Raw genomic sequence first — 72089 nt, forward strand, 5'->3', positions numbered from 1 at the left:
TCATGTATCACTTAGATGACTAGAGGGATGTCTATATGAGTGGGAGTTCATTAAATAATTTGATTAGATGAACTTAATTATCATGAACTTAGTCTAAAAATCTTTGCAATATGTCTTGTAGATCAAATGGCCCATGCTAATGTTGCCCTCAACTTCAATGCGTTCCTAGATAAAACCAAGCTGAAAGATGATGGTAGCAACTATACAGACTGGGTTTGAAACTTGAGGATCATCCTCATAGCTGCGAAGAAAGCATATGTCCTAGAAGCACCGCTAGGTGAAGCACCCATTTTTCCAGCAACTCAAGACGTTATGAACGCCTGGCAGTCGCGTAGTGATGATTACTCCCTGGTTTAGTCTGGCATGCTTCACAGCTTAGAACCGGGGCTCCAAAAGCGTTTTGAGCAGCACGGAGCATATGAGATGTTCCAAGAGATGCAAATGGTTTTCCAAGCTCATGCCCGGGTCGAGACATATGAAGTCTCTGACAAGTTCTATAGTTGTAAGATGGAGGAAAACAGTTCTGTCAGTGAGCATATACTCACTATGTCCGGGTTACACAATCATTTGTCTCAGTTGGGAGTTAATCTCCTAGATGACTCGGTCATTAACAGGATCCTCCAGTCGCTCCCACCTAGCTACAAGTGCTTTGTGATGAACTACAATATGCAGGGGATGGAGAAGTCCATTCCTGAGCTATATTCAATGCTGAAATCAGCATAGGTGGAAATCAAAAAGGAACATCAAGTGTTGATGGTGAATAAGACCACTAGTTTCAAGAAAGGCAAGGGTAAAAATAACTTCAAGAAGGACGGCAAGGGAGTTTCTGCGCCCGGTAAATCAGTGGCCGGGAAGAAGCCAAACAATGGACCCAAGCCCAAGACTCAGTGCTTTTATTGCAAGGGAAATGGTCACTGGAAGCGGAACTGCCCCAAGTACTTAGCGGACAAGAAGGCCGGCAACACCAAAGGTATATGTGATATACATGTCATTGATGTGTACCTTACCAGTACTCGTAGTAGCTCCTGGGTATTTGATACCGGTGCGGTTGCTCATATTTATAACTCAAAATAGGAGCTGCAGAATAAGTGGAGACTGGTGAAGGACGAGGTGACGATGCACGTCGGGAATGGTTCCAAGGTCGATGTGATCGCCGTCGGCACGATACCTCTACATTTACCTACGAGATTAGTTTTAAACCTCAATAATTGTTATTTAGTGCCAGATTTGAGCATGAACATTGTATGTGGATCTCGTTTAATGCGAGATGGCTACTCATTTAAATCCGATAATAATGGTTGTTCTATTTATATGAGAGATATGTTTTATGGTCATGCCCCACTGGTCAATGGTTTATTCTTATTGAATCTCGAACGTGATGTTACACATATTCATAGTGTGAATACCAAAAGATGTAAGGTTAATAATGATAGTCCCACATACTTGTGGCACTGCCGCCTTGGTCACATTGGTGTCAAACGCATGAAGAAACTCCATGCAGATGGACTTTTGGAGTCCCTTGATTATGAATCATTTGACACATGCGAACCATGCCTCATGGGCAAGATGACCAAGACTCCATTCTCCTGAACAATGGAGCGAGCAACCAACTTGTTGGAAATCATACATACTGATGTGTGCGGTCCAATGAGCGTTGAAGCTCGCGGTGGCTATCATTATGTTCTCACCCTCACTGATGACTTAAGTAGATATGGGTATGTCTACTTAATGAAACACAAGTCTGAGACCTTTGAAAAGTTCAAGGAATTTCAGAGTGAGGTGGAGAATCAACGTGACAGGAAAATAAAGTTCTTATGATTAGATTGTGGAGGAGAATATTTGAGTCACGAGTTTGGTACGCACTTAAGGAAATGTGGAATTGTTTCACAACTCATGCCGCCTGGAACACCACAGCATAATGGTGTGTCTGAACGTTGTAATCACACTCTATTGGATATGGTGCGATCTTTGATGTCTCTTACCTATTTACCGCTATCATTTTGGGGTTATGCTTTAGAGACAACCACATTCACTTTAAATAGGGCACCGTCTAAATCCGTTGAGACGATACCGTATGAATTATGGTTTGGGAAGAAACATAAGCTGTCGTTTCTAAAAGTTTGGCGATGCGATGATTATGTCAAGAAACGTCAACCTGAAAAGCTCGAACCCAAGTCGGAAAAATGCGTCTTCATAGGATACCCTAAGGAAACCATTGGGTATACCTTCTACCTCAGATCCGAAGGCAAGATCTTTGTTTCCAAGAACGGATCCTTTCTGGAGAAAGAGTTTCTCTCAAAAGAAGTAAGTGGGAGGAAAGTAGAACTTGATGAAGTACTGCCTCTTGAACCGGAAAGTAGCATAGCTCAACAAAATGTTTTTGTGGTGCCTGCACCAACTAGAGAGGAAGTTAATGATGACGATCAAGGAACTTCGGATCAAGTTGCTACTGAACTTCATAAGTCCACAAGGACACGTTCCACACCTGAATGGTATGGCAATCCAGTCCTGGAAATCATGTTGTTAGACAACGGTGAACCTTCGAACTATGAAGAAGTGATGGCGGGCCCATATTCCAATAAATGGCTTGAAGCCATGAAATCCAAGATAGGATCCATGTATGAAAACAAAGTATGGACTTTGACAGACTTGCCCGATGATCGGCGAGCCATAGAAAATAAATGGATCTTTAAGAAGAAGATTGACGTGGATGGTAATGTGACCATTGATAACCCACAAGTATAGGGGATCGCAACAGTTTTCGAGGGTAGAGTATTCAACCCAAAATTATTGATTCGACACAAGGGGAGCCAAAGAATATTCTCGAGTATTAGCAATTGAGTTGTCAATTCAACCACACCTGGATAACTTAGTATCTGCAGCAAAGTATTTAGTAGCAAAGTAGTATGGAAGTAACAGTAACAGTGACAAAAGTATCAGTAGCAGATTTGTAGTAATTGTAACGGTAGCAACGGTAAAGTAAATAAGCAAGGCACAATATGTGAAAAGCTCGTAGGCATTGGATCAGTGATGGATAATTATGTCGGATGCGATTCCTCATGTAATAGTTATAACATAGGGTGACACAGAACTAGCTCAGTTCATCAATGTAATGTAGGCATGTATTCCGAATATAGTCATACATGCTTATGGAAAAAGAACTTGCATGACATCTTTTGTCCTACCCTCCCGTGGCAACGGGGTCCTAATGGAAACTAAGGGATATTAAGGCCTCCTTTTAATAGAGTACCAGACCAAAGCATTAACACATAATGAATACATGAACTCCTCAAACTACGATCATCACCGAGAAGTATCCTGATTATTGTCACTTCGGGGTTGTCGGATCATAACACATAATAGGTGACTATAGACTTGCAAGATAGGATCAAGAACTCACATATATTCATGAAAACATAATAGTTTCAGATCTAAAATCATGGCACTCGAGCCCTAGTGAGAAGCATTAAGCATAGCAAAGTCATAGCAACAACAATCTCAGAACATAGTGGATACTAGGGATCAAACCCTAACAAAACTAACTTGATTACATGGTAAATCTCATCCAACCCATCACCGTCCAGCAAGCCTACAATGGAATTACTCACGCACAGCGGTGAGCATCATGAAATTGGTGATGGAGGATGGTTGATGATGACGATGGCGACGGATTCCCCTCTCTGGAGCCCCGAACGGACTCCAGACCAGCCCTCCCAAGAGAGTTTAGGGCTTGGCGCGGCTCCGTATTGTAAAATGCGATGAATCTTTCTCTCTGGGTTTTTTCTCCGCGATAGCAAATATATGGAGTTGGAGTTGAGGTCGGTGGACGTCCAGGGGGCCCACGAGGCAGGGGGCACGCCCTAGGGGAGGGGGCGCGCCCCCACCCTCGTGGACAGGGTGTGGGCCCCCTGACGTTGATTCTTTTGCCAGTATTTTTTATTAATTCTGAAAAGTTGCTCCATCAATTTTTAGGTCATTCCGAGAACTTTTATTTCTTCACAAAAATAACACAATGGCAGTTATGCTGAAAACAGCGTCACTCCGGGTTAGTTCCATTCAAATCATGCAAGTTAGAGTCCAAAACAAGGGAAAAACTGTTTGGAAAAGTAGATACGACGGAGACGTATCAACTCCCCCAAGCTTAAACCTTTGCTTGTCCTCAAGCAATTCAGTTGATGAACCGAAAGTGATAAAGAAAAACTTTTACAAACTCTGTTTGCTCTTGTTGTTGCAAATATGTAAAGCCAGCATTCGAGTTTTCAGCAAAGATTATGAACTAACCATATTCACAATAACACTTAGGTCTCATGTTTACTCATATCAATGGCATAATCAACTAGCAAGCAATAATAATAAAACTCGGATGACAACACTTTCTCAAAACAATCATAATACGATATAACACGATGGTATCTCGCTAGCCCTTTCTGAGACCGCAAAACATAAATGCAGAGCACCTCTAAAGATCAAGGACTGACTAAACATTGTAATTCATGGTAAAAGAGATCCAGTCATAGTCATACCCAGTATGAACTAATAGTAATGCATGTAAATGATAGCGGTGCTCTCCAGCGGGTGCTTTTTAATAAGAGGGTGATGACTCAACATAAAAGTAAATAGATAGGCCCTTCACAGAGGGAAGCAGGGATTTGTAGAGGTGCCAGAGCTTGATTTTGAAATAGAGATGAATAACATTTTGAGCGGTATACTTTCACTGTCAACATAACAATTATGAGATCTCGATATCTTCCATGCTACACACATTATAGGCGGTTCCCAAACAGAATGGTAAAGTTTATACTCCCCCACCACCAACAAGCATCAATCCATGGCTTGCCCGAAACAACGGGTGCCTCCAACTAGCAACAATCCTGGGGGAGTTTTGTTTGCAATTATTTTGATTTGATTTGATCATGGGACTGGGCATCCCGGTGACCAGCCATTTTCTTGTGAATGAGGAGCGGAGTCCACTCCTCTTGAGAATAACCCGCCTAACATGGAAGATACAGACAACCCTAGTTGATACATGAGTTGTTCGAGCATACAAAACAGAATTTCATTTGAAGGTTTGGAGTTTGGCACATACAAAGTTACTTGGAACGTCAGGTAAATACGACATATAGGAAGGTATGGTGGACTCATATGGAATAACTTTGGGGTTTATGGAGTTTGGATGCACAAGCAGTATTCCCGCTTAGTAGAGGTGAAGGCTAGCAAGAGACTAGGAAGCGACCAACTGAGAGAGTGACAACAGTCATGAACATGCATTAAAATTAATCAACACTGAGTGTAAGCATGAGTAGGATATAATCCACCATGAACATAAATATCATGAAGGCTATGTTGATTTTGTTTCAACTACATGCGTGAACATGTGCCAAGTCAAGTCACTCGAATCATTCAAAGGAGGACACCACCCTATCATACCACATCACAACCATTTTAATACCATGTTGGCACGCAAGGTAAACCATTATAAGCTCCTAGCTAATTAAGCATGGCACAAGCAAATATAATCTCTAATTGTCATTGCAAACATGTTTATTCATAATAGGCTGAATCAGGAATGATGAACTGATCATATTTACAAAAACAAGAGAGGTCGAGTTCATACTAGCTTCTCTCATCTCAGCCAGTCCATCATAGATCGTCATTATGCCTTTCACTTGCACAACCGAACGGTGTGGATAATAATAATAGTGCACGTGCATTAGACTAAGCTGGAATCTGCAAGCATTCAATTCAAGGGAGAAGACAAGGTAATATTGGCTCTTGGTTAAATCAACAATCATGCATATGAGAGCCACTTAAACATTTTCATCATGGTCTTCTCCTATCGACCCCCAAAGGAAAGAAAAGAAATAAAACTATTTACACGGGAAAGCTCCCAACAAGCAAAAGAAGAACGAGAAATATTTTTGGGTTTTCTTTTAATTACTACTACAAGCATGGAAAGTAAACTAACTAATTTTTTTTGTTTTTCTTAAGGTTTATCAAACACACAAGAAGAAAGATAGAAAAAGAAATTAAACTAGCATGGATAGTACAATGAAAAAGTATGAGCACCGACGACTAGAATGAGTGTGTGAACATGAATGTAATGTCGGTGAGAAATACGTACTCCCCCAAGCTTAGGATTTTGGCCTAAGTTGGTCTATGGCCATGGATCACGGCTACTCTCTCTGGTATACTGAGGAGTGTCATCATACTGCCACTGGCTGGCGATCTCCTCTGGATCCCACTGATAACAGGATTGTTGATAAGGGTCAAGTGGTGGTTCCGGTTCAGGCTCTGGAGCTGATGTCTGGCCACGGAGCACATAGATGGCCTCCGGCAAGACGAGGTAAGGGCCTCCAGTTAAATCAAACAAAGAGGGCGCATGCAAGATAATAGTCTCACTGTGTTTCTTATGAAATCTCAAATTATACAAAAGCATCTTATCATCATTTTTAACAATAAACTCATGTGCTACCATGCTCTTATAATCTAGAAAAGTAGGGGGCAACAGTTTTTCCTCTTTCTCAAAATGCCTAATGGGTATCCTGAAATGTTTAGCAAGGCGTGAAGCATAGATACCTCCAAAGATGGGACCCTTTGTACGATTTAGACTTAATCGTTTAGCAATAATAACGCCCATACTAACAGAGTTATCACGAAATAAAGCATGGAACAAAATAATAATATCAGGAACACTAAGGTTTCCACAGTTTCCGCGACCAATTAAGCATCGACTAGCAAATATTGCAAAGTAGCGTAAAACAGGAAAATGTATGCTAGTAATTCTTGCATCGGAAACCTTCCTTGTTTCCCCCACAGTAATAGTATCAATAAATCCATCCACATCTTTACGATGTGGTTCCTCTAAGCTGCCCCCAAAAGGTATCTTGCAAACCATGCAAAATTCATATAGCGACATCTCCCTAGCCACATCATATAAATGAAACTCTACTGAAGGAGGTGATTTCTTAGGATAAAAGTAGAAATTTTGCACGAAAGTATTGGTGAGTAAGAGATACTGTTCGGCGTTGTCGTGGAGGAAGTCGGTGAGGCCCGCATTATCAGCCAACGAATAAAAATCATCATGAATCCCGACTGCTCTCAAGAAATCATCACAAGGCCATTCACACAGCCGCACTTCCGTCACGCGAGGGAGATTATACTTGGGCTTTTCATTCTCCTTACTTTGTTTATCCTCCGAGCCTTGGCTAGAAGAGCCCCTCAAAAAGAATCTCTTCATCTTTTTCTGAAAATTTCTGAAATTTTTAGTAACTCAAAATAAAAGTGAATCAAACTCAACAAAATTGATAGCAACTACTCCCACAAGTGCCTAGAGCCTATATCATGCATTAGAATTACTTGGGACCATATAAATTTGACATGCAAGCTCAAGAATAGGGTCACCTAGGCAGCGAAAATTTGTAATGAATAAAGCACTAGAACAAAAACTAATTAGACCATTGGAGGAGTCACATACCAAAGAACAATCCCCCAAAACAGTTTATGAATGGAGCTTTGAGCAAGGAGATCGAAAATGGCAGCAAAGTGAGCTAGAACTCGTGCTTGAGCTGGATGGTGATTTTTTTGGGGAGGAAGAAGAAGTGTGTGGGTGCAGGAATAAGTGGAGGGGAGCCACCATGGACCCACGAGGCAGGGGGCGCACCCTGTAGGGGTGGGCACGCCCTGGACCCTCGTGGCCAGGCGCCAGCTCCCCCTGCTCTGTTCTAAGTGCCAACTATTCTCAAATATTCTAGAAAAAATCATATTAAATTTGCAGGGCATTTGGATAACTTTTATTTTCGGGTATTTTTTATTGCAAGAATAATTCAGAAAACAGACAGAAAATACTATTTTTACTTTATTTAATCTAAATAACATAAAGTAAAAGGAGGGTACAGAAGGTTGTGCCTTCTAACTTCATCCATCTCATGCTCATCAAAAGGAATCCACTAACAAGGTTGATCAAGTCTTGTTAACAAACTCATTTCGAATAACATGGAACCGGAGAAATTTTGAATAATACTAGTTTACCTCAACGGGGATATGCACATCCCCAATAATAAGAATATCATATTTCTTCTTGACAGTAGAAAGAGGAAATTCAAAACCTCCAATAATGATAGTTGGAATTTTTCCAATAGAATTGATGCTATGAACTTGAGGTTGTTTCCTCGGAAAGTGTACCGTATGCTCATTACCATTAACATGAAAAGTGACATTGCCTTTGTTGCAATCAATGACAACCCCTACAGTATTCAGAAAGGGTCTACCAAGGATAATCGACATACTATCGTCCTCGGGAATATCAATAATAACAAAGTCCGTTAAGATAGTGACGTTTGCAACCACAACAGGCACATCCCCACAAATACCGACAGGTATAGCAGTTGATTTATTAGCCATTTGCAAAGATATTTCAATAGGTGTCAACTTATTCAATTCAAGTCTACGATATAAAGAGAGAGGCATAACACTAACTCCGGCTCCAAGATCACATAAAGCAATTTTAACATAGTTTCTTTTAATGGAGCTTGGTATAGTTGGTACTCCTGGATCTCCAAGTTTCTTAGGTATTCCACCTTTAAAAGTGTAATTAGCAAGCATGGTGGAAATTTCAGCTTCCGGTATCTTTGTTTTATTTGTAATGATATCTTTCATGTATTTAGCATAAGGATTTAATTTAAGCATATCAGTTAAGCGCATACGTAAGAAGATAGGTCTAATCATTTCAGCAAAGTGCTCAAAATCCTCATCATCCTTTTTCTTGGATGGCTTAGGAGGAAAAGGCATGGGTTTCTGAACCCATGGTTCTCTTTCTTTACCGTGATTCCTAGCAACAAAGTCTCTCTTATCATAACGTTGATTCTTTGATTGTGGGTTATCAAGATCAACAACATGTTCAATCTCTAAATCATTGTTATTGCTAGGTTGAGCATCATGAACATTATCATTAACATTATCACTAGGTTCATGTTCATCACCAAATTGTGTTTCAGCATCAGAAATAGAAATATCATTGGGATTCTAAGGTGTGTCTACAACAGGTTCACTAGAAGCATGCCAAGTCCTATCATTTTTCTTTTTCTTCTTTTTAGAAGGACTAGGTGCATCTACATTATTTCTCTGAGAATCTTGCTCAATTCTCTTAGGGTGACCTTCAGGATATAAAGGTTCCTGGGTCATTTTACCTGTTCTAGTAGCCATTCTAACAGCAAAATCATGTTTATTATTTAATTCATCGAGCAAATCACTTTGAGCTTTAAGTACTTGTTCCGCTTGAGTGGTAACCATAGAAGCATATTTACTAATGAGTTTAAGTTCACCTTTAACTCTAGCCATATAATCACTCAAGCGTCCAATCATGTAAGCATTACTCTTTAATTCTCTACCAACATAAGCATTGAGATTTTCTTGTCTAGCCATAAAGTCATCCAATCATTGGCTAGCAAACTTAGTAGACGGGATTTCAACTTTATCATACCTATAGAGAGAATTTACCTTTACTACATGTGTCGGGTTATCAATACCGTGTGTTTCTTCAATAGGTGGTATATTAAGGCCATGTATTTCTTCAACAGGAGGTAAATTCTTAACATCTTCAGCTTTAATACCTTTTTCTTTCATAGATTTCTTTACCTCTTGCATATCTTCAGGACTGAGAAATAGAACACCCATCTTTTTCGGAGTTGGTTTAGGAGTTGGCTCGAGAGTTGGCTCAGGAGTTGGTTGAGGAAGTGTCCAATTATTTTCATTAGTCAACATATTATTCAATAGCAATTTAGCTTGATCGACTGTTCTTTCCCTGAAAACACAGCCAACACAACTATCCAGGTGGTCCTTGGAAGCATCAGTTAGTCCATTATAAAAGATATCAAGTATTTCATTTTTCTTAAGAGGATGATCAGGCAAAGCATTAAGTAATCGGAGAAGCCACCCTCAAGCTTGTGGGAGACTCTCTTCTTCAATTTGCACAAAATTATATATTTCCCTCAAGGCAGCTTGTTTCTTATGAGCGGGGAAATATTTAGCAGAGAAGTAATAAATCACAACCAGGATCAAGAGAATTAAACCAAGTTTTAGCATCACCCTTTAATGAGAATGGAAATATCTTAAGGATATAATAGTAACGAGATTTCTCACCATTAGTGAACAAGGTGGCTATATCATTCAATTTAGTGAGATGTGCCACAACAATTTCAGATTCATAACCATAAGAAGGATCAGATTCAACCAAAGTAATTATCTCAGGATCGACAGAGAATTCATAATCCTTATCAGTAACAAAGATAGGTGAAGTAGCAAAAGCAGGGTCATATCTCATTCTAGCATTCAAAGTTTTCTATTCCAGCTTAGCTAATAACTTCTTAAGATCAGATCTATCATTGCAAGCAAGAAAATCTCTAGCAGTTTCTTCATCCATAACATAACCCTCGGGAACAACAGGTAATTCATACTTAGGGGGAGAACCTTCATCATCACTATCTTCAATAATTTCATTTTCAATTATTTCATTCTCTCTAACCCTAGCAAGTTGTTCATCAAGATATTCACCTAATGGCACAGTAGTCAAGCACGGAAGTAGTTTCATCATAAGTATCATGCATAGTAGAAGTGCCATCATCAATAACATGCGACATATCAGAATTAATAGCAGAAGCAGGTTTAGGTGTTGCAAGCTTACTCATAACAGAAGGAGGATCTAGTGCAGAGCTAGATGGCAGTTCCTTACCTCCCCTCGTAGTTGAGGGATAAATCTTAGTTCTTTTGACTTTCAAGTTCTTCATAGTTACCAGAAGATATAAATCCCAAGTGACTCAAAGAATAGAGCTATGCTCCTTGGCAATGGCACCAGAAAATAGTCTTGATAACCCACAAGTATAGGGGTCGCAATAGTTTTCGAGGGTAGAGTATTCAACCCAAATTTATTCATTCGATACAAGGGGGGCCAAAGAATATTCTCAAGTATTAGCAGTTGAGTTGTCAATTCAACCACACCTGGATAACTTAGTATATGCAGTAAAGTATTTAGTAGCAAAGTAGTATAGAAGTAACGGTAATAGTGACAAAAGTAACAGTAGCAGTTCTGTAGTAATTGTAACAGTAGCAATGGTAAAGTAAATAAGAAAGGCACAATATGTGAAAAGCTCGTAGGCATTGAATCAATGATGGATAATTATGTTGGATGCGATTCCTCATGTAATAGTTATAACATAGGGTGACACAGAACTAGCTCCAGTTCATCAATGTAATGTAGGCATGTATTCCGAATATAGTCATACGTGCTTATGGAAAAGAACTTGCATGACATCTTTTGTCCTACCCTCCCGTGGCAGCGGGGTCCTAATGGAAACTAAGGGATATTAAGGCCTCCTTTTAATAGAGTATGGGACCAAAGCATTAACACATAGTGAATACATGAACTCCTCAAACTACGGTCATCACCGAGAAGTATCCCGATTATTGTCACTTCGGGGTTGTCGGATCATAACACATAATAGGTGACTATAGACTTGCAAGATAGGATCAATAACTCACATATATTCATGAAAACATAATAGGTTCAGATCTGAAATCATGGCACTCGGGCCCTAGTGACAAGCATTAAGCATAGCAAAGTCATAGCAACATCAATCTCAGAACATAGTGGATACTAGGGATCAAACCCTAACAAAACAAACTTGATTACATGGCAAATCTCATCCAACCCATCACCGTCCAGCAAGCCTATGATGGAATTACTCACGCACGGTGGTGAGCATCATGAAATTGGTGATGGAGGATGGTTGATGATGACGACAGCGACGGATTCCCCTCTCCGGAGCCCCGAACAGACTCCAGATCAGCCCTCCCGAGAGAGTTTAGGGCTTGGCGGTGGCTCCGCATCGTAAAACACGATGAATCTTTCTCTATGGTTTTTTCTCCGCAAAAGCAAATATATGGGGTTGGAGTTGAGGTCGATGGACGTCCAGGGGGCCCACAAGGCAGGGGGCGCGCCCTAGGGGAGGGGGCGCGTCCCCCACCCTCGTGGACACGGTGTGAGCCCCCTGACCTTTATTCTTTCGCAAGTATTTTTTATTAATTCTGAAAAGTTGCTCCGTGGATTTTCAGGTCATTCCGAGAACTTTTATTTCTGCACAAAAATAACACCATGGTAGTTCTGCTGAAAACAGCGTCAGTCCGGGTTAGTTCCATTCAAATCATGCAAGTTAGAGTCCAAAACAAGGGCAAAAGTGTTTGGAAAAGTAGATACGACGGGGACGTATCAACCATCTATAAAGCTCAGCTTTTCGCAAAGGGTTATCGACAAGTTCAAGAGGTTGACTACGATGAGACCTTCTCACCTGTAGCGAAGCTGAAGTCCGTCCGAATCATGTTAGCTATTGCCGCATTCTATGATTATGAGATATGGCAAATGGACGTCAAAACGGCATTCCTTAACGGTTTCCTTAAGGAAGAATTGTATATGATGCAGCCGGAAGGTTTTGTCGATCCTAAGAATGCTAACAAGGTGTGCAAGCTCCAGCGCTCCATCTATGGGCTGGTGCAAGCATCTCGGAGTTGGAACATTCGCTTTGATGAAATGATCAAAGCGTTTGGGTTTATGCAGACTTATGGAGAAGCCTGTGTTTACAAGAAAGTGAGTGGGAGCTCTGTAGCATTTCTCATATTATATGTGGATGACATACTATTGATGGGAAATGATATAGAACTTTTGGAAAGCATAAAGGCCTACTTGAATAAGTGTTTTTCAATGAAGGACCCTAGAGAAGCTGCTTACATATTATGCATCAAGATCTATAGATATAGATTGAGACGCCTCATCGGTCTTTTACAAAGCACATACCTTTATAAGATATTGAAGAAGTTCAATATGGATCAGTCCAAGAAGGGGTTCTTGCCTGTATTGCAAGGTGTGAGATTGAGCACGGCTTAATGCCCGACCACGGCAGAAGATAGAGAAAAGATGAGTTCCATCCCCTATGCCTCAGCCATAGGGTCTATTATGTATGCCATGTTGTGTACCAGACCTGATGTGAACCTTGCCATAAGTTTGGTGGGAAGGTACCAAAGTAATCCCAGCATGGAACACTGGACAACGGTCAAGAATATCCTGAAGTACCTGAAAAGGACTAAGGATATGTTTGTCGTTTATGGAGGTGACGAAGAGCTCATCGTAAAGGGTTACGTTGATATGCTAGCTTCGACACAGATCTGGATGACTCCAAGTCACAAATCGGATACATGTATATTTTGAATGGTGGGGCAGTCAGCTGGTGTAGTTGTAAGCAAAGCATCGTGGAGGGATCTACATGTGAAGCAGAGTACATGGCAGCCTCGGAGGCAGCACATGAAGCAATATGGATGAAGGAGTTCATTACCGACCTAGGAGTTATTCCCAATGCGTCGGGCCCGATGACTCTCTTCTGTGACAACACTGATGCTATTGCCCTTGCCAAGGAGCCCAGTTTTCACAAGAAGACCAGGCATATCAAGCGTCGCTTCAACTCCATTCGTGAAAATGTTCAAGATGGAGACATAGATATTTGTAAAGTGCATACGGATCTGAATGTCGCAGATCCGTTGACTAAACCTCTTCCACGAGCAAAACATGATCAACACCAGAACTCTATGGGTGTTCGATTCATCACAATGTAACTAGATTATTGACTCTAGTGCAAGTGGGAGACTGTTGGAAATATGCCCGACAGGCAATAATAAAATGGTTATTATTATATTTCCTTGTTCATGATAATTGTCTATTGTTCATGCTATAATTGTATTGACCGGAAACCATAATACATGTGTGAATACATAGACCACAATATGTCCCTAGTGAGCCTCTAGTTTACTAGCTCGTTGATCAATAGATGGTTATGGTTTCCTGACCATGGACATTAGATGTCATTGATAACGGGATCACATCATTAGGAGAATGATGTGATGGACAAGACCCAATCCTAAGCATAGCACAAGATCATGTAGTTCATTTGCTAAAAGCTTTTCTAATGTCAAGTATCATTTCCTTAGACCATGAGATTGTGCAACTCCCGGATACTGTAGGAATGCTTTGGGTGTACCAAACGTCACAATGTAACTGGGTAGCTATAAAGGTACACTACATGTATCTCCAAAAGTGTGTGTTGGGTTGGCATGAATCGAGACTGGGATTTGTCACTCCGTATGACGGAGAGGTATCTCTGGGCCCACTCAGTAATGCATCATCATAATGAGCTCAATGTGACTAAGCAGTTAGTCACGGGATCATGCATTACGGAACGAGTAAAGTGACTTGCCGGTAACGAGATTGAACGAGGTATTGGGATACCGACGATCGAATCTCGGGCAAGTAACAACATACCGATTGACAAAGGGAATTTATATGGGATTGATTGAATCCCCGACATCGTGGTTCATCCGATGAGATCATCGTGGAACATGTGGGAGCCAACATGGGTATCCAGATCCCGCTGCTTGTTATTGGCCGAAGAGATGTCTCGGTCATGTCTGCATGATTCCCGAACCCGTAGGGTCTACACACTTAAGGTTCGGTGACGCTAGAGTTGTTATGGGAATTAGTATGCGGTTACCGAATGTTGTTTGGAGTCCCAGATGAGACCCCGGACGTCACGAGGAGTTCCGGAATGGTCCAGAGATAAAGATTTATATATGGTAAGTCCTTATTCGATCGCCGAAAATGTTCAGGGGTATATCGCTATTGTACCGGGACCACCGAAAGGGTTTTGGGGTTCCATCGGGAGGGTCCACCTGCCCCGGAGGGCCCTATGGGCTGAATATGGAGGGGAACCAACCCCTAAGTTGGTAGGGCACCACCCCCTAGGGCCCATGCTCCTAGGGTTTGGGGGGAAACCCTAAAGGGGGCGCCCCCCTTGGCTTGGGGGGCAAGCCTTCCCCCCTTGGCCACCGCCCCCCCTCTAGATCCATCTGGAGGGGGCCGGCCCCCCTCTCCCTTGCCACTATATGTAGAGGGGAGGTGGGAGGGCTGCCGCACCCTTCCCCTAGCGCATCTCTCTCCCTCCCCAACACCTCCTCCTCCATAGTAGTGCTTGGTGAAGCCCTGCCGAAGAACTGCAAACTCCTCCACCATGCCGTCGTGCTGCCGGAGCTCTCCCTCAACTTCTCCTCCACCTTGCTAGATCAAGAAGGAGGAGACGTCCCTGGGCTGTACATGTGTTGAACGCGGAGGCACCGTCCTTTCGGCGTTAGATCGGATCTTCCGCGATTTGAATTGCCGCGAGTACGACTCCCTCATCCGCGTTCTAGTGACGCTTCCGCTTAGCGATCTTCAAAGGTATGAAGATGCTCATCCCCTCTCTCTCTCTCTCTCTCTCTCTCTCTCTCTTGTTGCTAGAATCTCCTAGATTGATCTTGGTGATGCGTAGAAAATTTTGAATTATTTCTACGTTCCCCAACAGTAGCCACCTGACCCTGTGCGATGGTGATGCTCCTTCTTCGCAACATTTATCTTGTTTATCACTGACATCTTCTTACTCCTCTTCGATGTCTTGTTGGACACGAGTGCGTCCCAATGATCTTTGAGCTTCTCGTACCGGCCGATGAATTCTGGTGTCTTTTCTTTGTCGACAAACTTTGCTTTCAGGTCATTCTTCCACTTCCTGAATAGATCTGGCATCTTGTTGAGAGAAAAGGACTTGATCAATAGCTCTATATCTGGATTCTCCGGATGCTCCTATTTCGGTAGGGTGAAATTTACCTTCAACGCTTTCCAAAGATCCTGTTTCTGTCTATCTTCGACAAAAGAAACTTGAAGCTCTTCATCCTTAGGCTGATTCCATAGCTCAATGCTGATCGGGATCATGTCCCTAACAAGAACCCCGCACCGAGAAGTAAATGCGTCCTTGGTCCGGAGGGGCCATCGCGTGCGATTACTATGATCATGAACCTTTCATCCGAGCGCAACTTTTTCTTCGGGCCTTGTCTCTTTACCGAAGTTGTGCTCGATCCGGAGGGCTAGAAAAAAGAAGAAAGACGAGAGTTAATATGTGTAGATACCAAAACAATGAATGCATCAATTAGTTAGTCAGCACAGGCTTAATTAATATATATACCTGCCGGACTCTGTTCGGTCACCGGAGCCGTCATCACGGTCTCCTTCTTGCACCGGCATTCGGTCACCGGTCACGGTCTCCTCCGTTGTTCGATAATCATAGCCTGCTTCTTCACCCTCTCCTTCCATACCATCGGTTTCGTTGAGATACGACATGACATCACCTCCGGCTGCGATTATGTCCCCCAACACCCGTTCTGCTTCCTCGTCTTGGCCGTTCTCCATAGTTTCTGCAAATATTACAACATGGCAATTATTATACAAACATGATAGATGGATATATTAGTGGCAAACATAGACCTAGCTACAGCTAATCACAACAAGAAATTATATTAATTAATGGCCTCGACGCTTCTCTAGGGTTTGGGGTGGCCTCGGCAACGCTTAAAGGGTTCGGTGTGGCCTCGACGACAACACTCTTTTAACTTGGTAAAGGAGGGGGTATATCGATAACGACGACATACATACATGAAAAAATGTTATTGGGGAGGGGGTATATCGACCCCCCCCCCTCATGTCGAAGTTATCGGGGAGGGGGTATATCGACCCCCCCCCCTCATGTTGAATATATGTTGAATTTCCCAAGAGAGTTAGGAACCGGAGGGGGACTCCTCTCCCCTCATGTCTGATATTCCTCTCCTCTTCTTCTCCTTCTTCTTCTCCTTCTTCTTCTCCTTCTTCCTCTTCTTAATATTTTCCTTTTTCTTCTCCTTCTTTTTCTTCTTCTTCCTTCTCCCTTCTTCCTAGATAAAACTTTTCCAAAATGTAACTTTTGCATATATAAAAAAAATTCTTCTTCTTCCTTCTTCCTTGCTAGATATATATTTTTTTCTAAAAATGTATCTTTTGCATATATAAAACCTTTTCTTCTTCTTCCTTCTTCCTTCTCTTCCTTCTTCCTAAATATATAAAACTTTTCTAAAAATGAAACTAACCTAAAATGCACTAAATCAGAGAACAGACATAGATAAAACTTTTCTAAAAATCTAACTTTTGCATATATGAACATATATACACAGAGAACATACATACATATATACATTTTTATAAAAATGCAAAAAACAAATCATCATACATATGAACAAAAAATCTGAAAAAACAGGACATATAATTATATATACACACATACATATAATCAGACATATACATATAATCTGGAAAAAACATCATATATATGAAAAAAAATAGAGAGGAAGGCCGGCGGCCGGACCGCACGTGGCGGCGGTGTGAGGTCGGAGCAGGGCGTGGTCAGGGCAGGCCGGGGGCGTGGGGCGGCGTCGGGGCAGGGGCACGGGCCAGGGCGGCGCGTCAGGGCCAGGGTGCACGGGCCGGGGCGGCGCATCGAGGCAGGGACACGGGCCGGGTGGCGCATCGGGGCAGGGCAAGGGAGCGGGGCGACGGCGACGAGGAGCGGACGACGAAGGCGACGGCGACCGTGGGGCGACGACGGCGAGCACGGGCAGCCTGGCGGCGTCTGATACGTCTCCAACGTATCTATAATTTTTGATTGTTCCATGCTATTATATTACCCCTTTTGGATGTTTATGGGCTTTATTATACACTTTTATATTACTTTTGGGACTAACCTATTAACCGGAGGCCCATCCCATATTGCTGTTTTATTGCCTGTTTCAGTATTTCAAAGAAAAGGAATATCAAACGGAGTCCAAACGGAATGAAACCTTCGGGGCGTGATTTTTAGGAAGAATATGATCTGGGAGACTTGGAGTTCACGTCAGAAGAGCATCGAGGAGGCCACGAGATAGGGGGGTGCGCCCACCCCCCCTGGGCGCGCCCTACCCTCTCGTGGGCCCCACGAGCCCCCCCCCCCAACCGACTTCTTTCGCCTATATAAGCCTACGTACCTTAAAAACATCAGAAAAGAAGATAGATCGGGAGTTCCGCTGCCGCAAGCCTCTTAGCCACCAAAAACCTCTCGGGAGCCCGTTCCGGCACCCTGCCGGAGGGGAACCCATCACCGGTGGCCATCTTGGGAACCTATTCATAGGAGTTGGCACACGTTTTCGTCTTGACTCTCCGGTAGAAACTTTGGGGCACTCTTTGAAGTACTTTGTGTTGGTTGAATAGATGAATCTGAGAATGTGTGATGCATATCGTATAATCATGCCCACGGATACTTGAGGTGACAATGGAGTATCTAGGTGTCATTAGGGTTTTGGTTGATTTGTGTCTTAAGGTGTTATTCTAGTATGAACTCTATGATGGATTGAGCGGAAAGAATAGCTTTATGTTATTTTACTACGAACTCTTGAATAGATAGAACAGAAAGGATAACTTTGAGGTGGTTTCGTACCCTACCATAATCTCTTTGTTTGTTCTCCGCTATTAGTTGCTTTGGAGTGACTCTTTGTTGCATGTTGAGGGATTGTTATATGATCTGTCTATGTTATTATTGTTGAGAGAACTTGCACTAGTGAAAGTATGAACCTAGGCCTTGTTTACTACCATTGCAATACCGTTTACGCTCACTTTTATCGCTTGCTACCTTGCTGTTTTTATAATTTCAGATTACATTTACCTTTATCTACTATCCATATTGCACTTGTATCACCATCTCTTCGCCGAACTAGTGCACCTATACAATTTACCATTGTATTGGGTGCGTTGGGGACATAAGAGACTCTTTGTTATTTGGTTGCAGGGTTGCTTGAGAGAGACCATCTTCATCCTACGCCTCCCACGAATTGATAAACCGTAGGTCATCCACTTGAGGGAAATTTGCTACTGTCCTACAAATGTGTGCACTTGCAGGCCCAACAACGTCTACAAGAAGAAGGTTGTGTAGTAGACATCAAGCTCTTTTCTGGCGCCGTCGCCGGGGAGGTGAGTGCTTGAGGGTATATCTTTAGATCTTGCAATCGAATCTTTTTGTTTCTTGTTTTATCACTAGTTTAGTTCATAAAATAAAACTAAAAATGGAATTGTGTTTGTCTCATACGCTTCATCTTTTTAATATCTTTCGTGAGTATGATGAAAAGGAAAATTGTGCTCAAGTGCTAGAAGAAGAAATCTATAGAATGTTTGATACTAAATCTTTGAATGATGAGTATGATTGTAATGTTGTTAGTATGAATTCCTTGAATATCCATGATGCTAATGATATGCAAAGCCACAAGCTTGGGGAAGCTATGTTTGATGAATATGATATTTTTAGTCCCCCAAGTTTTGATGAGAATATTTATTATGATGAAAGCATGCCTCCTATTTATGATGATTATATTGATGAAAGTGGGTTTGGAAGAGTGTCAACTTTAGGAAGTAGTGATCCCACTATTTTGGAGGATGTTGAATCTTATTGTGATGAACATGAAAATGGATTTGGAAGAGTGTCAACTTTATTTAGTGATGATTCCACTATTTCGGAAGAGGTTCCAATTGATTGAGAACAAAGTTGCTATCTATGATGATTATTGTGATGACTTGTATGCTATTAAGAATAATGATAACCATGAAACTTGTCATCATGATTTTAGTTTTCAATTGGATTATGCCTCACATGATAATTATTTTGTTGAGTTTGCCCCCGCTATTATTCATGAGAAGAATTTTGCTTATATGGAGAGTAGTAAATTTTCTATACAAGTAGATCATTAAAAGAATGCTTTAGGTGCTGGTTATATTGTTGAATTCATTCATGATGCTACTGAAAATTATTATGAGGGAGGAACATATGCTTGTAGGAATTGCAATAATATTAAGTTTCCTCTCTATGTGTTGAAATTTTTGAAGCTATGTTTGTTTTACCTTCCTATGCTAGTTGATTATTGTTCCCCTAAGTTGTTTGATCACAAAATTCCTATGCATAGGAAGTGAGTTAGACTTAAATGTGCTAGTCATATGCTTCATGATGCTCCCATTATGTTTCAATTCTTATCTTTTATGTGAGCATCATTTCCATCATCATGCCTAGCTAAAAAGGCATTAAAGAAAAACGCTTGTTGGGAGACAACCCAATATTTACCATTACTGTTTTTGTGTTTTAACATGATTATGCTACTGCAGTAATCATGTTCTATAGCTTTTGTTTCAATAAAGTGCCAAGTAGAACCTTTGGGAAGACTTGGGTGAAGTTTATGTGATCTTGCTAAAAAACAGAAACTTTAGCGCTCACGAGATTAGCTGCCATTTTTACTGGAGAGTGCTTTTAGGTTGATTCTTTTTGAAGGTGTTTAATAGACACATTCCTCAGGTCCAGCAATTTATTTCATAATTATTTGAGTTCCAGAAGTATATGTTTGATACAGATTACTACATACTGTTCTGTTTTTGACAGATTCTGTTTTCATTGTGTTGTTTGCTTATTTTGATGAATCTATGAGTAGTATCGGAGGGTATGAACCATATAGAAGTTAGAATACAGTAGATATTACACCAATATGAATTTATAATGAGTTCATTACAGTACCTAAGTGGTTGTTTTATTTTCTTATACTAACGGAGCTTACGAGTTTTGTGTTGAGTTTTGTGTGGTTGAAGTTTTCAAGTTTTGGGTGAAGTTTCGATGGACTATGGAATAAGGAGTGGAAAGAGCCTAAGCTTGGGGATTCCCAAGGCACCCAAGGTAATAGTCAAGGACAACCAAGAGCCTAAGCTTGGGGATGCCCCGGATGGCATCCCCTCTTTCGTCTTCGTTCATCGGTAACCTTACTTGGAGCTATATTTTTATTCACCACATGATATGTGTTTTTCTTGGAGCATCATTTTATTTTTCTAGTATTTGCTTTCTGTTATTTAGAATAATGTTCTGCATTATTAGTTTCAATAAAAATGTCAAGGATAGCCTTTACCATGCTTATTTTGCTAGTATACATGTTGCTGTTTGAAAATGGAAAGTTTACCGCTGTTGCAAAAATTCCCTAGAAAAGTCAGAGAATGGTATAATGTTGAAACTTTTTGCATATTAATATCTGATAAATTTATTACAGTGGGAATTTTCTCTCATATTTTTTGGAGTTAGGGAAGTATTGATACTCTTGCATTCTTTACAGACTGTACTGTTTTAGCAGATTGCTGTTATGGTTGCATTGTTTGCATATGTTTGCTTGTTTAATGATTCTATTTGAGGATAGGAGTATTTAATATGCAGAGACATTTAGTATGAAATGTTGAATAATAATTTTAGTGATTTGTTACAGTAGAAATTGATAAGGTTTTGTATTGGTTTATACTAACCTATCTCACGAGTTCTTGTTGAGTTTGGTGTGGATGAAGCCTTTGATAAAGAGACAAACCATGATATGAGAGGAATTAAGGAGACACAAAAGTTCAAGCTTGGGTATGCCCAAGGCATCCCAAGATAATATTTCAAGAAGTCTCAAGCATCTAAGCTTGGGGATGCCCCGGTAGGCATCCCACCTTTCTTCTTCAACAATCACCGGTTAGTATCGGTTGAGCCTAAGTTTTTGCTTCTTCACATGAGTTATGCTATCCTTGCAATGTCATTTTATTTTGCTTTGCTTGCTGTTTGAATACAATACCAAGATCTCAAATTCTTAAATGTTAGAGAGTCTTCACATAGTTGCCCAATTATTTGACTACTCATTGATCTTCACTTATATCTTTCGGAGTAGTTTGTCATTTTCTCTAGTGCTTCACTTATATCTTTTAGAGTATGGCGGTGGATTAATTTTGAAGAAATTGCTAGTCTCTCATGCTTCACTTATATTATTTTGAGAGTTTTTTTAGAACAGCATGGTATTGCTATGGTTGCAAATTTGGTCCTAGAATGATGAGCATCCAAGTTGGGTATAATAAAAACTATCATAGGAAGTGAATTGGATGCTATGATCAATTTGTTGCTTGATAATTGTTTTGATATATAAAGGTAGTAATGTTAGGGTCATGCTAGTGGATAATTATGAAATTGAGAAATACTTTTGTTGAAGTTGGCAAGTCCCGTAGCGTGCACGTATGGCAAAAGTTGTGTGACAAATTTGTTGCATGAGGTGCTCTTTTGATTGTATTCCTTATGAGTGGCAGTCGGGGACGAGTGATGGTCTTTTCCTACCAATTTATACCTCTTGGGGCATGTGTAGTAGTACTTTGCTTCGAGGGCTAAGTAGACTTTTGCAATAAGTATATGAGTTCTTTATGACTAATGTGAGTCCATGGATATATGCACACTCATCCTTCCACTTTGCTAGCCTCCCTTATTACCGCGCAACTTTCACCGGTATTGAAACCATTATTTACCTTCCTCAAAACAGCCACCATACCTACCTATTATGGCATTTCCATAGCCATTCCGAGATATATTGCCATGCAACTTTCCACCGTTCCATTTATTATGACACGTTTCATCATTGTCATATTGCTCTTTGCATGATCATGTAGTTGACGTCATATTTGTGGCAAGGCCACCTTCATAATTTTCATACATGTTGCTCTTGATTCATTGCATATCCCGGTACACCACCGGAGGCATTTATATAGTCATATTTTATTCTAGCTTTGAGTTGTAATTCTTGAGTTGTAAATCCATAAAAGTGTGATGATCTTCATTATTAGAGCATTGTCTCGGTGAGGAAAGGATGATGGAGACTATGATTCCCCCACAAGTCGGGATGAGACTTCGGACTTTACAAAAAGAAAAAAAAGAAGAAAAAAGAAAAAAAGAGAAAGGCCAAAAAGAAAAAAAAAGGAAAGGCCAAAGAAAAAACAAAAAAAAGAGAAAAAGAGAGAAGGGACAATGCTACTATCTCTTTTTTCACACTTGTGCTTCAAAGTAGCACCATGATCTTCATGATAGAGAGTCTCCTATGTTGTCACTTTCATATACTAGTGGGAATCTTTCATTATAGAACTTGTCTTGTATATTCCAATGATGGGCTTCCTCAAAATGCCCTAGGTCTTCGTGAGCAAGCGAGTTGGATGCACACCCACTTAGTTCTTTTTGTTGAGATTTCATATATTTATAGCTCTAGTGCATCTGTTGCATGTCAATCCCTACTCACTCACATTGATATCTATTGATGGGCATCTCCATAGCCCGTTGATACGCCTAGTTGATGTGAGACTATCTTCTCCCACCTTTTGTCCTAACAACCACCATCTTTTACCACCTTAGTGCTATGTCCATGGCTTACGTTCATGTATTGCGTAACAGTTGAAAAAAGCTGAAGCGCGTTAAAAAGTATGAAACAATTGCTCGGCTCTTCATCGGGGTTGTGCATGATGGGAGTATTTTGTGTAATTAAAATGAAGCATGGCTAACTATATGATTTTGTAGGGATAAGCTTTCTTTGGCTATGCTATTTTGATAGGACATGATTATTTGTTAGTATGCTTTGAAGCATTTTTTTATGTTTTATAAGCTTTTATCTTGAATCATTTGGATCTGAACATTCATGCCACAATAAAGAAAATTACATTGAGAATTATGCTAGGTAGCATTCCACATCAAAAACTCTGTTTTTTATCATTTACCTACTCGAGGACAAGCAGGAATTAAGCTTGGGGATGCTTGATACGTCTCCAACGTATCTATAATTTTTGATTGTTCCATGCTATTATATTACCCCTTTTGATGTTTACGGGCTTTATTATACACTTTTATATTACTTTCGGGACTAACCTATTAACCGGAGGCCCAACCCATATTGCTGTTTTATTGCCTGTTTCAGTATTTCGAAGAAAAGGAATATAAAACGGAGTCCAAACGGAATGAAACCTTCGGAGCGTGATTTTTAGGAAGAATATGATCCGGGAGACTTGGAGTTCACGTCAGAAGAGCATCGAGGAGGCCACGAGATAGGGAGGCGCGCCCACCCCCCTGGGCGCGCCCTACCCTCTCGTAGGCCCCTCGAGGCCCCCCTGACCGACTTCTTTCGCCTATATAAGCCTACGTACCCTAAAAACATCAGAAAAGAAGATAGATCAGGAGTTCCGCCGCTGCAAGCCTCTGTAGCCACAAAAAACCTCTCGAGAGCCCGTTCCGGCACCCTGCCGGAGGGGGAACCCATCACCGGTGGCCATCTTCATCATCCTGGCGCTATCCATGACGAGGAGGGAGTAGTTCACCCTCAGGGCTGAGGGTATGTACCAGTAGATATGTGTTTGATCTCTCTCTCTCTCTCTCGTGTTCTCTCTATGGCACGATCTTGATGTATCGCGAGCTTTGCTATTATAGTTGGATCTTATGATGTTTCTCCCCCTCTACTCTCTTGTAATGGATTGAGTTTTCTCTTTGAAGTTATCTCATCGGATTGAGTCTTTAAGGATTTGAGAACACTTGATGTATGTCTTGCCATGCTTATCTGGGGTGACAATGGGATATTCACGTGATCCACTTAATGTATGTTTTTGGTGATCAACTTGCGGGTTCCGTGACCTTGGGAACCTATGCATAGGGGTTGGCACACGTTTTCGTCTTGACTCACCGGTAGAAACTTTGGGGCACTCTTTGAAGTACTTTGTGTTGGTTGAATAGATGAATCTGAGAATGTGTGATGCATATCGTATAATCATGCCCACGAATACTTGAGGTGACAATGGATTATCTAGGTGACATTAGGGTTTTGGTTGATTTGTGTCTTAAGGTGTTATTCTAGTATGAACTCTATGATGGATTGAGCGGAAAGAATAGCTTTATGTTATTTTACTATGAACTCTTGAATAGATAGAACAGAAAGGATAACTTTGAGGTGGTTTCGTACCCTACCATAATCTTTTTGTTTGTTCTTCGCTATTAGTTGCTTTGGAGTGACTCTTTGTTGCATGTTGAGGGATTGTTATATGATCTATCTATGTTATTATTGTTGAGAGAACTTGCACTAGTGAAAGTATGAACCTAGGCCTTGTTTCCTACCATTGCAATACCGTTTACGCTCACTTTTATCGCTTGCTACCTTCCTGTTTTTATAATTTCAGATTACAATTACCTTTATCTACTATCCATATTGCAATTGTATCACCATCTCTTCGCCGAACTAGTGCACCTATACAATTTACCATTGTATTGGGTGTGTTGGGGACACAAGAGACTCTTTGTTATTTGGTTGCAGGGTTGCTTGAGAGAGACCATCTTCATCCTACGCCTCCCACGGATTGATAAACCTTAGGTCATCCACTTGAGGGAAATTTGCTACTGTCCTACAAACCTGTGCACTTGCAGGCCCAACAACGTCTACAAGAAGAAGGTTGTGTAGTAGACATCAGTGTCGATGAGTTCGACGTCGTCAGGGGGAAAATGGTCGATGAAACTGAAAATTTTACAAGTCCTGCTTATATAAACAGCGCATTGGTCCCGGTTCGTGGCACAAACCGAGACAAATGCCCCCCTTTGGTCCCGGTTCATGCCACCAATCAGGACCAAAGGTCTCTTTTCAGCAGCCCAAAGGGCGGGAAGTAGAGGCCTTTGGTCCCGGTTGGTGGCACCAACCGGGACTAAAGGGCGAGCATTGGTCCCGGTTGTTGCGTCGAACTGGGACCAATGCTGCCCTTTAGTCCCGGTTGGTGCCACCAATCGGGACCAAAGGCCTATTGTTGCCCGCGTCACGGCCAAAAGTTTAGTCCCACCTCGCTAGTTGAGAGGGGCTCGGAGTGGTTTATAAACCCCACTGCCGTTGCCCTCTTGAGCTTCTCTCCAATCCAGGCTTACGGGCCTAATCTCTGTCACGTTGTGCCTGTGGGCCTACTGGGTCTGCTGCGGGCCTGAATCCTGGCCCATTGGTGGGTTTCTAGTCGCATTCAGGTTGTGGTGGCCCATTAGGTGGCACTTTTTTTTATTTTTTTTATTTTCTTTTTTGCTTTATTTATTTTATTTTGTTTCTACTTACAGCAAAATACGTACTAGTTTTTCAGTGATTCTTTTTGCTTTTAGGTAATAAAATTTTTGTTAGTGCCATTTGTTTTCTAATTCAAATAGTTTAAATTTAAACTTTTGGAAATTTGTGTGAATCACTAGTGTTTGAATAGCTTTACTATAAAAATAGATTTTTGAGTGATTCTTTTTTCTGCTATTTAATATTACTGTGTTTTATCGTTATATTCAAAAATATATTTTGTTATTTTAGTTTCTAACAAAAAATTCTTTATGATAATTCTTTTTGCTATTAAAGTTTCTAACAAAAAATTTCTTTATGAAAATTCTTTTTTCTTTTATTGTTTTGAACAGAAAATACTTTGATAATTTTAGTTGCATAAATGTTATATAATTTTAGTTTCAATAATACAAGAGGTTTTATAAAAGTTTATTTTGTTTTTAATTATTTATAAAAGTTTATTTCGTTTCTACTATTTTATTTTCTTTTTTGCCTTTATTTATAAATATTCTTTATGTTTTATTTATTTATTTTATTTTGTTTCTATTTACTGTTGCTATTTTTATTTATTTTATTAAAGTTTATTTATTTTACTTTATTAAAGTTTATTTTGTTTCTACTTATTTATTAAAGTTGTATCTGTTTCTACTTCTTTATTTTATTTTGTTTCTACTTATTTATTTTCTTTTCTTTTTTGCTTTTTTATTTATTTTATGAAAATTTGTTTTGCTTTTAATATTTTACACACAAAAGCCTTCTCCCCTGGCCGGTTCATTAGTCCCGGTTCTTGGCTAGCACCAGTACTAAAGACTACCCTTTTGTCCGGGCTCAGGCCACCAACCAGGACCAATGGTGGTGGGCCAGGAGCGAGGCCCATTGGACCCGGTTCGTACCACCAACCGAGACCAAAGGGGCCAGACGAACCAGGACCAATGCCCCCACGAGGCCCGGCAGGCCCCTGGCCTCACGAACCGGGACCAATGGTGCCATGGGTCCCGGTTCGTGATTGAACCGGGACTAATGGGCTTACCTGGCCCGAACATATGCCATGTTTTCTACTAGTGTGCCAAGAACGACGTGGTGGCAGGGATGCAGGTCGTCGGCGCGTGGAGCGCCCATGGGGGCTTGGTGCGGCGACCTTGCTCCGAGATGGTGATGCGCCAAGGCAAGGTCGTGGTGGTGGTTTCTTCGGGCCGGCTAGATCCGAGCCCACGCGGGTTGCGGCGCGTTGTGGCGGAGGTTGGAGGCAACGCCCCTCTGTCGTGCATCTGGTGGGTGTGCGACGGCGGGTGCTGGCGGGGCCGGCCAGATCTGGGCCCTCCCTGGCTCGTGGCCGGTGCGAGTGGTGGTGCAGACTGCAGCGCGTGATGCAGACGTCAGTGTTTCGCCATGCTCCAGTCGGGATGTGAGGAGGGGCAGCTCCAGATCTACTTGTGGGTGCGTCTGGGGTGCTTTCCTCGATGTAGGTATGCAATTCCTCCAGACGAAAGTCCTGCTCTTTGCCGGTGATGACAGCGCCCATGGGTGTTGTTTCCTTGTTGAAGGCCTCACCGAGGAGATCTTGCACCTCTCTCGCCCTCGAGTTCGGTCTCCGGGTGAAAACCTAGATCTGCCTTGTTGGATCGGCGATGATGGCGTCATTGACGCCGTTTCTTTGTTGGAAGCATCGCTATGGAGATTTGACCTCTTGGTGAGAGCACATTGTTTGACGTGTGGTGTCCAGTACGGAGATGGTGGTGGCGGGGTGATGATAGGATAGGGTCTGCGGTGGCATGTCCGTCGGGGTTTGGCTATTGGCCAACGGTGTTTTGCTCCTTGGAGCACTCTTGATATGCAGACAGCGCTAGACAAGTCTTGTTGACTGTCCTCTTGCTGCCGGAGCGGCACATGTCTGCTCCTCTTTCGGATATGTCTTCTCTCTCCGGTGTCAACGGGGCTGTTCAACATGCTTGTGCCCGCCATGATCGATGCGGCAGCTTGTTGTACTTGTGTGATGTTGCAGCGAAGTTGAAGTCGTCAGGCCGTGAGCGCGCTTGGTGATATACGATGATGCCGCTTTTATTGCCGATGTACATTCTGTTTGTATTGTATTTGCTTGGGTCTTTGGCGCTTATGTATGCCATGTAGTGCTTAGACCTAGTTTTGCTAGGTGTGATGTGTCCTTTTGTACAGGTTTTCGCCCGGTTTTCCTTTAATAAACCAAGCAGTTTCAGCCTTTGGGCTTCTTCTTCTGCAATGGAATCTTAGCAGCTCTCCTGCTAACTTTAAAAAAAATGTTGCTTTCCTGCACAAATCTTAAAGCAAACAAGGGTAAAGATAAGAGGGGCCGTGAAGGCAGAGCTAGGAAGGAACTTTGTGTATCTGTCGTGTTAGCAGTTCAATTGGTAGTAGGGTAGCATCACTGTTTGGTAGAACGAGGATTTCAGAACCAACCTTCAGATTTTATTTTCGAAAAAGGACCCAGATTTATTTTAGAGGTCATCGAACGACTACTACCACCGTCAGAAAGAGCCGGCGACGCGCAACTATCTCTGCTCCCCAACCAGAGTCAGCTTGACTTTGTCGATGTCACACAAGAAGTCTTCATACACTTGCCCATAAGGACCAGCACCCCAGGGCTGCAATCGTCCACCATTAAACCTTTGAATCGATCTAAATCACTTGACACTAAATCTCATCATCGGTCACGCACGGTGAGAAACCCTAACCTCACTGTCCAAAGGAGAAGACATGAATCTATGCAGGAGCTCCGCCGACTTAGTCATGACAGGAGAACTCGAGGAGGACCGGTGCTTGGAAGACCAACTCAAAGATGAAACGCCACAATCTGCTGAACACCATTCCTTCGAGAGAAAGAACCCTAACCTAAACTACTGGCCAGAGCTGATGCACCGGGATCTCCTTCTCCGCCATTGGCCGCCCAAGTGGTTACACTACTGGCCGCCCGAGTGGCTAAATTACTAGCACCCAAGTGGCTAAACTACTGGCCAGAGTGGCAAGTAGAGTGCAGGTGTATTCACGGGTTCGCTAGCGAAGCTGGGAGGGGATGAGTGCCTTGGACGCCGCAGTCGCGAGAGGGGAAGAGAAACCCTCACCATGGTAGTCTCATGTGCATACTTTTGTTTGGCCGAGAACCAACCTTTAGTAGAAAACTAGTACACGCGTACGTGCACAACACGTGCAATGTTCAATTTATGAATACAGTTTTTCCATTATAACTTTTCCAAAAGAAAGAAACAATCACATAGCTCTAGAAAAGTCTAACAAATCAGTATTCTATTTTGTTTGTATCAGAAGTTGTTGTTCTCATAGTTATCCCAATTTTACCTATCACTTCTACAGGCAGTGGTTCTGACGCAACGTGATAAAATTATGTTTAGTGATGCATAGCATAAACGAGAATTATCTTATAATCACATTTGTTTTGGACGAATTATATCTTTATGGTTGCAAAACTTGCAATAAAACGTACACACTAAAATGTTTTTGAGTTCCAAAAAAAATCTTTGTGAGTCTCAGATAGTTGTACTGTATTATACTTTAATCACATGATGACTTAACTAATGTACTACCAACTCTACTAATTCTCTACAAATATGCGTAGTATATTCCACACAAACGGGCGACATAAATCCGGTGCTGCCTTGGGCACACGTGAAAAGCGTTGGCATACACACCATCCTCCACTCACTTCGTCCGACCACACTCACACAAACTCTGTAGGCTGCACACTGTTGAGGTTGTGAAACACCATGTCCTAAAATAAACAATTCAAGAGGGGTCTAGATTTCTGTAAAATGAAGTGCAGTTGCACAGTGAATACTGTAGAAACGAATCCCTTCACTTTAGACCATAGAATGTCATCAACGACTGAAATTGCATATTAGACTTAGGATTTAAAATTTGAAAACTAGTACACTACATAGTAGTATAAATAGATATAGATATAGATGAGAAACAACTAGGCAGTCAAGTTTTTTATTTTTGCGCTTACAAGGAGCCAGTCAAGAATTCAACTCTATGTTTTGGTGTCATATATATGTCATAAAGTGGGTTATCGTTTCTTTACCAAGGATTTAAGCTTTAATAATGGTTTCATGTGATAAAAGGCCAAGCAACACTTTTTTTGCAAGGAAAGCCCTCATGCTCATTTATTCATTCCCAATGAAAGTTCATCGTTTATAAGAGCATTCAAAAGGAAGATAAGAGGGTTCATCGACCCAAGTACAAGGATAAAAAAAAGACCAAGTAGTATTTTTAATAAAAATGACATGGGCAATATTTTTGAACGAAAACAACACGTCATGGTAACAAAAATAGTTTGGGTGAAAACGACATCTCATGTGATGGCAAAATGGAACGGAAATGAAGCATTGTTTCGTGGGAAAATGAAAGATGACATGGGCAATATTAGTTTGGATGAAGACGACACGTCATGTGTTGGTAAAAAAAAGCTAGTTTTGATTAAAACGACATCTCAAGTAATGCAAAAGGGGGGAAATCAAATGAAATTGGAAAAATAAAAATCGCTAGAAGGAGGGCTCGAACCTCCGACCTTGTGGTTAACAGCCACACGCTCTAGCCAACTGAGCTATTCCAGCTTGTGTTGGCTAGTCGTGTGGGTTTACATGAAAAATAACCCGAGCCGCAAGGGCCGCGCCGACCAAGTGGAGTGAGGTCGCTGGGCCGCGTGCGGTTTGCTTCGCGTCTCGTCTTTCCTCCGTCCCGGCGTCAACCAAACGACCCCGTCCGCCCGCCGTAGATCACGAGGAGAAAGGAATCGGCTCCGCCGACGCCGAGAGAGGATGAGCTACCAGCAGGTCCCTCCGCAGGAGTCCTACCCGCCGCCAGGCAAGTCCCCGCGCCGCCCCCCGTTCATCTCTCGCGAACTCCCCCCAAACCCTCCCCAAATCGGCATCGACGCGTCACTTTCCCCGATCGATTGGGGAGCGTGTGTTGTTGGGTAGGGTCTGCCATGATCTGATCTGTGTTTTTCTTCCGCGCGGCCTGCAGGGTATTCGCCGGTGTACCCGCCGCCGGCCGGCGGGCAGCAGGGCCCGTACTACCCGCCGCAGCAGCAGCAGCCGCCGCCGCCTCCGGGGTACCAGGGCTACTTCAGCCAGGGCCAGCCGCAGCAGCCGCCGCCATACTACTACCCGCCGCCGCCGCCGCATGGTGGCCATCACCACCACGGCCACCACCACCATGACCACCACGCCGAGGACCACCACCATCACCATGGTCACCACCACCACCACCACCACAACGATGATGACTGCTGCCTTGGTTTCCTCAAAGGATGGTAATGTTAATTCAGGCCTTCTCTTGACATGTATTATGAGTTTTGGGTATGCGATTCGGATGTGATGTTGGCTGTGGTTAATTTCTTGTTTAGATTGCACCAATAATGTAGTTTTTCTTTATGACGAACTTGGAACTCATTGTTGAGAACTTAGATCATCGGATTATGCTTAGTTTTTCTCGAGCCAGCTCTTTGGTATCTTTTTGAAAGGGGCTTGGTTGGTTCCTTGTGAAATTCTTTACATATTCAAACCTAAAGCATATATGATTTCCCGTGCTGGTTGAGTCTATATTTTGTAATAAAAATTTCAGTAGTTGTTGCCTAAACAAAAAACTTCACAATGAAAAGCCTTATATCTACTAGCACCAAAGAAACAAAGCATTGTGTACGAGTAATATATACAGGATCACAGATATATGCTGATGTGCATTTGCATCCATATTGAAACATTTAGTAATATAATATGTACACAACTTCGAGATAATGCCATGCTGTATCAGGAGCCCGTAAAGAGTTTTGTTGACAGTGTGATTTTTGATTTATCAATGTCGATAAATCCATTGTTTATCATGGCCAGTTGACATATTGTTTGCACATCTTTGGAACACTGCATTTATACATTCTAAATCGAGATCTAAAAGAGAATAGAGGTAGGATACGTCTGCTAGACTACTTGCGCACTGTTGCCTGGTGCAGGGTTGCAGATTGTTGTTTACCTTGGACAATGACAATCTTGAATAATTGATAGATGTTCAATGTTCTCTAGTGCATCAATGATACCTTGTTACGTGTCCACCCAGAAATACAGTCCTTGAGAAGTGCCTGTAATTAACTAGTTACACTATACTACCTGCTAGCTGAAACTCAAATGGAACATGGCCAGTGTGGTATGCAAACACTTGTAGAAGGACTGATGGCTGCACACATTTGGGCACCAAACCTTGAATTTGTGGATCAGCAAAAACAATCTTCCATGCGAAATAATACCATACATTTAAATCAGCGTTAAACTTGTAAGTGGAGGTAGGATCAATCACTACTTGAAAAAAAGTTGACATGCCTTAATCAATGTGTCTGGGGTTTTAGAGGTACACCATACCCAAATGTAGATTCATACTACTGCGCAGAACGATGCCTTGATACAGATTTTTCTTTTGTTCAGCAAAGATGTGTATGAATGCCTAATTCCATGGGTGAAGCATTTTATTTCCGAAGATCCCAGCTGGCATTTTCATTCCACGTTCCTGTTTTTCATTGCACTAACCTCAACGTGTTCCCTTTTGCAGGTTGGCCGCTCTATGCTGCTGCTGCTGTCTGGAGGAGTGCTGCTGCTGCTTCTGGTGATGTGCATGCTTATAAGCTATTCGTGTCTTGCATCTTCGAAATGGTGTGCCAGTGTCTAGGGAATCTTATTGCTTGTTATTCTTCCTCTATATGAAGGATTCAGTTACCTGTGTCAAATAAACGGTGTTTATTGATGAACTGCTTGGACCATGGATGAAAAGTATTGTGCAAAGTGTACATGATCCAGACTTTATATTTATCATCGGCTGATTGTGGATATTTGTTGCTTAAATGCTTGTAAATGAACTTACTAACATCAAGTAATAGTGCCATATGGAATGTTTCCAGCAAATACTAGTTCAAGACATATATCAACCCAAATTCAAGTGATAGATTCACCATGTGTGACGTACACCGCACGGCTTGGAAAAGATCTTAACAAGTCATCTATCCATCTCGCTGACCACCAAGCAGGGAAAGCTGAGACCTGGGACTGGGAGCACCTGGAATGGCTAGCTGGAAACGGAGGGTGGACTCTGTGTGGATGCTGTAGTCCGCTAGGGTGCTGCCGTCCTCCAGTAGGGTCCCGTTGAAGAAGAGGCAATGTTTGGAAGGGGGAATGCCCGTCTCATCGTGGATCTTGGCCTTCACATTGCCAATTATAGTGGAAGTCCAGACCCTAACACAGGTGATGGTCTTGCCGGTCAAAGTGTTGATGTAGATACGCACCCTGTTTCTGTTCGGCTGCCTAGAACTAACATGAAGGACATTCTCACTTTTCATGTCGTAGTAATCCAGGGTACGGTCATCCTCCAGCAACTTCCTACCATAGAACAACCGCTGATTGCCCGGGGGAATGGCCTCCTCGTCAAGAATCTTTGCCTTGAGACTGTAGATGGTATCTGAGCCATCGACCTCAAGAGTGATGGTCCTGCCACTCTTTCCGGCCACAATGTCTGCCAGCTTCAAGACGTAGATCAGCATCTTTGCCTGGAGAATTGACCCACTCTGGATGCCATAATCTGCGAAAGTACGACCGGCCTCCAGCCGCTTCCCGTCGTGGTAGACAACAGAAAAATCCTTGACGTTATAACGTCCAAAATCCTTGAGGCCTTCATCGCACTTTCTCTGAAGCACAAGATCCCGTAATTCCTGAATCTTGGTCTTCACAATGTCGATGGTATCTGAACCATTAACCCCGAGGGTGATGATCTTACCAGTGAGCAGTGGCGGAGCTACAGCAAGGCCGAATGGGCCGTGGCCCGCCCAGCCCATTCGATTTTTCTGTAGTGTATACTTACTTTTGGGCCATGAAACACCATCCCAATAGTTCTTTCCTACTGTCGGCCCGCCCAGTTTTCTGGGCCAAGCTCCGCCACTGCCAGTGAGGTCCCTGACAAAGATCCACATCTGTGTTACAAAGTAACAACCACAGCAAATATCAGGACCCTTCACAAAAACAGGCTTTTGCTTGGCTTTCAATAAAACCTTAAAAACGTTAGTGAAATACTCAACAAATATATAATAGAACAATGGGCATATAGATAATCCTACTGGGGTACTTCTTTTTTTCTATTGAGGACTTGAGGTTCTCAACAAATATATATTTGCATTATTGAACGAGAGCACTCTATGTCGCCATTCACTTTAATTCCAACACTCTATTTTTGCGTGAAAGATTCTATCTGATGTCTTCAGGCCTGGTCAAAACCTTTCATCAAGGCCTGTTGCAGAAATGGCCATTTGACTTTATCGTATGCTTTTTCGAAATCCATTTTGAAAACCATCCCGTCTATTTTTCCGTATGGATTTTCTGGAGCGTTTTATGAAGAACCACAACCCTTTCTAGGATATTTCTGTTCGGCATGAAAACAGTTTGGGACGGCTGCAGAGTACGCAATCTGCGTGAGTCTATTAGTCCCAACCTTGATAAAAATTTTGAAACTTATGTTAAGAAGACAGATAGGCCTGAACTGCTCAATTCTCACATCCTCTGTTTTCTTCGGAAGCAAAGCTATTGTTCCAAAATTCAGATGAAACAACTGAAGTTGTCCAGAGAATAGATCATGGAACATCGGTATCAAATCCCCTTTAATTATGTGCCAGCATTTTTTATAAAACTCCGCCGGAAATCCATCTGGCCCCGGACCTTTATTATTCTTCATCTGTGAAATAGCTTCAAACACCTCTTTCTCTAAAAATGGAGCGGTTAATACATCGTTCTCATCTGCAGCAAACTGAGGAACATCCTCAATCCTAGACTCATCCAAGGACACGAAATTATCCTCTCGAGGCCCAAATAGCTGCTTGTAGTAATTGGTTATGTATAATTTTATGTTTTCCTTTTTTAAAATCGTCCCCTCGTCTTGCTCGAGCTGAAAGATTCTTTTCCTTCTATGCTTGTCATTGGCGATCATATGAAAGAATTGAGTGTTGGTATTCCCTTAGACAACTTTGCGAACCTTAACTCACAATGCCCACTTCAATTCCTCCTCTCGCAGAAGTTCTTTCAATCTCATCTCCGCGTCTACTTTAGTATGAAGCTCCGTGGTTTCTAAAATTGTGGACTCGGCTTTTAAATCTAGGGACTGAATAAGTGTAAGGAGCCTTTCCTTTTGAACCTTATAAATCTCACTGAATAAGTGTAAGGAGCCTCAATAAGTGTAATTATTCAGTCCCTAGATTTAAAAGCCGAGGATGGCAATTTTATCCACGGACATGGATACCCATGGATATCCGACCTGAATGGATAGGGTTTGGATATGCTGCATGGATATAATCGTGTATCCATGGGTATACCCAAACCCGACCCGACAATATGCATTAATGGGCAAAAAATTGCTATCCCTACCCCACAGTCACATGTCCCACTGCAATTTTACATGTTGTCATGTAAAACATGCAAAAGAAATTGCACCATCCCCACTGTAACTTCTATTAGTTGACATTCCATCCCCGGTAACATACTCCAGCGCCCCTTTCCTTATTTCATCTCCTCGTTAAATGACTTGTCATTCTCATCTTTTAGAAAAATACTAAATGATATTAGGTTGTTAGTGGACATTGATTTACCAAGTTGATGTTTACAATAAGTGAAGCCTAGCTTGCCACGAGGTGAAGAATGGAAAAGCTTATGTTAACATTATGTTATGTCTTATTTATATGTCTTGAGAGAACCCAATGGATATCCAGTGGGTATAGATATCCATCGGGTTTGGACATGGACACAATTTTTCACCCATGGATTTTTTTCATGGGCGGGCAAAGACTTTCTTCATGGATATGTATATGGATTTGGTATTGTTCAACTCGATCTAAACCCGATCCATTGCCATCCTTAGCTTAGCCCACCCTCGTAAGAAACTTCTCAAGTGCCCAATCTTATTCTGCCATCTCTCAACAGAAGTCCTCCCTCCTGCATCTTTCGCCCATTCCCTGGCTATCAGATCTAAGAAACCTTGTCTTTCAAACCACGCTAGTTCGAAAGAAAAGGTATCTTTATTGCTCACATGCGTTGCCTCACCAGAGTCAACCAGCAAAGGGGTGTGGTCTGAGATTCCGCGAGATAAAGCTTGGACTGTTACCAGAGGGAATTTCTGCTCCCAGTCGACGCTCGCGAGGACTCGATCCAGCTTCTCAAACATCGGGTTTTGCAAGGTACTAGCCCAAGTGAATTTTCTACCCGAAAGCTCTATCTCTCTGAGATCCAAGCTTTCTATAATGGTATTAAACATGAACGACCACTTGTCGTCAAAATTATCATTGTTCTTTTCTTCTCTCCTTTTAATAATGTTAAAGTCACCCCCAACCAAGATTGGAAGCTGCTCACACCCGCAAATACGGACGAGATCCGTTAAAAAGTCTGGTTTGAGTTCTGGCTGCGCGGCACCATATATATACTGCCACCAGTGCCCAATTAAAACCATCGACCTTGGATCTAACCTGAAATTTGATGACGAAATCACCCATAACCACACTTCGGACTTCCAACATCTCACACCTAACCCCAAGTAAGATACCCTCTGATCTTCCTCTTGGGGGAAGGCAATGCCAATCAAAATCGACACCTCCTGATAAAGTACTTAGAAACCGAGGAGAGAAATTGCCCCTTCCTGTTTCAGAGAGGGCGATAAAATCCAACCTATGTTCAATGGAAGCATCCGCTAGAAACCTTCTTTTAGCCAAGTCAGTCAGACCTCTGGTATTCCAAAAGATTCCTCTCATAATTCATCATGGAATTTTTTAGTAGTACGGATCCTAGCACTTCTATGCACCACAGATGTTGGATAAATCTTTCGCCTCCACTTTCTTTTAGGCTTGTTCCGATCCTCCATCTGGTCCTCACAAACGGGCTCCATGGTCCTAACAACCTGATCCTCAATCGGGGCAATATCCCCTAGGGGTATAGAACCGTCATCCTCCTCTGTCTCAGGGAGGGATGGGGCAAAATCCGCACAGAAAGTATCTAGCACCCTGACTCCCAAAGCATCTATGTCGGAATCGTTCATAGGTTTGACCGCTGCTAATTTGCGAATCAATTCCAAAGCGTGTTCCGCTTCAAGGTCCAGGATATCATTAACGAATTTAGAAATTTCACTATCATTACTACCTAGTGAAACTCCTAACTGATTTGCATTGTGAATAATCTCATCATTTGAAAAATGTAGAATGGAATTGGAAGTGTTGACCGACATACCAGTAGTGACTTCAATATCACGAAGCTTGGCTGCCCGCATGGCGCACCTCAGCTGCATGTCATCAACATCCGGCTGGTCCTGGAGGCGGCAGCTCATCTGTCACCCCTCAGACACAGGATTCAGAATGCCTCCAAAAGCGATGACCTCCTCACGAGTGGCCCCGTTTGGGATAAGGCCTCCAGCCCCACCCCCAACGCACGACAAGGCTGCAACACCCGGAGAGTCACCAAGATCCGCCGGCGAGCGCGGGGGGAGTGAGTGCTGGGCCACCTGCCCACGCTCCCCACCCGACCTGGCTCTCTGACTAGAAGGAGTCGCGGCCAGCACAATCGGCGTCCCATCCGGAAGCCCGCGAGGGGAAGTGAAGGCGGGGGCCACCTGCCCCCGCTCCCCACCCGACCCGGCCCTCTGGCCGGAGGGTGCCGTGGCCACCCCGGTCAGCGTCGGCTGGATCCGCACCTGCAGTTGAGCGGACGACGCCGCAGGCTCGGCCACCCTGACCGCCGCAGGAGAAGAAGAGGGGGCCGAGGCCACCTGCCCGGGTGCCCCTCCCAAACCGGTCCCGTCACCGATCGGCAACACAGGCACCTCTGCGGTCGGCCTCGTCGGAGTCCTTGCGTGCAGCAACAATGCTCGATGTAAATTTATCGGATATTATTTTTCAAAAAAGTAAAACTTAATAGCGGCAAAAACACCGAGAAATAAAAACATTCCCTTGCGCATTGAAAAGGTTAACATGCTGCCCAAAAATCAAAGCTGACGGCAGGTCGTTTGCTTTTTTTTCCCTTGTTGAGTAGTTTGCGAGCGAGACCCGAATGATCCCATGGAAAGAAGGCAGCAGCGTCTCTCGTATTGCACACATCTCGGAAGTTTTTTTGCTATTGCGCATTAAGATTCAGCCATCACCCATCAGCTATATATACCACTCCAACGAGGTATCTTATATCTTTTGTTAGTTAGATTCAGCAATACCATGCACTCCATGGGACATGCAAGCACATCTCGAGCCTACAATCCAGCCATACTTCCCACATTTCTGTTTAGAAACAACATTTAATTCTTTCGTCGGGCTCTCTCCAACAATTTTATGTAATTAGAGCCAACCTTAATTCCTTAACTCCCGCACCATACCCTTCGTTGGGCTTGATGATTACTTGACAACTATCCGGCGTATACAAATTGGTGGATTTTTTGTGGATTAAAGCAAGGTGGGATTAATATTCAAGCGAACCCTCTCTATCTAAAAAAATGTTCGCGCTTTTTAAATTTTTTAAAAATGGTTGTGTTTTCGTATTTGTACATAAATTAAAAAATGTTCTGGATTTTCAATAAATGTCCGTGTTTTCAAAGTTTGTTCGGAATGGTTTTGTTCTATTTTTTCACAACTTTAAAAAAATGTTCCTGTTTTCAGAGATTGTTCACAAATCTTATAAATGTTCATGTTATCATTTTCAGGATTTTCAAATAATGTCCCGTTTCCAAAATAGTCTGAAAATGTGTTAAAAACATGTTTTCAAATTTTGTTTGGGTTTTCCAAAAATTGTTTCGAATGTTTTTGTTCAAAATTTTCACAAGTTTTCAGAATTTCTATCGGATTTTTTTAAAATGTTCATGTTTCAATTTCTTCTCTGGAGTTTCATTTTTTTTGTGTTCCCAATTTTGTTCGCAAGTTTTAAAAAATATTTGCGTTTCCACATTATGTTTTGGAATTAAAAAAATGTTCCTATTTGAAAAAATTGTTCGTGATTTTCAGAAAATGTTCGTGTTTTTATAAAATGTTTCATTTTTTAAAATATGTTTAAAAATTTGTAAAGTGTATGCGCTTCACAAAACATTCTGGTATTTTTTTTCAAAAATAGTTGATATCGAAATTTAAAAATTATTTGTATCTGCGCTTCAGATTAGTTCTTAATATTTTGCACTGCTTTATAGCAATTAATGCTCGGTAGGTCAACTGGTTGTAGTGTTATGTTTGTGATATGACATCCTCGGTTCGATTCCCACAAGCGCATCTTTTTTGGGCAGCACTGGGCGCCGGTGCGCCGGCCGAAAGTTTCGGCCGGTCTGCCCCCAGCCGCACGATCTGGCCGCACGAGACCCTCACATCGCAGCCCCTATTTTATTTTTTCCTTACCTTGTCCTCGTCTCCAGCACTCAGAGAGAGGAGCGAGCCAGTCAAGGCCGCCATGGATACGCGGCCACGAAGCCCGCGCTTGCTGCCTTGGCACCGCCTGTGCTCGTCGTCCTCGCCGCCTGTGGTGCTCGTCGCCCCGGCCATGGCGCCGCCCGTGCTTCGTCGCCCCAGCCATGGCACCGCCCCGCGCTCGTCGGAAGCACCCGGTCTAAAAGCACCGCCCCGCGTGTCCCGCTGGTCGCCGCCCACGCCGCTGGTGGACGCCATCACCGCTGGTCGCCGTCCCTCGCCGTCGTCGTCTCATGTGTTTCTCGTCGGCTCCGTGCATGCAGCAGTGTGTCCCCGTAGTTGCAGCTCCCGGTGACGACGGTCGCAGCTCCGGCAATGGCGAACGCAGCTCCGGCGATGGCGAACGCAGCTCCGGCGTGCAGCGGTTGCAGGTCGCAACACCTCCGGCGACGAGTGTCGCAAGAAAACTGTACTCTCTGTTGTGGTGTCGGTAGCAGCAAAAAGAACGACCGGTTGTAGCTGAAGGGAATATGCCCTAGAGGCAATAATAAAGTTATTATTTATTTCCTCATATCATGATAAATGTTTATTATTCATGCTAGAATTGTATTAGCCGGAAACATGATACAAGTGTGAATACATAGACAAACATAAAGTCACTAGTATGCCTCTACTTGACTAGCTCATTAATCAAAGATGGTTATGTTTCCTAACCATAGACATGTGTTGTCATTTGATTAATGGGATCACATCATTAGGATAATGATGTGATTGACATGACCCATTCCGTTAGCTTAGCACTTGATCGTTTAGTATATTGCTATTGCTTTCTTCATGACTTATACAAAGTTCCTGCAACTATGAGATTGTGCAACTCCCGTTTACCGGAAGAACACTTTGTGTGCTACCAAACGTCACAACGTAACTGGGTGATTATAAAGGTGCTCTACAGGTGTTTCCGAAGGTACATGTTGAGTTGGCATAATTTGAGATTAGGTTTTGTCACTCCGATTGTCGGAGAGGTATCTCTGGGCCCTCTCGGTAATACTCATCACCTAAGCCTTGCAAGCATTGTAACTAATGAGTTAGTTATAAGATGATGTGTTACAGAACGAGTAAAGAGACTTGCCGATAACGAGATTGAACTAGGTATTGGATACCGACGATCAAATCTCGAGCAAGTAACATACCGATGACAAAGGGAACAACGTATGTTGTTATGCGGTTTGACCGATAAAGATCTTCGTAGAATATGTAGGAACCAATATGGGCATCCAGGTCCCGCTATTGGTTATTGACCGAGAATGGTTCTAGGTCATGTCTACATAGTTCTCGAACCCGTAGGGTCCGCACGCTTAACGTTACGATGATAGTTTTATTATGAGTTTATAAGTTTTGATGTACCGAAGTTTGTTCGGAGTCCCGGATGTGATCACGGACATGACGAGGAGTCTCGAAATGGTCGAGACATAAAGATTGATATATTGGACGACTATATTCGGACACCGGAAGTGTTCCGGGTGATTTCGGAGAAAACCGGAGTGCCGGGGGGGGTTACCGGAACCCCCCGGGAGAGTATTGGGACTTATGGGCCTTAGGGGAAAGGGGAGAGGGGCGGCCAGCATGGGCCGCACGCCCCCTCCCCCCTCTGGTCCGAATTGGACTAGGAGGGGGGGGGCGGCGCCCCCCCTTTCCTTCCCCCTTTCCCCCTTCCTTCCCCCTCCTAGTAGGAGTAGGAAAGGAGGAGTCCTACTCCTACTAGGAGGAGGATTCCTCCTCCCTTGGCGCGCCCAAGGGGCCGGCCGGCCTCCCCCCTTGCTCCTTTATATACGGGGGCAGGGGGCACCCCATAGACACACAAGTTGATCTACGGATCGTTCCTTAGCCGCGTGCGGTGCCCCCCTCCACCATATTCCACCTCGGTCATATCGTCGCGGAGTTTAGGCGAAGCCCTGCGCCGGTAGAGCATCATCATCGTCACCACGCCGTCGTGCTGACGGAACTCATCCCCGAAGCTTTGCTGGATCGGAGCCCGGGGATCGTCATCGAGCTGAACGTGTGCTGAACTCGGAGGTGCCGTACGTTCGGTGGTTGGATCGGTCGAATCGTGAAGACGTACGACTACATCAACCGCGTTGTCATAACGCTTCCGCTTACGGTCTACGAGGGTACGTGGACTACACTCTCCCCTCTCGTTGCTATGCCATCACCATGATCTTGCGTGTGCGTAGGAATTTTTTTGAAATTACTACGTTCCCCAACAGTGGTATCAGAGCCTAGGTTTTATGCGTTGATGTTATATGCACGAGTAGAACACAAGTGAGTTGTGGGCGATACAAGTCATACTGCTTACCAGCATGTCATACTTTGGTTCGGCGGTATTGTGAGATGAAGCGGCCCAGACCGACATTACGCGTACGCTTACGCGAGACTGGTTTCACCGTTACGAGCACTCGTGCTTAAAGGTGGCTGGCGGGTGTCTGTCTCTCTCACTTTAGCTGAATCGAGTGTGGCTACGCCCGGTCCTTGCGAAGGTTAAAACAGCACCAACTTGACAAACTATCGTTGTGGTTTTTTGATGCGTAGGTAAGAACGGTTCTTGCTAAGCCCGTAGCAGCCACGTAAAATTTGCAACAACAAAGTAGAGGACGTTTAACTTGTTTTTGCAGGGCATGTTGTGATGTGATATGGTCAAGACGTGATGCTATATTTTATTGTATGAGATGATCATGTTTTGTAACCGAAGTTATCGGCAACTGGCAGGAGCCATATGGTTGTCGCTTTATTGTATGAAATGCAAACGCCCTGTAATTGCTTTACTTTATCACTAAGCGGTAGCGATAGTCGTAGAACAAATAGATGGCGTAATGACAACGATGCTATGATGGAGATCAAGGTGTCGCGCCGGTGACGATGGTGATCACGACGGTGCTTCGGAGATGGAGATCACAAGCACAAGATGATGATGGCCATATCATATCACTTATATTGATTGCATGTGATGTTTATCCTTTATGCATCTTATCTTGCTTTGATTGACGGTAGCATTTTAAGATGATCTCTCACTAAAATTATCAAGAAGTGTTCTCCCTGAGTATGCACCGTTGCCAAAGTTCGTCGTGCCCAGACACCACGTGATGATCGGGTGTGATAAGCTCTACGTCCATCTACAACGGGTGCAAGACAATTTTGCACACACGGAATACTCAAGTTAAACTTGACGAGCCTAGCATATGCAGATATGGCCTCGGAACACGGAGACCGAAAGGTTGAGCGTGAATCATATAGTAGATATGATCAACATAGTGATGTTCACCATTGAAAACTACTCCATCTCACGTGATGATCGGTTATGGTTTAGTTGATTTGGATCACGTGATCACTTAGATGACTAGAGAGATGTCTGTCTAAGTGGGAATTCTTAAGTAATATGATTAATTGAACTTAAATTTATCATGAACTTAGTACCTGATAGTATTTCGCTTGTCTATGTTTGTTTGTAGATAGATGGCTCGTGCTGTTGTTCCGTTGAATTTTAATGCGTTCCTTGAGAAAGCAAAGTTGAAAGATGATGGTAGCAATTACACGGACTGGGTCCGTAACCTGAGGATTATCCTCATTGCTGCACAGAAAAGTTACGTCCTGGAAGCACCGCTGGGTGCCAGGCCTGCTGCTGATGCAACTGACGACGTTAAGAACGTCTGGCAGAGCAAAGCTGATGACTACTCTATAGTTCAGTGTGCCATGCTTTACGGCTTAGAACCGGGTCTTCAACGATGTTTTGAACGTCATGGAGCATATGAGATGTTCCAGGAGTTGAAGTTAATATTTCAAGCAAATGCCCGGATTGAGAGATATGAAGTCTCCAATAAGTTCTACAGCTGCAAGATGGAGGAGAATAGTTCTGTCAGTGAGCATATACTCAAAATGTCTGGGTATAATAATCACTTGATTCAACTGGGAGTTAATCTTCCGGATGATAGCGTCATTGACAGAATTCTCCAATCACTGCCACCAAGCTACAAGAGCTTTGTGATGAACTATAATATGCAAGGGATGAACAAGACTATTCCCGAGCTCTTCGCAATGCTAAAAGCTGCGGAGGTAGAAATCAAGAAGGAGCATCAAGTGTTGATGGTCAACAAGACCACTAGTTTCAAGAAAAAGGGCAAAGGGAAGAAGAAGGGGAACTTCAAGAAGAACAGTAAGCAAGTTGCTGCTCAAGAGAAGAAACCCAAGTCTGGACCTAAGCCTGAAACTGAGTGCTTCTACTGCAAGCAGACTGGTCACTGGAAGCGGAACTGCCCCAAGTATTTGGCGGATAAGAAGGATGGCAAAGTGAACAAAGGTATATGTGATATACATGTTATTGATGTGTACCTAACTAGAGCTCGTAGTAGCACCTGGGTATTTGATACTGGTTCTGTTGCTAATATTTGCAACTCGAAACAGGGACTACGGAATAAGCAAGCACTGGCCAAGGACGAGGTGACGATGCGCGTGGGAAACGGTTCCAAAGTCGATGTGATCGCGGTCGGCACGCTACCTCTAAATCTACCTTCAGGATTAGTTTTAGACCTAAATAATTGTTATTTGGTGCCAGCGTTGAGCATGAACATTATATCTGGATCTTGTTTGATGCGAGACGGTTATTCATTTAAATCAGAGAATAATGGTTGTTCTATTTATATGAGTAATATCTTTTATGGTCATGCACCCTTGAAGAGTGGTCTATTTTTATTAAATCTCGATAGTAGTGATACACATATTCATAGTGTTGAAACCAAAAGATGCAGAGTTGATAATGATAGTGCAACTTATTTGTGGCACTGCCGTTTGGGTCATATCGGTGTAAAGCGCATGAAGAAACTCCATACTGATGGACTTTTGGAATCACTTGATTATGAATCACTTGGTACTTGCGAACCGTGCCTTATGGGCAAGATGACTAAAACGCCGTTCTCCGGAACTATGGAGCGAGCAACTGATTTGTTGGAAATCATACATACTGATGTTTGTGGCCCAATGAATGTTGAGGCTCGCGGCGGGTATCGTTATTTTCTCACCTTCACAGATGATTTGAGCAGATATGGGTATATCTACTTGATGAAACACAAGTCTGAAACATTTGAAAAGTTCAAAGAATTTCAGAGTGAAGTGGAAAATCATCGTAACAAGAAAATAAAGTTTCTACGATCTGATCGTGGAGGAGAGTATTTGAGTTATGAGTTTGGCCTACACTTGAAACAATGTGGAATAGTTTCGCAACTCACGCCACCTGGAACACCACAACGAAATGGTGTGTCCGAACGTCGTAATCGTACTTTACTTGATATGTGCGATCTATGATGTCTCTTACTGATTTACCGCTATCGTTTTGGGGTTATGCTTTAGAGACGGCCGCATTCACGTTAAATAGGGCACCATCAAAATCCGTTGAGACGACGCCTTATGAACTGTGGCTTGGCAAGAAACCAAAGTTGTCGTTTCTTAAAGTTTGGGGCTGCAAAGCTTATGTGAAGAAACTTCAGCCAGATAAGCTCGAACCTAAATCGGAGAAATGTGTCTTCATAGGATACCCAAAAGAGACTGTTGGCTACACCTTCTATCACAGATCCGAAGGCAAGACATTCGTTGCTAAGAATGGATCCTTTCTAGAGAAGGAGTTTCTTTCGAAAGAAGTGAGTGGGAGGAAAGTAGAACTTGATGAGATAACTGTATCTACTCCCTTATTGGAAAGTAGTTCATCACGAGAACCGGTTCCTATGACAACTACACCAATTAGTGAGAAAGCTAATGATAATGATCATGAAACTTCATATCAAGTTTCTACTGAACCTCGTAGGTCTACCAGAGTAAGATCCGCACCAGAGTGGTACGGTAATCCTATTCTGGAAATCATGTTACTTGACCATGATGAACCTACGAACTATGAAGAAGCGATGATGAGCCCGGATTCCGCAAAATGGCTAGAAGCCATGAAATCTGAGATGGGATCCATGTATGAAAACAAAGTATGGACTTTGGTTGACTTGCCCGATGATCGGCAAGCCATTGAGAATAAATGGATCTTTAAGAAGAAGACTGACGCTGATGGTAATATAACTATCTATAAAGCTCGACTTGTTGCAAAAGGTTTTTGACAAGTTCAAGGGGTTGACTACGATGAGACTTTCTCACCCGTAGCGATGCTTAAGTCCGTCCGAATCATGTTAGCTATTGCTGCATTTCATGATTATGAAATTTGGCAAATGGATGTCAAGACTGCATTCTTGAATCGATTTCTAGAAGAAGAGTTGTATATGATGCAGCCGGAAGGTTTTGTTGATCCAAAAGGTGCTGACAAAGTGTGCAAGCTCCAGCGTTCCATTTATGGACTGGTGCAAGCATCTCGGAGTTGGAATAAACGCTTTGATAGTGTGATCAAAGCATATGGTTTTATACAGACTTTTGGAGAAGCCTGTATTTACAAGAAAGTGAGTGGGAGCTCTGTAGCATTTCTAATTTTATATGTAGATGACATATTATTAATTGGAAATGATATAGAATTTCTGGATAGCATAAAAGAATACTTGAATAAAAGTTTTTCAATGAAAGACCTCGTGAAGCTGCTTACATATTGGGCATCAAGATCTATAGAGATAGATCAAGATGCTTAATAGGACTTTCACAAAGCACATACCTTGACAAAATTTTGAAAAAGTTCAAAATGGATCAGGCAAAGAAAGGATTCTTGCCTGTACTACAAGGTGTGAAGTTGAGTCAAACTCAATGCCCGACCACAGCAGAAGATAGAGAGAAAATAAAAAATGTTCCCTATGCTTCAGCCATAGGATCTATCATGTATGCAATGCTATGTACCAGACCTGGCGTATGCTTAGCAATAAGCTTGGCAGGAAGGTACCAAAATAATCCAGGAGTGGATCACTGGACAGCGGTCAAGAACATCCTAAAATACCTGAAAAGGACTAAGGATATGTTTCTCGTATATGGAGGTGACAAAGAGCTAGTCGTAAACGGTTACGTCGATGCAAGCTTTAACACTGATCCGGACGATTCTAAATCGCAAACCAGATACGTGTTTTTATTAAATGGTGGAGCTGTAAGTTGGTGCAGTTCTACACAAAGCGTCGTAGCGGGATCTACATGTGAAGTAGAGTACATAGCTGCTTCGGAAGCAGCAAATGAAGGAGTCTGGATGAAGGAGTTCATTTCCGATCTAGGTGTCATACCTAGTGCATCGGGACCAATGAAGATCTTCTGTGACAATACTGGTGCAATTGCCTTGGCAAAGGAATCCAGATTTCACAAAGAGGACCAAGCACATCAAGAGACGCTTCAATTCCATCCGGGACAAAGTCTAAGTGCAAGACACAGAGATTTGCAAGATACATACGGATCTGAATGTTGCAGACCCGTTGACTAAGCCTCTCTCACGAGCTAAACATGATCAGCACCAAGACTCCATGGGTGTTAGAATCATTACTATGTAATCTAGATTATATACTCTAGTGCAAGTGGGAGACTGAAGGAAATATGCCCTAGAGGCAATAATAAAGTTATTATTTATTTCCTCATATCATGATAAATGTTTATTATTCATGCTAGAATTGTATTAACCGGAAACATGATACATGTGTGAATACATAGACAAACATAAAGTCACTAGTATGCCTCTACTTGACTAGCTCATTAATCAAAGATGGTTATGTTTCCTAACCATAGACATGTGTTGTCATTTGATTAATGGGATCACATCATTAGGATAATGATGTGATTGACATGACCCATTCCGTTAGCTTAGCACTTGATCGTTTAGTATATTGCTATTGCTTTCTTCATGACTTATACAAAGTTCCTGCAACTATGAGATTGTGCAACTCCCGTTTACCGAAAGAACACTTTGTGTGCTATCAAACGTCACAACGTAACTGGGTGATTATAAAGGTGCTCTACAGGTGTTTCCGAAGGTACATGTTGAGTTGGCATAATTCGAGATTAGGTTTTGTCACTCCGATTGTCGGAGAGGTATCTCTGGGCCCTCTCGGTAATACTCATCACCTAAGCCTTGCAAGCATTGTAACTGATGAGTTAGTTATAAGATTATGTGTTACAGAACGAGTAAAGAGACTTGCCGGTAACGATATTGAACTAGGTATTGGATACCGACGATCAAATCTCGGGCAAGTAACATACCGATGACAAAGGGAACAACGTATGTTGTTATGCGGTTTGACCGATAAAGATCTTCGTAGAATATGTAGGAACCAATATGGGCATCCAGGTCCCGCTATTGGTTATTGACCGAGAATGGTTCTAGGTCATGTCTACATAGTTCTCGAACCCGTAGGGTCCGCACGCTTAACGTTACGATGACAGTTTTATTATGAGTTTATAAGTTTTGATGTACCGAAGTTTGTTCGGAGTCCCGGATGTGATCACGGACATAACGAGGAGTCTCGAAATGGTCGAGACATAAACATTGATATATTGGACGACTATATTCGGACACCGGAAGTGTTCCGGGTGATTTCGAAGAAAACCGGAGTGCCGGGGGGGGGTTACCGGAACCCCCCGGGAGAGTATTGGGCCTTATGGGCCTTAGGGGAAAGGGGAGAGGGGCGGCCAGCATGGGCCGCGCGCCCCCTCCCCCCTCTGGTACGAATTGGACTAGGAGGGGGGGGGGGCGGCGCCCCCCCTTTCCTTCCCCCTTTCCCCCTTCCTTCCCCCTCCTAGTAGGAGTAGGAAAGGAGGAGTCCTACTCCTACTAGGAGGAGGATTCCTCCTCCCTTGGCGCGCCCAAGGGGCCGGCCGGCCTCCCCCCCTTGCTCCTTTATATACGGGAGCAGGGGGACACCCCATAGACACACAAGTTGATCTACGGATCGTTCCTTAGCCGTGTGCGGTGCCCCCTCCACCATATTCCACCTCGGTCATATCGTCGCGGAGTTTAGGCGAAGCCCTGCGCCGGTAGAGCATCATCATCGTCACCACGTCGTCGTGCTGACGGAACTCATCCCCGAAACTTTGCTGGATCGGAGCCCGGGGATCGTCATTGAGCTGAACGTGTGCTGAACTCGGAGGTGCCGTACATTCGGTGCTTGGATCGGTCGAATCGTGAAGACGTACGACTACATCAACCGCGTTGTCATAACGCTTCCGCTTACGGTCTACGAGGGTACATGGACTACACTCTCGCCTCTCGTTGCTATGTCATCACCATGATCTTGCGTGTGCGTAGGAATTTTTTTAAAATTACTACGTTCCCCAACAGTAGCAAAAATGGGTAACGGTTCCAGCAAATTAAAAGCTCGCCGGCGCTGCCCGTCGTCGCCGTTGTAGCAAAAATGTCAACCGATTGTAGCTTCTATGGCTGTCGGTTGCAGCAAAAACATTGATGTCGACCGCCCACTGCATATGGTGGTAGCAAACCATGTCGCCGATGGTAGCAAATGAAGTTGTCGGTGGTAGCAAAACAAAACATTGGTTCCAGCAAAAAAAGAATCAGCGACAAATACAGTAGTTGGTTCCAGCAAAAAAGTTTATAGGTTGTAGCATCCATCATGGCGGATGTAGCATCTCCCACGACCGGTTGCAGCACTCCGTAAAAGAAAAAGCAAAAGCTGTGTGGGCACATCCATGGCGATGCAACATCGTCATAAGTGTTGACCTCGCAGCGATGTGTGCGCGGGGAGCAACAAGGGGGACTGGAGTCTCGGCTGTGAGGTGCTTCCATTCAGCACCACCGCCTCCCATGCAGAAAACCAGCAACTGGCGAGGGGTTGCTACGGAAGGAAAAAGATGCAACGGTGAAGTGTAGATACGGATGGAGGAAGAAGAAGCAAGAAGAAAAGGATAAGGAATGTTTGGTGGAGAGTGGGCCACATGGCCTAGTCCAGCTGTACCCCGAGTAGAAAAACGGTTTGTTAGATCCCACTCAAACGAACGCGTCCCGTGCGACCGGCTGAACCTTCGGCCGGTGCGCCGATTGGAAAGGTTTCCCCATCTTTTTTTGAGGTACAGTATGTCATCGTAGCCTATCATTATCTTCATGGACCGGCCCAGACGTTCGAGAAAATCACATACGAACATAAAAAATAATCCCAACGTCCCATGACGGACGAAAATTAGATAGGTCCCACCGAAAAATACCATGGAACAAAGAATATTATGACCAAACCAAGAATACCTATTCCTTTTAATAATAGATAGATATAGATATATATAGATATAGATTACTTTCTCAATTCGGTGCACTAGTCTCATGATCCAAATATCCGCATCGATAATACAACAAACAAATCAATGAAAGCAACTAGCATCTCTATATATTATTTTTGCATAAAAAGCCCAAGGCTATATATTAAATAAGACTAGCCCTTATAAGAATATGAAATTACAGATAAGTACTTGAAAAATTTAGCGTCGTGGTGGTGCGTCGTGACCTGAGCTCGTTGTCTCCTTTGAACCTGCATCTTACCCTAGCGACCTTTTTTTTGCGGGGCCCTAGCGACCTTGTTGAAAATCAAGGACTTGAAAAAGCATCGGCCAAAAATACATTGGCGCTGGAGTGAATTACGAAACCTTTTATCCTAGAGTTGGATTGCATCGCAAGCATGGCCTTAATCAGTCCCTGGTAGCAGGTCCCCTATAGCAGCCAGGGTGGAGGAGTCCGGACGCCTGCTACGATCTTGGCGTGAGCAATCTTTTTTTGATAAAATTTTTAATCTATTCATCATCAATCATGATAGTACAACGAATATCAGAAATAATAAAAATTACATCCAGATCTGTAGAACACCTAGCGACGACTACAAGCACTGAAACAAGTCAAAGGCGCGTCGCCGTCATCGTTCCTCCCTCACTCGAGCCGGGCAAAACTAGTAGTAGTAGAAACAAGAACTCAGTAGCTCATGCACTTGCTCAGATGGGTAAGACGTCCTCTCGCATGGGAGTAATTGATAAAAAAAACTATCACATTTGGGGTATCGGTTCCTTTCAAATTTTTGGCTTAAACCTACTCCCTCCGTTTTCGTAATGTAGTGCGTATAGATTTAAAAAAAATGAACTATGCAAACTGACCAAGTTTATAGAGGAAAGTATATATACGTAGATACCAAATATAAAATATGAAACTACATTTTATGATGAATCTAATGATGTATGTTTGACAATCTAGATGTAAATGTTTTTCTTCACAAACTTGGTCAAAGTTTGTGAGGTTTTATTTTTCAAAAAAATAATAATACACAGTGCATTATGGAACGGAGGGAGTGCAACTTTAGTGCTAAACTTTTGCTAAAAATACTCCATCTGATCCAAAAGTTCTCATTGTTGTAGTTCAATTTTGAAGAACTAAAACCATGACACTTTTTTGGATCGGAGGTAGTACCGCTTTTAGTTTGACCGGTTTGGACGATTTAAGCGTGTTTATGACAGATGAAGCCCACCTATCAGATTGACGTGGCAAGAAAGTCAACTCCGTTTATTTTGAACTCTACATTTGCCGTTATTACAGGTGGAACCTACCCATTAGTTATATATTTTTTGGCCCTTAAAGGGATTGTAAGATGGAGAGCGCCATTGCAAAGGCTGAGCTCCATGGAGCTCATTCGTTTTGCCAAAAAAATCAAAATATATTTAAAAGTTTCAAAAAAATATCAATTTTTTCTACAAATACGTATGCATATTCTTTGAGTATGCATAAAATTTCGTCAACTAATTTGATTATTTGCATGCTACACAAAAAAGACAAATATCTGACTCAAATACAACAAAAAAAACCTATTTTAATCACTGCATTTGTCTTTTTTGTGTACATCACATACGAAATATATATGGTAAGGACTCGCACTACTAGGAAAACGGCTATAGATGAAATTGACACTAATCGCGCACCAGAAAAGTGATGTGTCACTATTATATACTAATGGCGCACCATACACAAGGTGCGCCACTAGTAATTTTTTTTTTCCAAACATACTAATGGCTAATCGGGCAAAGTGCGTCATTACTAGTTCTAACTAGTAATGGCGCACTAGCCACAGAGTGCGCTAGTACTGAATTTTTTTTAAAATTTTCTTTTTGCAAAACTATTAATGACGCACCGTGCCACTGTGTCACGGTGCGCCATTAGTATATATATATATATATATATATATATATATATATATATATATATATATTTACTTTTTTGTAAAACTACTAATGGCGCACTATGCCACGGTGCGCCATTAGTATGTTGTGTTACTAATGGCGCATGTCTGTGTGGTGCGCCATTAGTAACTTGGGACAGCTAGATATTTTGGACAGCCACACCTACACACTCACTTTCCCCACTTCATTCCCTCCACCTCCTTCTCCAAGCTTGTCGGCTGCATCCTCCTCCTCACCTCATTTGCACCATAGATTCATTAAAATTAAGTGGTGAAATTACCTTTTTTTTGATAGGTAAGTAAGGGGAAAGCTATCTTCATGTTGTAGATCTACTCTTTTTTCTCCCTAGCTCGCTCCAACAACGTGCACATACACTTTTTGTGGCCTAGCTAGATCTATGTATATTTGTGGTGTTGCATATGTTTGTGGTGTTGCATATATGTTTGTGTTTGCAGGTATCGGTATTTGAAATGCGATAGTTGCCAATATTTTGCCGGAATGTTTGATTCATTTCCGTTTCGACGAGAATTTTGGCACTATGCATTCTTTTTGGTCCTATTTTTAGGGAAAGTCATGCCAAATTTTTTCTTGGTTCTAAAATATCATTTTGCTCTACCCCGCAGGCGACCATGGTCCATACGATGACCGAAGGCATCGTGAATAGGTTTTTGAGCTCCGCGAAGGCCGAGATGCTTCAAAAGAACGAGACGGAGATAAGATGTCCGTGTCGAAGATGCAAGCTGAAGAGCCTTATTGCGGACCAGGATTCCGGGCAGGTGCGGGACCACCTGCTCTTGCGTGGTTTCATGGATGGCTATCGGTGGCAAGGTGATGAAGATGACTATGAAGTCGTCCATGGGGGCCGGGCAAGAAATGAGGAAGGGCAACAAGACAACCACCGCGGCGAGGGCGGGCGAGAAGACGAAGAATCTCCAGGACATGATCACGACAGTGATGTTGTACATAGTCATCATGTAGAAGATGCCGGATATGATGATGAGGAAGATCAAGACGAAGGGCATGATCATGAAGATGAAGATGCCGGAGCAGACGACGATGGAGGCTGGGTGCAGGACCCTCATATTCAAGAGCTGCTTCTCAAGTAGACGGATAATGCTAGAGCTGCCGCCCGAGAGAAAGCCAAGCTGGATCAACTGGAGATAGACGCGGTTACTCCATTGTATGAAGGATGCAGGCCCGAGGATACCCGCCTGAAAGTAACGCTCATGGCTCTGGAGATGAAGGTAAAACACAAAATGACGGACGCATGCTTCGACGAGAACATGTCATTCTGGCACGAACGTCTTCCCAAGGGGAACAAGTGCCCGACCAGTTTCGAGGAGGCGAAGAAAATCGTGTGTCCTCTGGATTTACCGCACGTGAAATACCATGTGTGCATGAGCAACTGCATCATTTATCGTGACGAGCACGCGGAGTCTACCATATGTCCGGTGTGAGGCGTCACTCGATACAAGAAGAGGAAGAAAGCTCCTCGAAAATCGGTGTGGTACTTTCCGATCACTCCTCGTCTGCAGTGGTATTTCGCGGACCCTAAGGTAGCAAAGCTCCTGCGTTGGCACGCGGATAGGAAGAAGAAGAAGTGGGAAGATGACGGAAATGATCCGGAGATAAATAAAAAAGACAAGATGCTGAGTCACCCTAAGGATGCGAGCCAGTGGCAAGTGTTGAACTTCAAAGACCCAGAATTTGGGAAGGATCCAAGGAACATCATGCTGGGCACGAGCACCGGTGGAGTCAATCCGTTTGGCAGCCAGAGAAGCACACATAGCACCTGGCCTGTGTTTGTGTGGATGTACAACCTTCCCCCCTGGTTGTGCATGAAGAGAAAGTACATTCACATGAGTATGCTAATTGAAGGGCCGAAACAACCAGGAAACGACATCAATCTGTATCTGGGGTTGCTGAAAGAGGAGCTAGACACGCTGTGGAAAATGCCAGCCAATACGTGGGACGCCGCAGAGAAAGAATATTTTCCTATGAGAGCCGCACTGCTCACGACGGTGCACGACTATCTCGGTTACGGATATCTCGCGGGGCAGGTGGTCCACGGCTTTTCTGGATGCGTAAGGTGCATGGATGACACAACGTATCGCCAGCTAGATAGAGATCCCGGGTCTTCGAAAACCGTGCTCATGGGACATCGAAGGTGGCTTCGCGACGATGACCCGTGAAGGAAACGCAAGGATCTGTTCGATGGTGAAACCGAACCCCGAAGACGCCCGCATACGAGGAGCAGCGAGGAAATAGACGAGCTGTTGAAAAGTTGGAAAGATTGCCCACTGCCGGAAAAGAAGCAAAAGGCGCCAGAGCCGGGAAAGAAGCGAAAGGCGCCAGAGCCGCTGCTGAAGGTATGGAAAACGAGGTCTGTTTTCTGGGACTTGCCGTACTGGAAGATCCACCGTGTGCCTCACAGCCTTGATGCCATGCATATCACAAAGAACGTGTGCGAGAGTCTTCTTGGTACCCTGCTCAACATGCCAGAGAGGACCAAAGATGGGCCGAAAGCAAGGGCAGACTTGAAATCAGTGGGCATCAGGCAGGAGCTTCACGCTAATGATGATGATGATGAGGCGAAGCAGGACACAGAAAGTCGTCGCAAAGGCAAAAAGGCCAAGAAGACCGGAAATGACTACCCTCCCGCATGCTTCACTCTAAGTCAGGAGGAGATTGAGCAGTTTTTCACCTGCCTCGTAGGAGTAAAACTTCCTTACGGTTACGCGGGGAAGATAAGCAGATACCTAGACCCAGCGAAGCAGAAGTTCAGCGGGATGAAGTCTCACGACTGTCACGTGCTGATGACGCAGATACTTCCAGTTGCAATCCGTGGGATCATGGACGCGCACGTCCGTGAAATGCTATTTGTCCTATGCAACTTTTTCGACTTCATCTCTCGGAAGTTGATTGGCGTGAGGCAACTCAGAAGGCTACAGGAAGAGATCGTGGTGATACTATGCGAGCTTGAGATGTACTTCCCGCGCGCATTGTTTGATGTTATGGTGCATCTGCTGGTCCATATCGTGGAGGATATCATCCAACTCGGGCCGACGTTCCTACACAGCATGATGCCGTTCGAAAGGATGAATGGTGTCATCAAAGGATACGTTCGCAACATGTCACGTCCAGAGGGAAGTATAGCTAGGGGATTTCTGACTGAAGAGTGCATCTCCTACTGCACGAATTATCTAGGCATCGAGAACCCCGTTGGTCTGCCCGTCAACAGGCACCTCGGCAGGCTCGCTGGATGGGGTCACCGTGAGGGTCGCCGCGAAATGCATGTCGACTTCGAGGGTCGACTCGCCGACTTTGAAAGAGCAAACCTAGTCGCGCTACAACACATAGACGTGGTCGATCCTTGGGTGGTAGAGCACAAAACCTTTATTGAGAAGACGTACAATGACCAAGGCCAACAAAGGACAGACGGAGATATAATTAAAGAGCACAACTCATGTTTCACGCGTTGGTTCAAGCAGAAGCTTTTGTCGTACCCTTTACATGAGGATTTTTCCGCGGAAGAACAACTTATATTCGCCTTGTCACAGGGCACCGAGCACAACCTGATGACCTATGAGGCGTACGATATCAATGGCTACACATTCTACACCGAGGACAAGGACATGAAGAGCGATGGTTATCAGAACTCTGGGGTAACGATGGAATCCTACACCGGTAACGACAAGGACAGATACTACGGAAGGATCGAGGAGATCTGGGAGCTGAGCTACGCTGGAGAGAAGGTCCCGATGTTTCGTGTCAGATGGGCCAAGAGCGTCCTAAAAGAAGACCGGTATTTCACCACCATGGTTATACCCGAAGCCAAATCCAAGACCGCGCGCGCAAACGTCACCGCGAAAAATGAGCCATGTGTACTGGCTTCCCAAGTGGACCAATGCTTCTTCATTACCGACCCGTCAAAGCCCAGTCGTGTTGTCGTGAGGAGAGGCAAAAGGAAGATCATCGGAATGGATGGAGTAGCCAATGAGCAAGACTTTGATAAGTACGGCGACCCGAAGATCGAACATGACGACGACGATGAAGTAGCAGCATACACCACAAGAAGAAGCAGGACCACCCTACCTAAAGGACGCCCGTTCCACAGAAAAACTCCATTTGCGAAAAAGAAGGGCAAGAAGATTGTGAACAGATAGCTAGCTAAGATCGATTGTATTTAAATTGTAGTCTTCATTTCTCGATTGTATTTCATGGGCACTTTTTGATATCATGAATATTTAAATTTCATGGGCACTTTTTGAATTCATGAGGACACTCAATCTCGATCCCCCTCCATCTCGATCTCGATTCCCCCTCCATCTTGATCTCGACCCCCCTCCATCTCAGGGAATAAAGTGAACATTACCGCCCTCATGAGGATGAGCACGGCTCTGTCTACTTGGAGAAGCACGGTGAAGGCAATGATTGAAAAAGGTGATAGTTATGACAAGATCAAGGCGAAATATCCTTTGATGAGCGAAGATGAGTACAAGGAGTTCAAGATCAAGTGCGAGAGCAGTGCAACCTCCGAATCAAGTCAGTGGGGGAAAGAAATGCGGCAGTTGAACTTAGGGGTCCACCAACTCGGTCCCGGCGGTTACAGAGTGGCGGAGCCTATATGGGACAAGGAGGACGCGGAGCGTGCCGAGCAAGGCCTACCGCCCCTCTTCGAGAAATACCGTGACAAGCATACCAGGAACTTTCTCATGGCCCGGTACAAGGAGGACCCGGTAACAAAGGAGCTTACCACGGATCTGAAGATCAGGGTGCTCGAGCTTGTTCTGGTAAGGAATACACCCCCGCGTAATTAGCTCCATATGGTTGCATTCTAATTAATCCCCAATATTTCTAAATGGTTCACGTTCCTTCCGCAGGACACTGAAAGCAGTAGCGCGGGGTCGTCTCAGAGCTCCCCTTTCGACACCCCTTTAAATAGGGCGTTGAACGTAATGAAAAACAAGGATAAGCTCAGTAAGCCGACGTCAGCTGGTCGTGTGGCCGGCAAAGGCTTGTCCATAAAATGGTCATCATACTATACCGCTGGTGGACAAAAGGAGAAAAAGACCAGCTCGGAAAGCCAGTCACGCGAGGTTGAAGCACTCAAGGCACTGTTGGAAATATGCCCTAGAGGCAATAATAAATTAGTTATTATTATTATATTTCCTTGTTCATGATAATCGTTTATTATCCATGCTATAATTGTATTGATAGGAAACTCAGATACATGTGTGGATACATAGACAACACCATGTCCCTAGTAAGCCTCTAGTTGACTAGCTCGTTGATCAATAGATGGTCACGATTTCCTGACCATGGACATTGGATGTCGTTGATAACGGGATCACATCATTAGGAGAATGATGTGATGGACAAGACCCAATCCTAAGCCTAGCACAAAGATCGTGTAGTTCGTATGCTAAAGCTTTTTTAATGTCAAGTATCTCTTCCTTAGACCATGAGATTGTGCAACTCCCGGATACCGTAGGAATGCTTTGGGTGTACCAAATGTCACAACATAACTGGGTGGCTATAAAGGTGCACTACGGGTATCTCCGAAAGTGTCTATTGGGTTGGCAGGAATCGAGACTGGGATTTGTCACTCCGTGTAACGAAGAGGTATCTCTGGGCCCACTCGGTAGGACATCATCATAATGTGCACAATGTGACCAAGGGGTTGATCATGGGATGATGTGTTACGGAACGAGTAAAGAGACTTGCCGATAACGAGATTGAACAAGGTATTGGGATACCGACGATCGAATCTCGGGCAAGTACAATACCGCTAGACAAAGGGAATTGTATACGGGATTGATTGAATCCTCGACATCATGGTTCATCCGATGAGATCATCATGGAACATGTGGGAGCCAACATGGGTATCCAGATCCCGCTGTTGGTTATTGACCAGAGAGTCATCTCGGTCATGTCTGCATGGTTCCCGAACCCGTAGGGTCTACACACTTAAGGCTCGATGACGCTAGGGTTATAGGGAATATATATACGTGCTTACTGAATGTTGTTCGGAGTCCCGGATGAGATCCCGAACGTCACGAGGAGTTCCGGAATGGTTCATAGGTAAAGATTTATATATGGAAAGTTGTTGTTCGGGTTCCGGGAAAAGTTCGGTTTTTTCTGGTATTGTACCGGAAGCTTCCAGAAGGTTCCGGAGGATTCCGGAGGGGTCCGGAGGTCCGGAAATTGTTCTACCACGTCCAATACAGAAGCATGGGCTGTAAGGGGGCGCCCTAGCCTTAATGGGCCAGGGGCACCAGCCCCCCCCCCCAAGGCCCATGCGCATGGGAGAGGGGAAACCCTAAAGGGGAGGGCCTCCACTTGACTTGGGAGGCACTCCTCCCCCCCTTGGCCGCCGCCCCAACCCTAGATGGGATCTAGGGGGGCCGGCCCCCTTCTCTCCCCACCTATAAATAGTGGAGGGGTGGGAGGGCAGCCGCACCCAAAGTTCTGGCGCAGCCCTCCCCCTCTCCCAAGTACTCCTCCTCTCCTGCGGTGCTTGGCGAAGCCCTGCGGGATTGCCACGCTCCTCCACCACCACCACACCATCGTGCTACTTCTGGATGGAGTCTTCCCCAACCTCTCCCTCTCTCCTTGCTGAATCAAGGCATGGGAGACATCACCGGGCTGCATGTGTGTTGAACGCGGAGGTGTCGTCCATTCGGCACTAGGATCATCGGTGATTTGGATCACGACGAGTACGACTCCATCAACCCCGTTCACTTGAACGCTTCCGCTTAGCGATCTACAAGGGTATGTAGATGCAATCTCCTTCCCCTCGTTGCTAGTTTCTCCATAGATGGATCTTGGTGACTTATAGGAAAATTTTGAATTTCTGCTACGTTCCCCAACAGGCACAAGTGGCGCGGATTCCGGAGCTTGTCCAAGAGCAAGTGTAACAACAACTGGGAACGAAGCTCAACACCATGGTGCCTACGTTGATTCATGGGCTGACGACGTGGATTGCGGGCGGCCAACAGGGGCCTCCCCCGGTTCCCAGCTTCACGGCCAGCAACTCACAGAGCGTGCAGGCGGCACCATTGGTGTCTCCCGCGGCGCCATTGGTGTCTCCAGCAGAGGCGGTATTCATGTCTCCAGCGCCGGTATGGGCATTGGAGCTTAATGCACCCGGGTGTATGCCGTCCGGCACCTCGCCAGCAAGCGGCCCCTCCGTCAGTTGCACGCCCGCCGTTGGCGGTGCCTCGACATTAGCCGAGCTCGACGGCATCACGGTAACTAAGCCTCTCGGCCGATGACTTCATCTCCTTGCCTTTGACTGGGCATCCCTGACGCCCTACATGTTTTCGCAGGGCGCCGCCGATGTTCCTTGCACTCTTCTGCACTTCGTGGGCGGCGAGTTGGTCGATGTCGCCAAGGGCAGAATCGTTCAACCGGGCAACCCCATGTTCCACGGTAATCTGATGCCACCCACAGTGTATAGGTTGAAGTGTCGGGTGCTGCCAGACTGCGACGAGCTGTTACCTCCGATTCGACCCGCTGGGGCCGACGAAGAAGATGAGATGACCCTCAGCGCCTGCGTAAGCTGGCCCCTGCTTTGGTCGAAGAGCCAGATTCGTTTGGGGGCGGGGGACACCACCCCACAGACAAGACCGCCAGTCGTGCCGGCGCCAAGCCATGGCAAGAACGCCGTAACGCTACCGGACTTGCCGGACATCCCTATGGCACAGGATCTGGACATGCATATGGCACAGGATCCGGACGACGATGACAACGACGATGGTACATTTACCAACGTCGATAAGTACTTTGCCGAACATGGGTATGCTGACGAGTTCTGCGGGCCTCTTTCTCAAGAACCCAACCAAGACGACCGCGATCTAGCTGGTACGACGGAGAAATCCAATTGCAACAGGCGTCGTCTGGCGTTCAGTTCTCGGGAGACGCCTCCAGCTCCCGCCTTCACCGAGCCTCAGATAGCTGAGGTGCGAAATATTATCAGCCCCAACACGCTCAAGAAGGCGGTCTGTGAGCAGAACTCGGTCCTATTACAGGAGATCAAGAAGAAGGGACGGAAACGAAAGACTAACAAGGGCACCGGTGTGAGCCAGCCGACACCGAGTTTGATCTGTGCTCAGGACGGGCCACCTTCACCTAAGCATATCTCGAGGAGGGTGCATGTGGCGGGTAGGGCGATGCTACCGACAAATATGCTCAATGCTGCAACCGGTGCTATGCGGAGTCTGCACGACAGTGTTCTTTCTTTGGAGAAGCGGCGTCTCAGAGAGAATGATGTGGCATACCCGGTTTTCGTGGCCAAGGTGCCAGAGGGCAAGGGCTTTGTGGATGGCGACATCGGCGGTACGATCGTCCTGCGGTTTGATGACATCTTTGCTATGTTTAACCTTCATCCGTTGCACTACACCTTCGTTCGGCTGTTTTCGCTGAGTATGGAGATGCGGATCATTAGAGACAAGACCCGGACATCATGATAGTCGACCCCTTCTACATGCGTGCTAAGCTCTTCAGCAGCGCTGGGGACCCCCAAGTCGCGAGTTCACACCTCGAAGGCGTCATTCTGGCAAACCCAGATAAGGATAACTTCCTTGTGGCTTACTTTCCCAAGTAAGTCATCTCTTAACCGCCCCGTAACATATGATTCCTTAGATTTCGATCATTCTTTTTTTTTCTAACATTCCGTGTTCTGTGCAGTGACACACATTGGACACTCATCCTCTTAATCCCGAAATATTCCATGGCCACGTATTTCAACCCGAACCGTAACTCCAAGATAGACTACACAAATATCAAGAAAGTTCTTGATGATGTTCTCCCCGGCTATGCCAAATCTGGAGGCACCTTCACCAGGGCAGTTCTTAAGTACGGCAAGCACATGTTCTCCCACAATACGAAGTTCTGCTGCGTCAAGCAGCCGCCTGGCGGTCATAAGGATGCCCACTACGCCCTCCATCACATGCGGGCGATCGTAAGGGACCATCATCACCTTCTGCTACCAGATAATCTCAAAGATTGGGCCGCGAGCTTGTCGGCAATCCAGGACGCGTACATCAGACAAGAATTCTTTCGCATCCGGTCGGAGTTTGCGGACATCATCCATCAAGATGTCCTTCATACCTCCGGGCAGTTCTTCCTCAGATATCAACCGTCCAACAGTGAGATAGACGGAACGCTACAAATGCAGACTGACAACAACCGCGATTTCATGACCATCACGACAGACAGCGGCTTCATCCACGCTCCTGTCCCATGAGTCGAGTCGAAAGTAGTGATGTGTAGTTCTGAAACATTGATTGGCTCATGTTGTAATTAAACTTTAATGAATTCGTATGTCTCTTTGGTCTGGACAGTCGTTCAACTTAGATGTAATCGATGCTATTTATTAGTAGGACCATGAATCATGCTATTAATGTCTTGCTTTTCTCTTTCGATCCTTTTGTTGCATACTTACATATTGCTTATGTATTGTCTGTTGTTTGGCTTGTGCATAGAGATGCCGTCGTATGTCGTGTACAAGGGTAAGGTTCCCGGAGTCTATGACGACTGGGAGGAGTGTCGGAGACAGGTTCACCGTTTCAGCGGTAACAGTTACAAAGGGTACACCACTAGGGCGGAGGTGGAATCTAGATACGCCCGCTATCTAGCGGGGGAGAGGAGGGAGCGTTGGAGGAACCGGATGAAGACCAGTTTGATCGCGATGATGCTCATCGTGATGACCGCAGCTCTCTTCTATGTGATGGTAGTTTAGATGATCGATATCGACTTGTAATGTGAAGACAAACTCGATACTCGCGGTCTTGAGACTTGTAATGTTTTATCTTTGTTCGGTCTTTTGGATTCGGAGACTAATATGATGAATTGTATTCGGAGACTAATCTTCTATTGTATTTGATGAATCTGCTGTTGCTGTGTGATGCTGTCTATATTCTGTCAAATAATATATTTTGTAACCTGTGCAAAAATCAGAAAAGTAAAAAAAATTAAAACCTAATATTCATGCTAATGGCGCATCACCTCAAGGTGCGCCATTAGTATGCCAAGGGATACTAATGGCGCATCACTACAGAGTGCGCCATTAGTATGACAAAGCACATGGTTATGTATGGCCCCTGGAAGGCATACTAATGGCGCATGGTGTTACATACTAATGGCGCATTGCGTGGTGCACCATTAGTATACCAGATACTAATGGCGCACCAGTGGTGCGCCATTTGTAAAAAATATTAGTGGCGTGATACTAATGGCGCACCAGTAGTGCGCCATTAGTAGGCAAAACTGGTGCGTCATTAGTAGGCCTTTTCCTAGTAGTGTGGCTCTGAATGTTGTGCCCGACTGCTCCCTAGGGTTCCGCCCGCGCCGCCGCCGGCTACCCCGCCGCGGCCGGTGCCCGCCGCCGCTAGCCCTCCCTCTCGTCCCCAGACCCTCCCCCCTCCTCCTCCCCCGTGCCCCCACATCGCCTCCCGAGCGAGGCGACCGGGGGCCCCTTCCCGGCTCCTCCTAGCGCTCCCCCACCGCTCCTCCCTCCTCTCGCCGCCGCCAGCGCGTGCCGCCGGGCCTTGCCCGCGTACGACGGGCCTGCCTGTCCCCGCGTGCGGTCATCCCTGCTCGGGTGTCGGTGACCGGTGGTAGTGCTCCTCGGCTTCCGATGGTGCGATTTGGCGGCGTTCCTGTGGGTCGCGGGCATTCCTGATGCGGCGGAGCGGCCGTTGGCCGCAGGGCGCATGGTGGTGCGGCTAGCCGCCGGCTTCTGCTTCGCCCAGATCTGGGCCCCTCTAGGCCTCATATGGGTTGGGGCGGGCCGATGCTCCGGCGCGCAGCGACGCGGTTCCCTGGTGGAGATGGCGCGGCGTCGGGGGTTGCGGGCAGTGGCATCCTCGTTGGCCGATGTGCTACATCGTGCCGGCAGGGGTTGTCCGGATCCTTCGAGGTCCGGCCGGGCCTGTGCGGGCCTGGTAAGCTCCTGACGTCCCGTCCGGTCGGCTTCGCGATAGCAGTGGTGGTAGTCCCCACCCGTCGGCTGAGTGGCGGATGCCCCCGAGCCCGTTGGCTCTTCGTCCCTCCCCCAGGTCTCGTGTCGGTGGCTCATAGAGACGGCGATGATGGTTCGGTGATCGTGGTGGCACATGTTGGTGGGCGGCAGTTCTGGTGGTGCACTTCAGATCGTCCGGGGTGGTGGTGGTCGTTTGGGTGGGAGAAATCCCTGGTGGCTCGTCCGTCATCAGCGTGGTGACACCTGTGGGCGCCGCCATACCTTCCTGAAGGGCGTCGGATATACCCCTTCCCCACTGCCCTCTGCGTACCGGGGGAAACCCTTGGACTTGTCCGGGCAGCAGTGGCGTCGTGGTCGCATTCCTTCTTGAAGGTGCTGCCCGGTACGCGACACCTCAGAGTGCTAGAAGCGCGGTGGTACTTCTCCGGAGGGTGCAGCGGTTGTCGGCCATCTTTGTTTTGTCGATCTGCCGTCGTTGGCATTTATTTCTCTTTCTTTCTCTCTCCTATTTTTTGGGCTTGTTTATGCTGCGGCCCCAGCAAGCTCGTTGTATCGGATGATTGCTTTATAATCTAAAGCGGGGGAAACCCTTTTTCTTAAAATATATATGGTAATGAAATTCTATACATGTATACTAAAATATATTTCAACCTGAACACTTTTTTCAGATATTTCTGAGATTTGGAAAAAGGTATATTTGCTGAAGAAAAATTAAAGAGCTCTATGGAGCTCGGCCTCTGCTTGCACTTTTCGTTGTAAGATGTGTGAATTAGAAGGTCGCTTCTTAAAAATTACAGGACGAGGTGGGCCCTGCTCGCAGTCCAAGGCCCCCCGGCCCCACTCCTCACACGATTCTCTCGGTCTCTCCCCCGTGTCGAAGCGTCGCGGCTCTTCCTCCCGTTTGACAAGCGCGCCAAGCGGGGACAGGTAGGGTTTCACCTCGTCGCCCGCAATCCCCACCGCCGCAGTCGTCACCTCCCAGCTCCCACTGATGTATAAAATAGGGACACATGTGATAATATGAAATTCGGGAAAATACATGGGCTAAACTAAAAAATTGTCATGCCACCATGACATCCATCGTTGTCACATAATCCCAAGAGCCTTAACATGACACTGCCCTAGCCTTGAGTCAGGTACCATTGGCGATAGGGTTCACCTGGGCTGAAGGGACGGCTCTATCGCCGCGGATGACCCATGCGCTACACTGTGGGTGTCTCTTTATGGTGGTCGGAGAATGGGTGATGCCTAGGAGAATCACTTTGTCAAAAAAAAATGAAACTCCATGGGCACTAGCACCCACGGTTTTATTGATATAGAAGAAGCATCCCTCATGAGAATTCCAGAAATTCGTCCCCGACGTGGATCGAACTCTGGTCGTTAGGTTTACAATCATGCGCCCCCAACCACTGGGCTATGCCCACGTCGTCAAAAATAAAACTCCATGGGCACTAGCACCCACGGTTTTATTGATATAGACGAAGCATCCCTCATGAGAATTCCAGAAATTCGTCCCCGACGTGGATCGAACTCTGGTCGTTAGGTTTACAATCATGCGCCCCCAACCACTGGGCTATGCCCACGTCCTCAGGAGAATCACTTTGTCATCTTCAAAACAAGTCAACCAAGGCATGGCACTGGAACAACATAGGTTGCCGTGCACAACACTACATCAAATCCATTGGAGATCACTTTATTTCTTCCCTTCTCTTCTCTTCTCGGTTTTAGTTCTCTAATAATTGTTGTTCTATCTACAGTGGTGTTTGTGCTCTCGGTTAAAGCATGGTGATAGCGTGTTAGTTGTCATTTTAACTAGAGACTGACAATGGACTAAACACAAATGGATTAACCGTGATCTTTCCATTGATGGTGTTGAGTATTTACACATGGTGAAAAGATACAACCAAGAGGTGACTACTGCGACAAACCATCACGGCTTGGCAAAAGACACCTTTTCTTTGTAACACTTGTAGAGGGAAAGTGTGGACATAGCCAACAATGTTGCTCAATCGATACTCGGCGTTCGGCATGAGGATCAGGCTCTCAACCGAGTGTGGCTAGTGGAGCGAGCGATCATCGATCCCTGCAACACCCGAGCAAACAGTCCACATCGTTGTTGTTAGTTTATCTCCAATATCTCAAAGAATTACTGCGAGCGTGTGACATATCGGGGACACACACACATGCAAGTAGTTCAATCCATTTTTGAATCTCTACCAAGATGATTGAGAAAGGCGCATCTTGTGGATTTATGTAGGAACCGCTCGTTGCAAAGATTACTAGAAGAGCTCTCATTCACTTCGTGTGTTGGGAGGCATGCCAAACGGATGCGTTGGCTTTTGGCTAGCTATAGGAGCAGGCTGCATGCGTGGTCGAACTCAACTTGCAGCCCGGCTTTTCTACCCTTCCTCACCCGAAACACACACGGCAAATTTGACAAATTTGACCTATAGACGAAATTAAATCACAGAATGAACTATCCGTGAAACTATTTCACGCGGCTGACCCATGGCGCCTAGCTCTCAGACGCTGCACTAGTGCAACGCCTGGGAGCTAGGCGCTGCACTAGTGCAACGCCTAGGAGCTAGGCGCTACACTGTATAGTGTGGCGCCTAGCTCTCAGGCGCTGCACACGATTTAGTAATTTTCTGATCACACGTGTGCGACGCTGGCGGTGTAGCGCCTATCTGCGAGGCGTTGCACAGTGTAGTGTGGCGCCTTCATGTCAGGCGTCATACAAAAAGGTTAGCCGCGTGAAATAGTTTCACGGATAGTTCATTCTGTGATTTGGTTCCGTCTATAGGTCAAGTTTGTCAAATTTGCCAACACACACTCCTCTTGTCGTTTCTAGAAGCTGTACATGATCTTGGCATCATGCATTTTCTTTTTTTTTCTTTTTTTTTGATTGATCTCAACATGAGAACATGCAAAAGTAGTTTAACAAAATAGATAGACCATTTGCCAGAAAAAAAAAGATAGAACATAACCGACCTTAATGCCAAAAATTCAAGTTGCACAGTTTGTCTCCACTTTGCACGAATCGCGTCAAGGATTCGGCACCACTGAACCCCACACATATTTGTGTTGTTTCAGACTGAGTAAACGCACCACCGGCTGCCATATTTTACAGAGGCAACATTTTAGTCTGTTTTTTTTAGGGGACATTTTAGTCTGTTACTTTGTATTGAAAATTGAAAATGACACCCTAAACTTTGGTATGTGTGGTCACTTTGTCTAAAATCCACTCAGGGAGTCGAACACATGTCACCATTACCTGCTGACTCACGCTGTAGGCACACGCTACACCTCAATCAGATATGCAAATTTGTAAAAACGTCACCGGCCTTATCAATCATTCCTGTAGCGTGTTATACATATTCCTTTGTCCAATCCCTACAAAAAATCCAAGAGCATCTGCAATAGACGGTTCATATGTAAAAATACCTTACTTTTGGATCTTCGAGAGCAGAAAACGCTGCTCCAACAAACGGTCCATATGTAAAATAATTTGGACCACCGTCTTCCGGAGATGTAAAATTGAAAACTTCGTGATGCAAATTTACACCACGAGATACAAGCGTTGTAAAACCACGGCCTCCCGCCGCCACTTCATTCCCCTTCCGCCTCGCGACCGCCCGCCCGCTCCCCGCCCGCCGTCGTAGCTCCCCGCTCGGCCACCACCCCGCCGCGGCTCCCCGACGTCGTCCCGCCGTAGATCCAGCCCCCCGCCACCGCCGCAGTCGTCACCTCCCAGCTCCCACTGATGTATAAAATAGGGACACATGTGATAATATGAAATTCGAGAAAATACATGGGCTAAACTAAAAAATTGTCATGCCACCATGACATCCATCGTTGTCACATAATCCCAAGAGCCTTAACATGACACTGCCCTAGCCTTGAGTCAGGTACCACTGGCGATAGGGTTCACCTGGGCTGAAGGGACGGCTCTATCGCCGCGGATGACCCATGCGCTACACTGTGGGTGTCTCTTTATGGTGGTCGGAGAATGGGTGATGCCTAGGAGAATCACTTTGTCATCTTCAAAACAAGTCAACCAAGGCATGGCACTGGAACAACATAGGTTGCCGTGCACAACACTACATCAAATCCAATTGGAGATCATATCTTATTTCTTCCCTTCTCTTCTTGGTTTTACTTCTCTAATAATTGTTGTTCTATCTACAGTGGTCTTTGTGCTCTCGGTTAAAGCATGGTGATAGCGTGTTAGTTGTCATTTTAACTAGAGACTGACAATGGACTAAACACAAATGGATTAACCGTGATCTTTTCATTGATGGTGTTGAGTATTTACACATGGTGAAAAGACAAACCATCACGGCTTTGGCAAAAGACACCTTTTCTTTGTAAGACTTGTAGAGGGAAAGTGTGGACGTAGCCAACAATGTTGGTCAATCGATACTCGGCGTTCGGCATGAGGATCAGGCTCTCAACAGAGTGTGGCTAGTGGAGCGAGCGATCATCGATCCCTGCAACACCTGAGCGAACAGTCCACATCGTTGTTTTTAGTTTATCTCCAATATCTCAAAGAATTGCTGCGAGCGTGTGACATACCGGGGACACACACACATGCAAGTAGTTCAATCCATTTTTGAATCTCTACCAAGATGATCGAGAAAGGCACATCCTGTGGATTTATGTAGGAACCGCGCGTTGCCAGGATTACTAGAAGAGCTCTCATTCACTTTGTATTTTGGCAGGCATGCCAAACGGATGCGTTGGTTCTTTGGCTAGCTAGGAGCAGGCTGGACCCGTGATCGAACTCGACTTGCAGCCCGGCTCTTCTACCCTTCCTCACCCGAAGCACGCACTCTTCTTTTGTTGTTTCTAGAAGCTGTACATGATCTTGGCATCATGCATTTTCATTTTATTTTTTGATTGATCTCAACATGAGAACATGCAAAAGTAGTTTAACAAAATAGATAGACCATTTGCCAGAAAAAAATAGATAGGACATAACCGACCTTAGTGCCAAAAATTCAAGTTACACAGTTTGTCCACTCTGCACGAATCGCGTGTAGGTATCGGAACCACTGAACCCCACACCTATTTGTGTCGTTTCAGACTTTTGAGTAAAATGCACTGTCATATTTTACAGGAGGCAACATTTTAGTCTGTTACTTTGTATTGAAAATTGAAAATAACACCCTAAACTTTGGTATATGTGGTCACTTTGTCTAAAATCCACTCAGGGAGTCGAACACATGTCACCATTACCTGCTGGCTCGGGTTGTAGACACACGCTACACCTCAATCTGCTATGTAGATTTGCAAAAATAGAAGGACAGATCCGCACGATCGTAACCCAGCTTCCTCTCACGACCCGCACGCTTGATTCCACCATTTTTTCTTCTCTCAAAAACCGTATACGTCAATAGTAAATCGCTAGTGGTTTTTCTGGGTTTTGGCTACACAATATGAAAAGAAAATAAAAGTGCTAGAAAGGGGGGACTTGAACGCAGGTTTATTCATTAGACTTTGAGCCCAAAAACCAACTAATTCACCTTTAGTTGTTGTCTATTGTATATAAACAAGGTTATTTTGAACCTTTTTTTTCTGTCATATCAGCAATAATAATTTTTTGTGCTTGATAACTTTGTCATGACCAGCGTGATAACTATGTCTTGAGCAACATGATAACTGTACTATGATAAGCCTGATAACTATAATATGAGAAGGGGTAACTTCACACTGGGGTATGTTTCAACAAAAAAAGTTACCAGGACATGTTTCACCAATGTTTTTCACATGGGTAAAAAGTTATCAAATATGTTGTATGTAAGTTATCGGGTCTCTGGTGCGTAAATTACCATGCTATTTGCACTAGGTTATCAGGGCATATTTCTAGAACTTTTCGTCCAAGGTGAAAAGTTATCAAATGTGTTTATATGTAAGCTATCAGGTTAATTGTACGTAAGTTATCATCTTATTTACACAGAAGCTACCGGGGATATATTTTAACAATTTTTTCACCTCGGGTGGTCAAAAAAGTGGTATTTTATTTGAACTTGTCAAGAGCCAAGTAGTGGGTGAGTTGGCTAGTGTGTTAAGATCTCAATATTGAAATCTTGAGTTCAATTCTCAGCTTTATCATGATTTTTTATGCTATAGAACTACAATATGGAAACTACTAGCATCAAGATTTGTTTCCAACATCTTTTTCTCCCCAAAATTATCAAGCTATTCGCACAAAAAATAACCGATGGGTATTTCATTAACGTGCCTCCCTCCACCCGATCGCCAAATTTACCAAGACCTAGGTACATAAGTTATCAGGTCGGCGATGTGTGAGTTACCGTGATATTCACATAAAAGTTACCGGAGGTATATTTCATCACCTCTATTCGCCAAAGATATCAGGACCAGGATCTTGATTCCAACATCTCTTTCCCCCCAAAATTATCAAGCTATTCGCACAAAAAATAACCGATGGGTATTTCATCAACGTGCCTCCCTCCACCCGATCACCAAATTTACCAAGACCTAGGTACATAAGTTATCAGGTCAACGATGTAAGAGTTACCGTGATATTCACATAAAAGTTACCGGAGGTATATTTCATCACATCTATTCGCCAAAGATATCAGGACCGGGTTGCATAAGTTATCAGGTCTCCGATGTATGAGTTACCATACTATTCACACCAAAAGTTACCGGGGATATTTCATCAACACCCACCCCTACACCAAAGTTATCAGGACTGAGTTATATAAGTTATCAGGTCCGTGATATGCAAGTTATCAGGTCTATGATGGGTCAGTTACCATGCTATTCACACAAAAGTGACCGAGTGGATGTTTCATCAACTCCCCCCTCACCCCCACCCCCACACAAAAATTAATAGGGTGTTATCAACTTGGGACTCATGAAACTAGATATCATGATGATTGCACGTGAGTTATTGGGGAAATCCAAAGAAAAAGAACAAGAAAATTTTCATTTCTTTTCTCATATAGTAGTAAAAAGGTTCAAATACCTCATTATCTTTTTATAGACAATTGTAATGGTAAGGATGATGTGTATAAACACAACAAGTGTTGGGTTCGAATCCTACACCTAGCACTTATATTTTTGTTTTAGCGTTGAAGGAAAAAAAAGGCTGGCAGGATCGACAGGATCTGAAAGAAAGATCGAAGGGAAAAAAAGCAGGCGGGCGGGAGCGGGAGCGATCGTAAGGAAAGATCAGTGGAAAAGAAGCAGGCGGGCAGGAGCGGGAGCGATCGTAAAGAAAGATCAGAGGAAAAAACAGGCAGGAGCGATCGTACGTGTCTGTCGCTAACTGCCAGTCGGCAGGAAAATAGCTTTTCCAAAAATAGAATCGACCTTTTCAATCATTCCTGTAGCATGTTATACATATTCCTTTATCCAATCCCTAGCAACAAAAATTCTACACTTGACATCAAAAATCCCTGGCCCTGCTTTCTTCGTACTCTCCAAATTTCTACCCTTGTGCTCTTGTTTAGAGCGTGTGATGACAACATGTTAGTTGTAATTTTAACAAGAGATTGGCAAATTATTACCAGTGATCTCTTTATTGATGACATCGAGTATTTATGCATGCTAAAACAGTATGAAAAGGTGTATGTCCAAGATTCATCTTTCCCAAAAACACATCTATTTTCTCACACTTGAGTGGATGTCGCTAGCTAGCAGCTGGATTCAATCAATCATGAGCCTCCATACGGGCGATCGGCCTGTCCACAAGCAATGATGCATCATCCACGTGGTTAGTTTATCTCCAATATCTCATAGAATACGGAAACATATATCCATTACATCGATATTTACAAATACGATGGAGAAAGGCGTTCAGTAGTGATTGATTTATGTAGGCATCGTCGTTACCAGGTTTCTCACACGGTTTGTGTTTCGATAGGAATGCTGCACAGATGGGCTAGCTCTTTGATTAACAACAGGCTCCATGCATGCATGCTCGGAAGATCAGCAAACTTGCAGGTTGCAGCAAGGTTGTTTCACCCTTCTTCATGTGAAGCACACTTTTCTCTTGTTGTTTCTAGAAGCACACGATCTTGGCTTGAGAATTACAAAATTCCCGTTCTTTTTTTATTTCCCATTAATCTAATCATGAAACACACAGAGAATTTGATAAGTGAAACATTTTTTGAGCTAGATAAGTTAACCATTTTGGTTCATCAACTTGCAATAGTTAAGTCGACACCTAAACTGTGACAGGAGTGGTCACTTTGCAAAAACTTAGCACCATGATGTGCTAACTCGGATCGTAGACACACACTACAAACCTCAACCAGAACCTTTTTAATCAGCCCCCTAGAGTGTTACATACTCCTTCGTCCGAATTCCACGCAACAAAAAATTCTTCATTTGCTTGTCAAAATCACTAGCCTCGCTTCTCCTTGTTCTCTACAATTGTTCAAATCCCTACCCGATCTGGTCTACTACAGTCCAAATCGCTTTCGTTCAATGTTTTTCCATTTATCTAGCCCCAATATTTTAGTGACATAATACACCGGAAATAGCCAATGGGTCTCGAGTCCCAGTTCACCAGAAATAGGTTCTTTAAAAAACAAAACGAGCAAAAAGAAAAAAAAAACGTAACTTCTTGTAACAAACATGACTTAGCGTAATATTTGTGTGAAAAGTTTCACGAAGAAGACTTCCATGGTATTTTAGGCGATAAAAACACAAAATCAGCACTATATAAAGATTACTATTCACCTTTTTTTGGACTTGCAAATTTTTTTCCCGAGGATACCACGAGGGCCATTTCTCCGCGAAACTTCACATATGGGTATTATGCTAGGTCATGTTGGTTACAACTTTCAAAAAAAATTTGACTCTTTTTTACTTTTTGTAAACTTGTTTTTCCAATTCGGGTCCATTGCCTCATGTTCCAAAGATCCGCATTAAAATAAATCAAAGCAACTATCATCTCTATTTTTCGCAAAAAAAGCCCAATGCTATATATTAAACAAGATTAACCCTTGAGAATCTTTGTTGTCGTTACGGTCAGTGTAGTGTCGACCAAGGCATGGCACTGGAATAACATTGGTTGTCATGGGAAATAATACGACTAAGGTGATGGAGATAGCATCTTTTTTTCTTCACATGTTGTCTCATTCTTAGTTCTCGAATAATTGTTGTTCTATTTATAGGGGCATTTGCGTTTTCGGTTAGAGCGTTGTGATAACGTGGTAGTTGCAATTGTAACTAGAGACTGTAAATTTATCAACTGGATTAACCACAACCATTTTGTTATTGATTATGCTGAGTTTTTACACATGGTGACAAGAATACAAGTAAGAGGTGACGGCGACAAACGACCATGGATAGGCACAAGACACATCTTTTTTCTCACACTTGTAGAGGAAAAAGGTGGATGCCCTTAGTTGGTGTATTCAACCAACGCCAGGGCTCTGCCACAACGATCAGGCTCTCAGCCAAGTCTGGGCAGCAATATGAGGCAGCTGTAGATCCGTACAACAAACGACTGCACTATCAACATAGTTGTGGTTTGTTTATCTCCAATATCTCAAAAAATTACTGCGACGTGTGATATATCAGACATACATATAGCCATTTCTGGATCTATACCAAGATTATAGAGAAAGGCGCATGGTGTGGATTTATGTAGGCACCGCTCGTTGCCAAGAT

The 72089-nt window shown here is 44.1% G+C and overlaps 1 protein-coding gene and 1 non-coding gene across 2 annotated transcripts; one reads left to right on the forward strand and one right to left on the reverse strand.

The window, feature by feature from the left end:
• Positions 1–30393: 30393 nt before the first annotated feature.
• Positions 30394–30467, reverse strand: TRNAN-GUU (transfer RNA asparagine (anticodon GUU)). Its single transcript has one exon. It is a non-coding gene; the product is annotated as a tRNA-Asn (tRNA).
• Positions 30468–30524: 57 nt separating this feature from the next.
• Positions 30525–32744, forward strand: LOC123112625 (cysteine-rich and transmembrane domain-containing protein WIH2). The gene is made up of 3 exons (XM_044533668.1): positions 30525–30717; positions 30880–31168; positions 32455–32744. Exons 1-3 carry the CDS (start codon positions 30672–30674, stop codon positions 32510–32512), a joined length of 393 nt encoding a protein of 130 aa, XP_044389603.1. The 5' UTR covers positions 30525–30671; the 3' UTR covers positions 32513–32744.
• The last annotated feature ends 39345 nt before the right edge of the window (positions 32745–72089 follow it).

This window comes from Triticum aestivum, chromosome 5B (assembly GCF_018294505.1).
Source record: "Triticum aestivum cultivar Chinese Spring chromosome 5B, IWGSC CS RefSeq v2.1, whole genome shotgun sequence".
Classification (NCBI taxonomy): Eukaryota; Viridiplantae; Streptophyta; class Magnoliopsida; order Poales; family Poaceae; genus Triticum; species Triticum aestivum.

What these genes read in the sequence shown, in the direction of transcription:
- LOC123112625 (XM_044533668.1), top strand. Translation starts at nt 30,672, where the DNA reads ATGAGCTACCAGCAGGTCCCTCCGCAGGAGTCCTACCCGCCGCCAG. An exon ending in GGAGTCCTACCCGCCGCCAG is followed by an intron (nt 30,718 to 30,879) that starts GCAAGTCCCCGC and finishes CGCGGCCTGCAG; the next exon opens with GGTATTCGCCGGTGTACCCG. An exon ending in CTTGGTTTCCTCAAAGGATG is followed by an intron (nt 31,169 to 32,454) that starts GTAATGTTAATT and finishes TCCCTTTTGCAG; the next exon opens with GTTGGCCGCTCTATGCTGCT.